General features: G+C 41.6%; 2 protein-coding genes across 3 annotated transcripts in view; both read left to right on the forward strand.

The window, feature by feature from the left end:
* Positions 1-1086: 1086 nt before the first annotated feature.
* On the forward strand, positions 1087-48723 carry LOC147882380 (FG-GAP repeat-containing protein). The gene is made up of 14 exons (XM_087400614.1): positions 1087-1259; positions 1352-1589; positions 1706-1867; positions 10515-10766; positions 10972-11091; positions 11356-11436; positions 24509-24616; positions 31595-31687; positions 44255-44308; positions 44412-44615; positions 45312-45437; positions 45551-45616; positions 47348-47650; positions 47827-48723. The coding sequence occupies exons 2-14, from the start codon at positions 1527-1529 to the stop codon at positions 48292-48294; spliced, it is 2100 nt and encodes a 699-aa protein (XP_087256740.1). The 5' UTR covers positions 1087-1259; positions 1352-1526; the 3' UTR covers positions 48295-48723.
* Positions 48724-68676: 19953 nt separating this feature from the next.
* The window catches only part of LOC147882381 (uncharacterized), a 10669-nt gene continuing 7256 nt past the window's right edge, over positions 68677-72089 (forward strand). Inside the window, exons 1-2 of one of the 2 annotated variants that reach the window (XM_087400871.1) lie at positions 68677-69048; positions 69328-69657. In XM_087400871.1, coding sequence (XP_087256997.1) covers positions 69646-69657 — 12 coding nt within the window. In that variant the 5' untranslated portion in view covers positions 68677-69048; positions 69328-69645. The remainder of the gene's footprint in view (positions 69049-69327; positions 69658-72089) is intronic. The other variant, XM_087400870.1, reaches the window with a different exon arrangement.

A 72089-nucleotide genomic window follows, 5' to 3' on the forward strand; every position in this document is an offset into this window, starting at 1 on the left:
GGAGGGGCGCAGCGAGGTGGCCGGCGGGTGAGGGGGAGGGGGGGCGGGGGGCGAGGGCGGAGGGGGAGGGAAGGGAGCGGAGGTGGTCGCGGCGGGGGGAGGAGCTAAGGGGAGGTAGAGCGAGCGGCGGTAGGGAGGGGAAGCTCACAGGAGCACTTCTAATGGATACAATGTCTTAATCTAAATCTATACTATATGTAATTGGCATTGTTCTCTCTCTTAAACCTAACATTCTCTCCCTACATGTTTCCCCTTTAGAAAGCTCCCAAAAGTAAGTTAAAAAAACAAACAAAGTTGCTTAGCAAAGTGGGGAGGAGAGGTGAATGAACGCACAGATGCCATGTGGCGATTTAGGGGACCAAGTAGCCGTGTGCACCTACTACGTGGCTACATGCCACCCACTAAAGTTTCACCATTAGGCTAACAAGTGAATATGATACTCTTCTGCCACGTAAACTATAATCGAAGACCATTTCTTCATTTTGTACATCCCTCACCACTCGCCACCATGATGTACAATCACGTTGCCACCATGATGTACAATCACGTTGTGCTGTGTGGGTGCCCTACTAGTATCTTATAACTAAGGCAGGGTTCACACCACCCGCCCGACCAAACCTCCAAAATTGGTGTGAAGGGTCGTAGTTCTACTTGGCACGATAATAGATAGTTCCCAGAAAGAATTTTGTTAGTGGTAGGTTGAAATTTTTTTACTGCGAGCCATGTTGGATGGTGATTGTGTCCTCCTACTTTGTATCCTCCTCCATGGCCGGGAAGGAGGTGTGCCTGGGTTGACACGACCTGATCGCAATCCTCAAAAGGGTGGTGTAAAGGGCTGCCGTATACACTGACACAAATGATTTGTGTTTGGCCCATGAAGGCCGCCGACTCCATGGCCAACTTCTCCAATTGCTACATGACTGGCTCATTCCATCTCCAATCCCTACACCAATCGCACGTTGGTGAGGTGCCTATGACCGCCGCCGCCGTAGACTGGAGTGAATCACCAACGCGGGAGTCATCCTCCAATTCTATTTCCTTGATGAATGCCCAATTCTATTTCGTGCCGGGTGAACCCAGCCTAAGGTAAGTTGAGATACATGGCAAGGAAAAAATAAATTGTGGATTGTAATTCAAATGTCTAAGGTGTTGTGTATAACCAGCTCAATGCTAAATCACCAGCTCGATGCTAAGAAACTTTAGCTCACCTTGAAATCTCCGCAGACGGAGAACCTGTGAAGATCAATGCTGTGAATTGGGTATGTTGGTCGGCAATTTGTTCTATGATGTATTCAACGCACAGGCATTTTGGGTTGTTTGAATCGTGAGTATCTTTCATCAATGGGTGCAGCTTTGGAGCATCCATTCTCAAACTGAAAATCTTGCGAGTTATACCGGATTACCTGAGCGGTTCCTGTCTGCAAAAAATGTGTTCATCTCTGGGGGCGATCTTCTAGCCGAGCGCGATCTGCAACCCGTCTCTAGAGCGCTTCTCGATTCACCGGTTACTCTGTGTTCTGGAGACCATGCGGAAAAGGGACTTGGCAATCTTACTATTAAGCGCTTTTGCAATATTCTTCTCTCTTCAGGTGTGGGAATCCCGCTTTTTCATGTTTCTTTGCTTGTTCGTTTGTTCTCAGCTTTCATGCTTCTATACTTTGGCCTTTCTATTGCTTTATGACAATTCTGGGTTTCTCTTTACCAGCATGAAGGGAATTTCTCTTTTAGAGAGGCGTGGTTTCATTTACTGGACGATTCTTATCCGTTCAAGCACGAGGTGGAGCGTCTTCCTCCTCCTCTGGTAACCGATCTGAATGGTGATGGCCGCAAGGAAGTTTTAGTCGCCACACACAATGCTGAGATACAGGTTTGTTCTTTCCCTCTTTCCATGTGTAAAGACTTAGGCTTTATTGCTCGTATGATAAGGGAGCACGTGAAAACTGTGAAACAGGCAGAATTACCTTCATTGTCTTACCTACCATTAGGCTGCACTTTATGTTCCACCATTGACCATTCACAGTCCAATCCTTGACCTTGCCCTTATATATATGGCTCTATTCGACAATGGAGTGGGGCCGAAAACATGGAAGTCTGATCCTGCTGTTACCAGCCTGTCGAACTTCCACTTCTGAACCACTTAGATTATCAGCTCCTTAGATGGCAGCTTATGCTCGGGTACTGATGAGAACATAAGCGTAGCTCTGCTTACTGAGTTATTTTTATTTTAAATTTGTTCTCATTTACTCTTAATTTTGTTTAAAGTCGCTTGCAAAGTCCCTTCTTTCCTTTGTTCTGTCGCTTGTTTTATATAAAATTTAAATTTGTAAGGTTGGATATATTATAGTCCTATGAAGGTATATATGTCTGTTTCAAAATCTGAAATTTCTACCATCATGTTTACTTTTCCTTATGAATCTTACTTTGCACTTTGATCTACGATCAATTATCCAGTTCTTGCCACACTGATGACACTCTTCTTTCCTCGGTGAGTTAAGTAGTTGATTGTTTCTTCAAACTCTCCTTCTCAAATTTATTGGGTTTGCTTCCTCCAGTCGACTTAACTATAGGCAACCTAGTCCTACAGGTTGAGAGTTGGATTCTCCTTTGTGAATTTCCACTTGTAATTATATTTAATTCAATAAGGTTGCTTAGGTGAAAGATTATGTCAAGCTATTTAAAACCAGAAGCTCTAATCAAGACTAGGAGATGCTCTCTATATGTAAGGTATGTACAGTTCTCAATAAATTAGGAGGCACTGCATAAACATATTGAATGTGGCCATGAAACCCAGAGTATAGCTCAGTAACCAGCCCTATCTGGGCAATAGATCGGTAGGCCAATGCAAAATAGCCTTAAGCAGGGGCAACCAGCTAATGTGTCATTACCAGGTCCAAATGGAGTTGAAATACAAGTCTGCTCCTCACCAGCAATCCACAGATGCCATAAAATCCAAGTTCTGAACAATTTGGTGGAAAGCCCTCTTTTGGGGGTGCCACATGCCAGCTGACACATCCAATGTGGCCATGAAACCTGGAGTATAGTTCAGCAACTGGCCCTGATGTGATCAGTAGATCAATGCAGAATAGGCTTAAGCAAGAGAGACCAGCTGATGTGGCATTACAAAGTCCAAATGTAGTCCAAATACAAATCCGCTCATCAACAGGAATCGGCAGATGCCATAAAATCCAAGTTCTGTGAGCAATTTGATGAAAAGCCCTCTTTTGGAGGTGCCACATGTGCAGTTGACATATGGCAGCACTTCCTGCAACAGATCTTTGCTCAAAGGTGATCACATAAGGACGTCATGCTCCAAATTTCAGCCAAAAGTGTACAATAAAACTGAAAATATTGCATAATTTCTGGACTGAAAGAAATAAGCCATCTCTGAACTAAACGGAAGGCAGAACTGGACAGAACTGAAGTAAACTGAACTAGAACAGAAGAAAGAAACTAGACCTCAGGACAACATTTGGGAGGTGATAGCCAGCATCATGGTGTGGAACATTTGGGTGGCTTGTTGCAGTCTCGTGATGGGTGAGCACCCGGTTCCACCCTCGGCTACCCTAGTCACCATCTGGCAGGACATCATATACACACTACGATCCACCTGGGAGCGTGGGGCTCCTGGCTCCAGGGCGACTATCGAGAGGCGTGCTCATTTCTGCAAGGCTTGGCATGCATGAGTTTTTGACATCTTCACCCCACGAGGGATTCGCTAGTTGTATAGCCCCCCCCACTTGGCTGTTAGCCCTTGTACTAGAGATCCCTTAGGCAGTGAGCTGGGTTTCTCTGGAACAGGCCGGTTTTTCTTTCAGCCTTTCCCGGTTTTTTCCATACTCAGCACCTTCGGGGCTGCTGTCTTGTATGAAATCTTTAAAGCATTAATAGAAGGTTCCTTTCTTTGAAAAAAAAAGGAAAAAAAAAGAAACTAGACTCTACCTAAGTGGTAGACCTCTTCCGAGGCGGTAGTCCAAAATGAAGGTACTATGTTACGCTCAAGTTGAGGTAACATGACCTCGGAAGGGTCGGTCGACATTTTCCTTTAAAGGATCAATGTTTGTATTACATTTGTTGGGCTTTACGTAAATGATCAGAAAGGAATTAAAGTCAAGATCCTTGGTGAGGGTGATATGGCACTAGACTAGGTGGATCTAAGGCTAAAGGGTCGAAATGCATTATGTGCCAAGGGGCAAATGATTCAATGACATCCCAAGAGGGGTAAATGATGCATTTAGGAGGTACCTTAGAATGAAGACATGTGGCATACTAGATCCATCTAGGGAATTGGGGCTCGTTGGGATTTGGCAAGCAGGAGCTTTCATGTAACGTAATCATCTTGAGAGCTTGCTACCATCGAGGTTGGCTGGGAGGATAATCTGTGTGCCTATGCCCGTGATTGATGTGAAAATTTAGGCGTTAACAGTTTTGGACGTATCATTTGGTATCAGCGCTGCAGATTGGGAACAGCGGGATTGTTGCTTGGTTTCTTATTCGTTTGTAGATGGACGGCAAATATGAACTCTTCGAGAGCCTTCAGGATTGCATCAAGTTGCAGGAGTTTGGAGTGACGCTTTGCTCAGAGTATGATTTAGGCATTGTCTTGGGCTTTGGTATTTAGCAGGCAGAGCGTGGCAGAACGTTGGGCTATTGATCCGAATCTTTGTTTATGCCCCAGCGTGCTACCACCGGGAAGCCAATAGAGGAGCGGGGAGCTTATTGTACGGGATCAGAGAAAAGGCTAAGAGTGGCACACACGCTGGTTTACGGGTTATTACCTTTAGGACTAAGCTTACCGTAATATTTCGGTATCTTTCGTTGAATGAAGATGTGGAAGACGGGATTACAGGAGCCTGTGAGCATGGGCTAGTTTTATAATTATTGTGATTCCATTCGTCAACCTGCAGCTAGCTTAGGGCCATGGAACTGATCTAGATATCCACGACGAACCACTTAAAAGAAGTCTAGCTTTTGATATCTGCGTTACGTGGGGATCCTTTAATGTTATTGATGTTGGGTGGGAAAAAAAGAAAAAAAAAAAAACAAGTCATGGATTCAGTAGCGAGTAGAGTTACGTACGTTGGTAACATCAAAGGTTGGAGCGTAACAGAGGTTGTTGGTCAATTACTTTGCAAGGTTCGGGCGCTATGACAAAATAAATGGCTTGGGGCTAAGGTTACGTTGGTATCCGGTGGATTTTAAGGTGATGTTTACTGTTTACGACATGGTTATTTTGCAATGATGTAGTGTCCAAATTAGATGCTCACAGAGATTTGGTGAAGAAGAAAAAGAGAGCCACGTCATCCATTCAGGTCAGATTATAAATGCAGATTTGGAGTGGCTTATAAATGCAGATTTGGAATGCAGCAGAAATATGACCAGGGAGCTCTCTATGCCTTCTAAGTTTGTTGGAGTATACGCGCGTTTATTTGCCTTGGCGTTTGAGTTATTTCTGATTGCAGATATTTCCCTAGTATAGGGAAAAGATATTCGGTTTGGTTCTCTATTACTTTCAGTTGATGGTTATGCCCGGTTGGACATCTTTTAGGGTTAGGAGATTGAAAAACCGTTTGTAAATACAGTTTTAGGCGGTGTTTAATTTGTTTAAAAAAAAAAAAAAACACCTATCGACCTAAATGGAAGTAGAAGAAGAAGCTTCTAGGGTGGATCCCGTAGAGTCGGGAGTCCGGCCGACCCCGCAGGTGTCGCGCCCAACAGGCCATACACTATCTGGCAGGATTGCAATGTTAGAAGATGCCTTGCAACAGATTTTAGCGCAACAGTTACAAGCAAATGTAGGGCAATCCGAGCTCAGGAGAATGGTTCATAGTATGTCTGCTAGACCATCTCGAGAAGAGAAAGGTAAATCTCCAATGGAGCCTGAAACCAGTGTTCATACGGTTGAGCCTAGGAGGGCTAAGGTGCCGAATATTGCCAATTATAGGCCAAAAAAGTATTATGGTCGGATGTCTGACCGTAGTTCCGATATCATAGAAACCTGGTTACACAAATGGGACGAGGCCTTCGCCATTTGTGAAATCAGGAATGACATGAAGAAAATGCGCGAGGCCACCCATATGTTTAATGAGATAGCGGATAGGTGGTGGATAAAACAACAGAAAGATGGATTGGCATCCACTACTTGGGAGGGGTTTAAAAAAGAATTTAGAAAACACTTCTTACCTCCTGATGAAGCATCCTGAGCTTGGGATCAGTATTGAAACCTTTGTCAGGGAAATTTATCAGTGGCAGAATACACTGATAAGTTCAGAGAAAGTGTAATGAAAGTTTATGAACCTCTACCTCAGTCAATCCAGGTAAAAGATTTTATCTTTGGATTGAATGATCGGATCAAGATGGAAGTTCGGGCTAAGTATGCGAACACGCTAGATGAAGCAATTGCCATAGCCCTGAAATATGAGGATGCAAAAGGGAACATACCAAGTGGGTTTGTGCAGGTTGGGACTCAGGTATGAGTACTCGAAGAAAACTGGGTTTAAGAAGAAGTGGATTAGCAAAAAGAGTGCCTCATAGCCTAGTGGTCAAGCCAAGCAGGCGAAACCAGTTGAGACTCCATAATCAAGTACCACCATTGGAATGAAAAGAAAGGTAACACCAATGGCAGCCCAGGCTGGTCGAAGTCTTCTTTGAACCCAGAGCAAAGAGAAAAAGCGAGAAGAGAAGGCTTGTGTTTTGGATGCCTTCAGTCTCATCAGTGGAAAGATTGTCCACGAAACAAGGATCGTTGGATGGCTGAGATGGTGATCTCAGAATGCGACGTGGAAATGGAGTCCTAGAGCAGAACAAACGCAGATTCAGCTAGTGGAAACTTCTCAAAGGTCAGTACCTGTTTTGTTATGTGTCTGTTGCTAAGTTAGTAACTAGTGCACCTGACAATGTCCTGTCAAAGCCTGCAGCAATGGGGTATACAGCCTTTAATGATACGGAGCTAATTAAGATGAAAGGGCAAGTAGTTAATCATGATGTCATTGTGTTGTTTGACTCAACGTCAACGCATAATGTAATTAACTCTAAGCTTGTAAAGAGGCTGAAACTAAAGACTAGCCCATCTGACTATGCATATACAGTCAGAATGGCATATGGAAGTTCAACTGAAGTATGGGACCAAAGGGTTACCCAGTTGGAACTTCGAATTCAGGACTATGCTGAGAAGCTTGATTTTGAAATGACAAAGCTTGCTCATGCAGACATAGCCCTGGGTAAGGCTTGGCATTCTAGGAAGAATCCAGCCATAGATTGGAAAAAGCACATTTATCAATTTAAGATGAATGATGTGCTGTATGTCTTACGAGGTGAAAAAGATATACCTCAAGGACCGTTGGTTTCCCGTAATGGAAATTCAAAAAGCTCAAGAAGAGTTTTTGTTTCTTTGTACAGCATCGGTAGAGCCGATTGATGATTCTTCGGCTAGCACTGATGTTGCCCAAAATGGAGAGATGGCCAAGCTGGCTGATCAAATAGCAGAGGAGTTCTCTGATTGTTTTAGGGATGAGTTACCTTATGGGTTACCTCTAGAGCGGAATGTTCAGCATAAGATTTAACTAATCCCGGGGGCAGAACCTGTAAATAGACCTCCCTACAGGTTGAGTTTTACCGAAGAAGCGGAGGTACGAAGACAACTGGAAGAATACCTCAAGCTGGGGCAGATTCAACCCAATTTCTCACCTTTTGCTTCGCCAGTGATTAATAAGACGAAGAAAGATGATACTTTTCGCCTCTATATAGATTACAGAGCATTGAATAATATCACTATTAAGCACAGGTATCCGATGGCTCGGATCGATGATTTGCTAGATGCATTACATGGGGCCGTAATTTTCAGTAAGATAGATCTTAAATGTGGCTACCATCAGATCCGTATTAGAGTCGAGGATGTGCATAAAACTGCTTTTAGAAGCAGGTTTGGACATTATGAGTTTTTGGTAATGCCCTTTGGACTTATCAATGCTCCAGCTACATTTGTCATGCTTATGAACGATTTACTACGTCCGTATATCGGAAAGTTTATAGTACACTTTATTGACGATATTCTTATATTCAGCAAAAGTATTGCTGAGCATTACGAACACTTAAGAATAGTGTTCAGTACTTTGAGGAAAGTCAGTCTTTATGTAAATAAAAAGAAAACTATACTGTGTATGGTAAGACTTGAATATTTAGGATTCATAATTACTCCTGAGGGGGTAGAGATGGATCCAAAGAAAGTGGCTGCGATATTGACTTGGCCAATCCCTCAGAGTTTGACCGCTTTGCAATCATTCTTGGGATTTGTCCAATTTTATCGAAGGCATATCAAAGGATATTCCAAAATAGTATCGCCATTGATTGATCTGACCTCAGATAAAGTACCTTTTATATGGGGACAGAATCAACAGGAAAGTTTTAACACCATAAAACAAGCTGTGGTCTCAGGACCGGTGACCGCTTTGCAATCATTCTTGGGATTTGTCTAATTTTATCGAAGGCATATCAAAGGATATTCCGAAATAGTTTCGCCATTGACTAGTCTAACCTCAGATAAAGTACCTTTTATATGGGGACAGAATCAACAAGAAAGTTTTAACACCATAAAACAAGCTGTGGTCTCAGGACCGGTGGATCTACCTCAGTAACAAGGGGCGTACCATGTATGACATGGGATAGTTGGTGCCATTAAGCTTGTCCTCAGCAGAAAGCATTCCAAGCGAATCATTGCTGGCCATTGCAACAATCCCAGAAAAAGAAAAGTGCTCTGTAAATGTCAAAGCCTCAGGACTATCAGTGCAATGAGCTTGTTGCTCAAATTAGACTGCAAATCTTCAAATGTCAGGCCAAAAAATTGACAGCAAAGTGCCTGCAATGTGAATGCCAAATGGGCTGCTTAACATTGAGCCAAATGCACAAATGTGTCCTTAAAAGCTGCCTTCAAAAATCTGGCCAACGAAACTCTATCATGCAAAACTTTGTCCAGCCATTAAGTCAAGGGCATATGGTTGCAATTTGCACAATGGGTACCTGAAAGAACCCCAATGGCGCAAGGGCCAATTCCAAGGACAAATGAGCAAAAGATCTAAATTTTGAGAGGCCAAATGTGCCAAAGAAAGGGCCAATGCGGAAAATCCCCAGATTCGTCTGTACCAGACAAATGTCACTGCAAATGAGCCCTAAAGTTCAATTACTGACTGTTTTGGCAATCAAAAGTCATCGGAGTTGACTAATCTGCAAGTGCAAGAAGTTGGAGGTGAACGAAAGCCCAAAACACAGCTGAACTAGAACTGAGAACTTGGAGCAACAAAAAGAATCTGAGAGAAATTGCAGTGAACAAAAAAATTGCCTTATGGACTCGTAAAAAATTGGTATGGTGCAATAGCCCCCTGCTTCATTTCGATGCCCTCTACTTCAAGTTCGTAACTGTATGGACATTTGTACATGTATACGATGCCACAGGGAAGGCATTAGAAGCTCCGCCAACTGAATGTAGGTCATGGGCAGACCTGGAAGGTTGCGCGGCTGTATGGAGGGGGTTGCGCGAGAGGAAGCAATACAGACTAGCGGCAGGCGAGGGCTATATTGCAAGCTCCTGAACCTAGATGAATGGTTGAACCATACAACCAAAAGCCACCCCCACCCTTGTTTGAACATTGTCTCACATGAATAAAGACAATCTTTTCTTCCACTTCATTCAGACTTCTCTCCCTTCTGTATCTCATCTTCTCAAATGTGAATTATTCTCTTCATTCATTCCTTTTCATTTCCACGCCATGATGCTAAGAACATAGATAAATTTTTGTGTTTTAAATGCACTAACCTAGCATTTACATGGATGAGTGCTGCACATGTGTCTGCATAAATACCAGGTGGTGAAACTCTTACCTTGCCTGGGTTTTCATGTGAACTATGTCGTATTTTACCAAAAGATTATGTGGGTCTGTAATACTGGGATGCAGGTCGTTGAAATAAACTGATTAAGCTTTGTACAGAAAAAGGGGGGGATGCGGATCTCATTTCAGAGCTTTGCGATTACCAATATATCAAAAGTTTCAGATTCAAATCACAAGCTCCTTTGATCTGCAATGGATATTTTTGAGCTCCCATTTTGTGCATTGAATATTTTGTAAAGGGGAAATTCATTCATTGTTTGAAGATTTTCCTGTTTATAAATGGCTATAATGCTACAAAAATTATAGATTTGAGCATATTTCAGAAATTAAACAAATTATACTGACAACATCGAGACATGCTATATTATCCAGAAGCTACTATGAAAGAACCCTGGAGGGCAAGTAGCCAGTTATTGCTAACCTATTTTGGTCTTACATGAAAAGTCCTTCCATTTTTTATTTTAAAATTATTAGTTTTGTAGTTCGTAAGTCCACTCCCAAAGTCCTGCCAATTCCCAAGGTTGTGGCTAGCACCTGATCCTTTTCTCATCAAGAAACTTGGGGTGGAAAAAATTACCTGATCACCAATATGGATTGTAAAAGCTTTCATCTGAAACATTGAGTGGAAAATTGCAGGTGTTAGAACCGCATCATAAAGGTGTTGATGAAAGCTTCAGTGAGGCACGTTTGCTTGCAACGGTGTCGCTTTTGCCGAATAGAGTGCGTGTTGCAGCTGGGAGATTGCCTGTGGCTATGGCAGCAGGTTCCATTCAGCGCACATATAGGGAAGGGGATATTAGTAAACAGGTTTTCATAGTAGTGACAGCTGGCTGGAGCATCATTTGCTATGACCACAACTTGAAAAAGTTATGGGAAGCTGACGTACAGGTGCCTTTTCTTCTTTATAGGCTTGGCCATAGGCCTTTATAAATATGTTCCAAAGGCAGTGCTAGTGCAAATTTGAAAATGATATATCTATTCATGACAACCATTTGGCAGTGCATATTATGTATTTAAGAAGCACTTATAGTCTTGTGAAGCACTTATAGTCTTGTGTAGAAGAGCTGGATATTTGAAAAGATTTGTTTTCCAGGATGATTTTCCCACACAAGCTCGCCATAAGGAGGTTTCAATTCTTATTTCCAATTACACAATAAAGCATGGAGATACAGGACTGGTCATTGTGGGAGGGAGTATGGAAGTTCAACCACAGGTATCTTGTCAACCCAGGAAGGTTGTGAGTAGGGAATTACTACTTAGTACTGTCTGAGGATGAATAGGAGTGTTAATGATGCTCGTAAAACGGTTCCAGTAGCTGTGCACTGTATGGGATTTTAAAGGGCAAACTTTGAATTTCTACTGGATCGCTGCTAATATAGACAATGAAAATATGCTGCATGAGATTTATATATAACATTATTTTAGCACTTACTATAGTATGGGCAGTTTGATGTTCATTTATGATGTTCTGGAGCAGTTGTTTTTGGATCCCTTTGAGGTGGAATTGATCGCTCAGCGGGAGGCAAATCGGCATCGGCAGTCTGCAGAGGAAAAAGAGGTTTCTACAATTACTTTTCTGTATCTTTGTTGAATTGGATGTTCTTTTCTCAACTCTTGTCGGTTGAAAAGAAAAAAGAAAGTTTTCTGGCCTGCTTTTACACATTTGTGAGCATGTTACAAATACAAGATAAGCAGTAATAAAAGTATACTTCATGGTAGCCTTTGAGAGGGATTCTCTTGCAATGTGGTATTTATGTGTGTCTTATCATTGTTGTCCAGGAAGGGAGAAGCAATGGAGATATCATCTTGTTAAGTTTCAATCCTGTGAGCCTGTTGAATCTTTCTATGTGTGGAAGTCATAAAAGCACTTGGAAATCTTCAAATGAGTCCCCAAATTTTACACAATGAGCCTGTAGTGATGCTGCAAAGGGGCTCTCATAAAGGCTAGTTGCAAACTTTATAGTACCACAAATGCTGCAACTGGAACTAGAGTGGAAGCGAGGCAAAATACAAAGAATGTTGAGCATAGTTCTGGCTGCTCCTCCCTGCTCGTCGTGCTGCCCCTTCCCCCCTGCCATTGCCTCTTCCCCCTCATTTCCTCCTGCCTTCGACCTCGCCTCTTCCTCACTTCACTTTGCCACTGCCCTCGCTTCTCCCTGCCTCATTTCTGATAATTTGTGCCTGTTTTTCACAGCGCCAGTGCCTGTTGGAGGCTCAGCTTCAGTTCGAAGCTTGGACCTTTGAAGCTTCCATGTCCCGGGAGTTCTATTCTGGACACCCTGTATTGCAACTGGTTTTTTGAAGCTGCTGGCAGTCTGTGCTTTTAATGGGAACTTCGTCTGATCCAGGTGTGGACATGGGTGTTTGTGGTGCAGCGTTTCCCTGCTCTCGTGGCTTTGGAGCAGCCCCTGCCGACTGAGCTCCTTTTTGGCCTGATTTGTGGGGTTTTTGGCTTGGCTGGGGAGTGTTTGAAGACCCAAGCCTTCTTTGCATTGCTGCCAGCTCTTTTTTGGCCCTGCTGGTTGTTCCTCAGTGAGCTGGTCCGCCGTATTGGAGCTGGTCTGCCGTATTGGAGCCTTGAGCTGTTTATCTTCTGCCCGAGCCTTTGGTGGGCCCCTTGTGAGGATCTTGGTCCTCTTTAGCCCTATTCTTCTCCTCTTTTCTACCCCCCTCTCCCCCTTTTCCTTTTTTGCAAGCGCAGCATTTCTTGTTTGTACCTCTGAAAGAAAATTTTGATGGTGACAAATGGGGCTTATGCTCCCTCAACTCCCCTAGCTGTCAAGATTCTACTTTCTGCAGAGGACAAGAGAATGCAATATAGTCACTCCAGGATAGAGATTTGGTGGGGAGGCTAGTTGGACTCATGTCCATGAGTCGTCAGTTGCGGGTTGGATCGAGGTGAGCTTAGCATTAGATGGTGACCACATCCAGGAGAGGAGTCTTTCTTTTCTAGCTGAGCTCTCCCGAGACCATTTTGGGGTTGGTGGAGCAGAGCCCCATTTTTGCCTGCACCTTGTGTTGGGGTAAAGGCACATTGCCACCCCTTTTATTAAAGTTATGACACCTATGACTGTCTTAAGACAGTCATAGGGGGAAAAAAACCTAATCCTAATAAAACTTAAGAGTTTGTGGTGTGGCTCATCACTTCACACCCGCACATTTGGAGTCTTCTCTCTCTCACTCTCTCCCTCTTGTACTTCTCCCACTCACCTTCCCACATTAACTGGTATCAGAGCCTACCCCTCCCTCTCTACCCCTGTCTACCCACTCCCCCTACCTTTTTTTGCCCTAGTGGCCAGCAAGGCAGCAGCGCAAGGCAGCGCGGGCTGCAGTGAGGCAGTGCGGGCCACAGCAGGGCGGCAGCGCAGCAGCAGCTGCATCGGCAGCGCAGGGTATCAGCGCGGGTTTGCAGCGGGGTAGTGCGGGCAGTAGCGCGATCTGCAAGCAAGGCAAGGCAGCGCCGAACAGCGCCAGCAGCTGCAACAGCAGCTGCTAGCTGCTACAGCTGCGAGCAGGGCAAGGCGGCGCGCACGCGTGGGCGCAGGCAGCGCGAGCAGAGAGGCGACGCGCAGGTGTACGGACGTACGGTCGTCCGTACAGCCGTACGGACAGCAGTCGTCCGTACCGTACGGACCTCCGTACGGATTGCGATAGGAAGGGATCTGCAGCATTCTCCTTCGTCAGGGATCTGCGTCTATTCTCCTTCGTCAAGATCTGCAGCAAGAGAAGTACATTTTTCGGAAAATTTTTTTTTTTCTGAACCCTGCAGACGTACAGCAGGTACACAGGTACTCTGCGCAAGTACACTGGTACAAAAGTACAGCAGATACATCAGTTTTTTTTTGGGGAGAAAAAGCGAGGAGATTTGGACTTTTCCCGAGGTGCATTGTATTGCGTGAAGTACAGCAAGTACTTTTCTTTTATTTCCCTCCTGCTTGGAGGAGGACTTGTGCACAGATATCGTGATTTATGCATCTGACAGAGGATATATGCTTTTACTGGGTTTGAATCTCAGTTTACGGGTGAGCAGATCATAGGGCTTTTGCCTAGCAGTTGATGCTTTGTATGCCTTGAGGTAGTGTGGTGCCAGAGTGCACACATTTGTCTCGATTTCCGCAGTGTGGAGGTGACATTTTCTTGCAGGTCACATTTCTTGTGCAACACTCAGAGAACCTCAGTTGAGCCACGCTTGGCCAGGGCGCATCGAGTTTACTCGGTCCCTAACTGTCCATCGTTGACAGTGCTCAAAAGGTTCCTCATTGAGTGTTTGTACGTTGGGATCTGTGTATGTCATTTCTACACAGGGTAGTATTTGCATTACACTGTTAGTTGATTTTGTCAGAGAGATTTGCACATTGTATGCCTTATCCCTCATTGTTGAGGTTGTTTTCACTTGGTACAAGTGTCAGATCAAGGGGCTTTTGCCCAAATTATGCTTGAGAGCACTTGGGTTACTGTCAGAGATCTTCAGATGCATTTTATTCCCTTGGCAGAAGGGTAATTGCTTGGGATTTATCCCATTTTCTGTTGCAGGTTTTGTGACAGGCTGAAGTGTCTGGAGCTCTTTTTTTTTCGGTAAACAAAACAGTATATGCCAAGTGGTTTATGCATATTAAATCAGTGCAATACCTCATCTGAGGTGGGAGAAGTGATCAGGACAGCAGTGCAGCAGTGTTTACAGCAGTGTTTTGTGCCCTGTCAGCTGATGATGCACTGTTAAAGTACTTGTGGAGCATCTGCAGCATTCTGAAATTACTGTTTTTTTAATGCCTATTTGAGCACGGTACAGTGTGTCAGAAGGTACAGTAACTGGAGAGAAATTTTTCTGTTGTGCTGCAGATTTTCTGACAGTAAAAACAGCACTATTGTGAGTGCTCCTGGCTCTTGATAGAGCAGGTTTTTCCTGAGAAATCAGAATTTTATTCAGCCTTTTTTTTGACTTACAGGAAGTCAGGTACTTTCCTTATCTGATATGGCATCAGGGGGAAGTGAATCATCAATTCTGAACATAAAGAAGTTGGAAGGGGCACACAATTATGCATTATGGGCAGAACAGTGTTTGAATGTACTTCTGTTAAAGAAGATTTCTAAGCCCATAAGGGTGAAGGGTGTCAAGCCATCTGACATGGTAAATGATGACTGGGAAGAGCTTGATTTGTCTGCAAGGGCAGCTATCATGCTTACTATTTCTGAAACTCTCGTGTTCAATGTTCAGGCTGAAAAGACCTCTTATGGCCTATGGCAGAGGCTAGCAGAGTTATATGCCCAAAAGAGTTCAGCCAGTAAGGTTTATTGGTTGAAGAAGCTGGTTGATCTTCGCATGAAGGAAGGTACAGCTATGACCTCACACTTGAGTGAGTTCAATGCCATCTTTACACAGCTTATTGCACAGGGATTGAACCTTGATGAGGAGTTCAAGGCTACTTTCTTGTTGTGTACCCTCCCTGAGAGTTGGGACACTTTCAAGACCACCTTGTCAAATTCGAATGTCACTCTTATGTATGCTGATGTAGAGAGCTCTCTCCTTATGGAGGAGATGAGCAGGAAGAATAATGCGAGCAGCAAGTCTTCAAATGCCTTGCAGGTACTGGATAGAGGCAGGACTCAGCAGAAGGGCAGATCTGCTAGTAAGTCCAAATCCCGCAGTCAGTCCCGTGGTAAAAAGAATATTGAATGCTTTTATTGTGGCAAGAAGGGACATGTGAAGTCTAAGTGCTTCAAGTTCATACGGGATCAGAAAGCCAAAAAGGCTGAAACAAAGGATGCAGGCAGTGGAAGCAAAGGCAAAGGCAAGGCCAAGGTAGATGACTTGGATGCAGTGAATGTTGCAGCAGAGGACAGTGACAGTGACAGACATGAGGTATTATGTTCTTCTGCTGTAATTGCACATACCTTGGTTATTGATGGCCATGACATGCACACCTGGCTCTTGGATTCAGGTGCTTCTTTTCATGTTACTCCTCATAAGGAGTGGTTTACTTCCTACACAGGTACTCATGGAGTTGTTCACCTTGGGAACAACTATGCATGTCAGATTGCAGGGATTGGCAGTATACAGATAGTGTTCCCTGATGGACGCACATTTATGCTTGATGGTGTTCGCCATGTGCCGCAAATCAAGAAAAATCTTGGCTGAGGGTTTTAAGAGTGATACCTTGTACCCTCTTTATGTTTCCAGTGTGGGTAATCATGTTGTTGCCATAACCGAGCTGCCAAAGGTTTCATTGTGGCATAGCCGGTTGGGACACATGTCTGTTAAAGGAATGCAAGAACTGTCACGTTTGGGTTATCTGCCGTCTCTTTCTTTTTCAGATTTGCCTGTGATCATTGCATATTTGGCAAGCATTCTGTGACTCCTCATAAGAGGAGAACTCCCCAGAATAGAGTTCCGCCTGATCTAGTGCACACTGATTTGTGTGAGATGCCATAGTTATCACTAGGGGGTGCAAAGTATTTCATTACTTTTATTGATGATGCCACACGCAGAGTGTGGGTCTATTTCTTGAAGCATAAAAGCGATGCCTTAGATGCTTTCAAGAAGTTTGTCGCTCAGGTTGAGAATCGGACAGGTCGCAGGCTGAAATGCCTCAGATCCGATAATGGGGGTGAGTATGTGTCACATGCTTTTGTGCAGTTTTGCGAAGCTAAGGGCATCAAACAGGAACTCACAGCCCCTTATAATGCATCTCAAAATGGTGTAAGTGAGCGAATGAATCGAACTATTCAGGAGAAGGTTCGATGTATGTTGTCTTATGCTGCATTGCCCCATGGCTTTTGGGCAGAAGCTGTGCAAACAGCAGTTCACATTATTAACAGGTCACCAAACAAGGCTTTGGAGTTGAAAGTGCCAGAGGAGGTGTGGTCTGGCAAGCCACCCTCATATAAGCACTTACGTGTATTTGGCTGCGAGTGCTTTGCTCATGTACGCAAAGAACTGCGCACCAAACTAGAGCCAAAGTCTCTCAGATGCATCTTTATGGGTTATGGTGACGAAGGTGAAATGGGGTACAGGTTATGGGATCCCGTTAAACGGAAGATTATACGCAGCAATGATGTCATCTTTAAAGAGGATAGTGTACACAAGGAACCCGTGCAACCTGTGGAATACAGGAGGGTTATTTATGATGATGTTGGACAGCAAAGAATGCCCTTTTATATGCAGCAGCAGGCTGCTGCAGATAACCCTGTTCAAGAGGGTATACAGGCTGGAAATCAGCCAGATAATTTTGCCAATGATGCACCACTGGATATGCCAGCAGATGGGGCTGTAGAACAGCCAGATATGGTGGTACAGCCACCCGTCATGCATGACGAACAGGCTGGACAGCAGCCTAATCCGGAACATTTTGTTAGGAGGAGCACCCGTGTACAACGGCCTCCTGCCAGGTTTGTTCCAGGAGCCAATAATGTGGCTGATTTTATCATGCTGACAGATTGTGGTGAGCCTTCCAGCTTCAAGGAAGCTATGGGAAGAACAGAGAAAAGGAAGTGGGAGAAAGCCATGCAGTCTGAAATGGACTCTCTACTTCAAAATGATACATGGGACTTGGTGCAGCTACCTGCAGGCAGAAAGGTTTTGCCATGCAAGTGGGTTTACAAAGTCAAAGTGGATTCAAATGCTTTACCGAGGTATAAAGCCAGATTGGTTGCCAAGGGATTTAAGCAGGAGAAAGGTATTGACTTTGATGAGATCTTTTCCCCTGTAGTCAAGATGACTACTTTGAGAGCAGTGTTAGCTCTTGTTGCTCATGAGGACATGGATTTATGTCAGATGGATGTGAAGACTGCTTTTCTTCACGGAGATCTCCATGAGTCAGCCAGAGGGATATGCTGTTAAAGGGAAAGAGCAGCTTGTGTGTAAGCTCAAAAGGAGCTTGTATGGACTCAAGCAGGCACCAAGAGCATGGTACAAGAAGTTTGATGCCTTCATGCAGTCTCAAGGGTATCATAGGTGTGAAACCGATCATTGCTTGTATACCAAACGGGCAAAGGATGGCAGTTTGATGCTACTCATTCTATATGTGGATGACATACTGATTGCCAGTAAATCTCAGCATGAGATTAGTGCTTTAAAGAAACAACTGCATAAGTCTTTTGACATGAAAGACTTGGGTGATGCCAACCATATTCTTGGCATGCGGATTACTCGTGACAGGTCCAAGGGACTTTTGTTTCTGTCACAGAAGGAGTACATTGACAAAGTACTGCAGAGGTTTAAAATGGAGGGGGGGAAGTCTATTAGTACCCCGTTGCCTCCACATTTAAAACTCAGCAGTAAGGACAGCCCCAGATCAGATGATGATAAGGCTGATATGGCCAAGGTTCCGTATGCATCTGCAGTTGGTTCTTTGATGTATGCCATGGTTGCCACTCGTCCGGATATTGCTTTTGCGGTGGGAGTCATCAGTAGGTATATGGCAAATCCAGGCAAGCGGCACTGGGAAGCAGTGAAAGGTGTCTTGAGGTATCTCAAGGGTACCAAAGACTTGTGCATATGCTATGGTAGGCAGGATGCATTGGTGCATGGTTTTACAGATTCAGACTATGCAGGGAATGCAGATAACCGGAAATCTACTACCGGTTATATTTTCACATTTGCAGGAGGTGCTATATCATGGGTGTCTCGGTTGCAGAAATGCGTTGCACTGTCAACCACTGAAGCTGAATATGTTGCAGCCACTGAGGCTTGCAAGGAAGCAATATGGCTTACTCGGCTGGTGGGAGACTTGGGCATTACAGGAGATATGCCAGTTTTGCATTGTGATAGTCAGAGTGCTATCATGTTGGCAAAGAATCCGGTCTTTCATCAGAAGACCAAGCACATAGATGTGAAATATCATTTCATCAGGGAGGTACTGGAAGACAAGCGACTTGAGCTTGTGAAGGTGCATACTGATGATAATCCTGCAGATTTGCTCACTAAGAGCTTGCCTACAGAGCGGTTTGCACATTGCCGCCACATCATGGGATTAGGATGAGACCACTCTTATTTTATGGTCTTGTATACACAGTAACTGTATATTGCTGTAATTTTTTATTCTTTTCTCCCCTTTAGGCATATTGGCCTTTAGGTGGGAGGTTGTTGGGGTAAAGGCACATTGCCACCCCTTTTATTAAAGTTATGACACCTATGACTGTCTTAACTATGACTGTCTTAAGACAGTCATAGGGGGAAAAAAACCTAATCCTAATAAAACTTAAGAGTTTGTGGTGTGGCTCATCACTTCACACCCGCACATTTGGAGTCTTCTCTCTCTCACTCTCTCCCTCTTGTACTTCTCCCACTCACCTTCCCCCATTAAACCTAATTTTAATAAAACTTAAGAGTTTGTGGTGTGGCTCATCACTTCACACCCGCACATTTGGAGTCTTCTCTCTCTCACTCTCTCCCTCTTGTACTTCTCCCACTCACCTTGCCCCATTACCTTGTTTACTTTATCCCTTGGTACCATGGTTTCACCGTTGATGACATGGACTTGACACATCATGTGCCATGTTTCTCGTGGATGCTCCACTTCCTGGGACTCTATTGAACGAGCACGGACCTATTATTCCCTCCATCGGGGGCTGTTTTGGCACAGTGTTTCCTTGCCAATTTCAGCATCCTCGGTTGTGGTAGATGATGGGGTCCCTTGTCTTAGGGTGATTGTGGAGGACCTTGAGACTCTTCCAGGGGAGATCCTCCTCCAGACATTTGACTAGGGTTGAGGTTTATAAGCTTCTTGGTCAATGTCTTCATTGCAGGTAGATGGGCCATCTGGCATGGGCTTGTCCAAGGGGGTAGGGTAGGGCTCCCCCTCCTTCGCAAGCTCATGAGGGGTCGCAAAGGGAGTTTCGTGTAGACAGAGCCCGACGTCCACCGTCCAAGCGGTAGCAGGAGTCCGAGACTCCATGAGTGGAGCCTTCCAATGGTGCTTAAACTGGGGTGGAGGGAAAGAAGCCTGGTAAGAGGGCCGCAAAGAACCTTGGGGGCGGAGCCAGACTCAGACAACGGGCGATGGACAACAACTTCCCTATCATAGGGGGAGCAGACAGGTGGCTTTCCTCAGGATGTCATCAAGACGCCCGAGGGTGAGATTTTCTTTGATCTCCCAATAGACCTGCCAGGGCATGGAGTTCTCAGGCTTTTGTCTAGTAGGAGGGCTCGCTGCTTCGACTCCCCCGCCCCTGCTACTTGCCCCCCTGTTGGCCCCGGATCTCCCTCTGTCCCTCCCCCTATCCCTCTGCTTTCCTCTCGTCCACCTCCTCCACCTCTCACACCACAGTAACTCTCACCTTGAGCCCCTCCGCCCTTCTATTCTCCGCCTCCCCCTTCTCCCTCACCAATCAAACAATAAGGCTGACTTGTCTTCACAAACCTATATCTCTTTTGTTTGGGAACTTCTTCAGAAACTTTTCCAGACAACAAAAACTTTTCCACCGAAGCCAAGAATTCTCCACCCCCCTATAAAGAGGTTCCTGTACTCTCACTGCTTGTATATGTGGCTCAGCCAACTCTTGGGCAGCATTATGAGCCTCCAAGTTTAGACTTCTCTCTACATGGTGCAAGCTCCAGGCCTCAAGCTGTCTCAACTGCTTCCTAATGACATTCAGCCAACTCCTTAAATGCAAATGCTTTGTCTTCCAGACTCCCAAGATTTGCTTGACAACTATTAAGGCATCACCCTTGATCATTAATCTCTTGATTCTTATACTGATACATCCCTGAAGCCTTCATATAATGTTGCATATTCAGCTTCATTATTACTGCATGCTTTAATCTGAATACCCAATTTTTGAATCTGCCTCTCATCTGGATCATGCACAATAACACCTCCCGAGGCTTTATTCAAGCTCTTCTTAAAAGACCCATAAAAAAACAGGGTATATGCATTATCTAATGGCTGTTCTTCCTCCTTTGCAGTATGCTCCTCAACTTCCTTCACCGAAATCAGACTTTCTTTGTAAGTGAGCCAGCCAGCGTAGCCTTGGGAGAGTCTTCAACAAGAAAAGTAAATGAAAGCTCCTGAAGTTCAGTAACCCACTTAATCATGCTTCTTGAGAGGTGGTTGCTATTCAACAAATGAGGAAGTAAAGAATAATTAGTGAGAACCACAAAAGTTTGAGGCAACAGATAGGAACGAAACCTTCTACAAGCATAAACCAAGCTGGCCAGAATCAACTGAGCTGCTGTGAATTCTCTTTCAGCCCCACTTTTTACCCGGCTTGCATAATAAACTGGCCTCATATACCTTGAGCCCTCTCCTTGCTGTAAAAGTATAGCCCCAATAGCATCGGGACCCACCGAAGGATTCACATAAAAAGTTTTTTGGAAGTCTGGTACCTTCACACTAGAAATATGACCAAGCATTTCCTTCACTACTTCAAATACCTCTTCACATTCACAAGTCCATTTCAATGGCTCATGCTTCACCACCTGTTGAAGAGGATACAACACTTGAGATAACATATGAACAAAACGAGACAAGTATTTCACCTTTTGCAAAAATGTGTGTAATTGTTTAGTGTTTGCGGGAGCATCAAGCATAATCAACGCCTTGATTTTACTTGGGTTAGGTTCAATCCCCTGCTCAGAAACAATATGTCCCAACACTTTCATTCTTGTCCTTGCCAGATAACACTTATTTGGATTGAGCTGCGCTCCACTATCATCCAGCTTTTGAAGTACTTGGTCCAGCTTTTCACACTGCTCTCTACGCTTATTGTACACACATATATCATCAATAAAGACTTTACAAAACTTATCCAGGAACGGTGCCAACACCGCATCCGAATTTTCTTGATAATGCGAGGGAGCATTTGAAAGGCCAAAACACATCCTTCTATATCTAAAACAGCCCCATGGAGTGATAAATGTGGTCTTCTCCTGATCCTCCGGTGCATTACCAATTTGAAAATAGCTTGAGTAGCCATCACATAAACTATACATCTCATGCCCAGCCACTCTATCAAGTATATCATCTAAATGAGGCAAGGGATAATGATTTCTCTTCGTTACTGCATTCAAGGGCTTGAAGTCCACACACACCCTCCACTTGCCATTCTTTTTGGGTACTATCACCATAGGTATGGCCCAATCAGAGAACTCTACAGGATAGATGATATCAGCCCTCAACAACTTAATTATTTCCAGCCTCAGGACTTCTGTTTGCTCAGGACTAAGTCTTCTCATCCTTTAAAATATCGGCCTTGCATTCTCCTTAAGCTGAATCCTTAATGGCTTACCTTTGAATCCTCTTATCTGTTCATATGAAGTAATGAACAAATTTGGATATTTTCTGAGCATAGCACAATACTCCTTTTTCTCCTCTGCAGTAAGATCGGGGTTTAAAGTCTGCGCTACCTTTTCTTGCATTGATTCTTGAGAATTGTTGGGCTGCATGAACTTCTCCATTACTTCACCTCTGGAGTCTGTCCTCCCCTTCTTCACTGCTTTCAGGTATCTCATTATGTTCTATCTGCAGATTTTCTACTCCACCAATAAGCCACATCAACATCATCACTTCCTGATGTAAAGCTGCTTTCTTCTTCACTGCTGGAATCACTTTCACTGCCCTGTTCCTCCCCTTTTTCTCGATCAGAAATTTCTACCCTACTAACCATATCAAATCTCATTCTCTTTCCTGAAAGAGCATGAACAGTAATCACCCCATTTTTCCAATCTTGAATTGCCCCCACCCTGCGTAACCAAGGTCTTCCAAGAATAAGAGGATAAGCCCCTAAATCAGCTGGCATCACATGAAAATCCATCTTGCAATGCACTTTAAAAGCCTCAACATCCAATTCAGCCACAATCCCCAAGTTTTTGACTTTTGTGTGGTTAGCCATCAGAATCCGAAGGAGAAGAGATCTTCAATCCTAATTTCTTAGCACATGCTTGAGTCATCACACATATTTGGGCTCCCCCATCAATATATGCCTCACCAAGTCCCTTCCCTTTATGCCAGGCCTCCACTGAGGGCAAAATATCTGAAAGCTCAGACATAGACATCAACTTCACTGTTTTCTTTCGGGCAGCCCTATTGCCAGGATTCACTGCTCGCCTCCATTCCTTCTTCAATTTGGGACATAAGCTGATCATTTGCCCAAAAGTAATATCAGGCTTTCTCTTGGAGAGATCTCCCACAAGATCATATTCTCCTTGTTCTCTTCCAATAGGATAATCAAACACCTTGTTATTTTTTTTGGGATTCTTAGCTCTTTTGCTCTTCTGCCTTTGATAAGTGACCACCTCTTCAGCATGCTCTTCCTGCGTTGCACTCGGACTGGCTTCTTCTTCATGGGTTCTTTTCCCTGCAGGCATAACATTTGCATCCTCCTCCTCTATTCCAAGTAAACTCACAAGCTTTCCTTTGCCCTTTTCTTCAGCAGTGAATCTACCATTACCACTCGATTGGCCTACTTCCTTCACCTCCACACTATGATCATCGCTCCTGTTATTCAGCCCTGGTGGCAATGGATAAATATCTCCCCCCTCTCGAGGTGGGTTATCACATTGTGAACTATAATGACCCATAACTCCACACTTAGAACATTGAACATTGGGAGCATAAACCCCTCATCCTCTTCCCGCTTGCCACGGAGCCGAACCACCAGGTAAAGGCAATCCACCTATACCCCTCCCTGTTGGAGCCCTACCTCTTCCCCTACCACTCATCAGATTCAGAGAAAGATTCTTCATAAGTTCTGACATTTCATGAATCTCTTCCTTCATGGATTCTTTCTGACTTAAATGGCTCATCCGGCAAAGAAAATGTAGCAGTAGGATTAGCCTGCACCATAGGAAGCTCACTTATCTCTAGGAAAAAAAAGTTCCCCACAAATTGGCCTTTTATCATTTCCTAGATTCATCATGCAATTGTAGGAGTTCGAATATGTTCTAGTGAGCTACATAGTATTGGTGGAGTATGGTTTAAAAAGTGAAATATTTTCTTTTCATACTAGGTTCCAAATGGTGGAGAAATGAAAAAAGCATACATTTTCACCTCAAAATATGCCATTTTTTGGTACAAATTTCTTGTAGGCACTTTGAAGTTTACCAGAAAACTAGTTTTGCAGCCTCTGTCATTTGCCTTGAGGAACTTTCCTGTTACAGAAGGCTGAATCCACCACTAGATTCCACAGGCCATGGTGAGGTCAGCATAAACACTATCCAATTATGCACGTGAGCTGAAAGCTTCTATGTACCTAGCAAAATTTCTAAGTTTAGCGAAGAGTCTGGCAATGTATTCAAGTCTTGGTTCTTTTGCTGCTACTAGAGAAGCTGGACACGAGTAGGCATAGGACAAGCAGCTATACTTTGTGCAAACCACAAGAAAGAATCCTCCCTATTAGTAAGGTGTAGAATCCTTTATGCATCAAACTGGCATACCATGGACATGCTACTTTTCCATATTTCTCAGTTTGATGCAGGTGCCTGAAACATAAATATATATATGTTCACGTGAAACACGATGGCTGCCAGTCCTGAGATTGCTTTTGAATTTTGTGCAGCCTTGTGTGAATGCCTGAATGTTTCAAAAACAGAAATGCTTCTCACTTGAAAAGATGAACAAACATTTTCATATGCATGCTGACTAAAGCTACTTTACAATCACATGTGCCTCTGAGATAGTGTGTCTGTTTTGCAGGCTAGTGAAGACCTGAGTACTGGACAAGGTGGTGCAAAAGCACGGCATATGCATTACTATGCCTTTGCAGGTCGAACTGGTGATCGGCGATGGTCTCATAAAAGCGAAGTATGATTTTCATCATTTGGACTGGAACAAGGAATATAATGTATGTTGATATGGGCCTCGTCAATCGAGGATTAATCTGCATGCAAAAAGCTAATATGATCTGTGTGATGAAAAGATATTCATTATTAGCTTTACACCAGCTGTCAATTTGTGAGCTAGTTTAGATGCATCTAGTGAAACTGTAATAAACGAATGATAAAGGGATTCTTTTCTGCATCATTGAATAGCTTTCTCATGTAAGCAAGGATACTGCCAGTGGAGATGCATTGTTAATTTGTAGAGCTCCCTGATATCTGCTGCAATAGGAAAGAGCATGGGCTTCCATCTTGCACATTTTCCCCATCCTGTGGTCTGTTTGCCTTTTTCATGTATTTGTCTCAACTTGCATGTCATGAGAACATACCCTACCTTTGCAAGCTATCTGCGTCCAAAATCTGCAATATTCTTGGTCTAATTACTTTTAGTCTGTGTGCATCTTTTTGTTTTTAGTTTTGGCCATTATTTCTCTGAGATTTTATGTAAACTACCTTCATGTCTGTGCCTTCTCGGTTTAGTTTTATTCCCTAAGGGTGTTTACACACTATGGCCACCGTGGGCCGTCCATCAGCCTTGGGCATGCTCACAGGGCACCCTAACTGTCCTTCCTGGCCTATTGCCAACCCATGTTTTGTATGTTGATTGAATTTTCCTCTTGCATGTGTATGTGTAAAAGGAGTGCAAGTATAAGGCTTCCATTCACAATGGTGTATACCTGTTTCAGATATAAACTAAGTACATGGTCTGTTCTTGGTCCTAGTTCTTTTATGAGGTCCTTTTCTGAATAGATTCTTACTTGCTCCAGGTCTCTTTGCTACAGTCTCTAGTTCCTCTTTCTCACGCAAGCATTCTGTGGATAACCCAAACTCAAAACAAATTCCTACTCACACACTGCAGAAAATAAAATGTGACCCCTGTGTGTGTCCACACATTCCATGTAAGTTTGTTTTTTGTCACATATTTGCCCATATTGGAAGATTATATTATTAAAAATATAACATAACTGAAGTCAATCACTAGAGAAAGATTCAGGTCCAACAACATGATAAGCATATTATCATCAAGACTATGTCTGTTGCATGTCCCTAAATACCTTGTTTTGGAGGGTGTCAAGTTGCTGTGTGCCGAGACGCAGTTGGGATTCCTCTATATGTTTGCTCAAATGCCAGCAAATTATCTTTTGCTGACTGGCGGGTGTATTTGTCGTTGGGGGCCCTTAGCTACTGCCACTCCTTGGATGCCTATAATGATATTCTAGAAGTCCATGGTACCTGAATGCAAAGTCAAGAAGAGACTCAATTATGTGGCTACTGATCTGCAATTAGTTTTTAGATAAGTTTAGATGAAATTTTGAAATAGGGTCACAACTAATGGGAACACTAATATTTACACGGCCAGCTTATGTGTTTTTTTGATCCCATATATAAGTTTATAATATAACATACAAATATAAACAAACAAATAAATATATAGCTATCTATCTAAGGATCTGTGTGTGTGTGTGTGTGTGTGTCTCTCTCTCTCTCTCTCTCTCTCTCTCTCTCTCTATCTATCTATCTATCTATCTATCAATCTATCTTCGGTTTCTGAGTCCCCGCTCTCAGTTTGCTTCAGCTTGTATTTGATTTTTGATTTTGCATGAGCTCTTGAGCTCCGTAGATCAGTAGATCAGCATAGCATAGATGGGCTCTAGCGTGCCCTTTGCTCCAGCCCACTGTGGCTTGTATGATTCTACTTTTTTTTTGTGCACTTTTTTATTGGGGGGGAGGGGGTGCACTTTGTCCCATAGGCCTGTGAGGCCTCCCGCAGACGTTAATACGTGTGCGCACCTGTGTGTGTACGCACGCTTGCACACACACATGCACGCACACATGTATGTATGTATGTATGTATGTATGCATATGTATATATGTACACACACACACACACACACACACACATGCACACACACATGGGCGTGCACATGCATGCATGCACACACACACACACACACGAGCACATACTTTTTTTTTGTAAAACCGAGATACTTACACACACGAGCACGTACACACACATACTCTCACATGCACACATGCGCATACACACACACACACACACAGAGGTGCACACGTGTTGTGTGTGTGTGTGCACGTGCGTGTCCCACTTGCTCTCATGCAGATGAACTTGCATCTGTTTTGGACCTGTCCTCTTGCATGCTATTTCTTTTTCAGATTGATGATAGGGCTTCAAGCTTGTTTTCCATCCACTTCCTTTGGGAATCAGTTTTGGTTGTTTGGAAGATATGCTCCCTTTCTGGAGTATTATCATTTCTTCTCCTGGTGTCGATATTAGGCTCTTTGGTCATTGTATTGTGCTCGTACCATTCGACTGTATGGCATATGTGCACTTTTTAGTGAATGTCTTCCCATACTTTCGAGCTTCTTTGCTTCGGTGTTTACTGGATGCTCATTTGCCTTGGAGACCTTCCTCAAGCCCAGTTGGAAGTCTTTAATTACTGTTTTTAGTTATGAGTAGTAGATGTCCCACTATGGGACAGCTATGAATGTAGATGTTTTCCTAATGTAAAATTTCCTTTAAAAAAAAAAGTGTGTGTGTGTGTGTGGAATCAAAGAACCGACACATGGTGATCGTAGAAGGCAACAAAATTTGCCTACTTTACTTTCAAAATACTTTGAGACATGGTTCTGTCAGGAAAGCATCTTAGTAGTCATGACTTTGCATGATCTGATGATGAGGAGAGTAAGTATCCCAATTGGCTAATTGGGCTTGCCCTTCACTTATGGCGTGCTGATAGAAACTTGGTACGAAGACTTTTATATAAATGCTTGCTTAAGTGTGTGTGGGTGTGTGGATATGTTTATACTTTGCTCTACACACCACTGTTGGCGCTACATACGCTAGTGCTGGTGGTAAATGACGTCGGTGGGGATGTCATAGTAGCTTGTCCTTGCTATGCGTGATAGAGTTTATGGCTCTTAACCTTGTGGGTAACTATCATGAGATTGAAACTGCACTATTTGTCCTGTTTTCAAAGGATGAATCTGGGCATGTACCCGGATTCATCTAGATATATGTTATTGCCATATATAAGCGGACATGAAAATTTCACCTTGTGAAGTTTTTGTTAATGTTGTGGCTTGCTGATATGTAATAATTCTTTCTATCTTAAGTGGTGTTGCCTTCTTAACTTTCTTTTCTAAGCATCTTTTGCTTAGAAAATGCACGTTTGGAAATATCTTCACAAGCAATTGTAGATTCCATGAACAAAATGTGGATTACTTTTTGATTAGCCTTGCCTGTCATGACAAGAGAAATCACTAATTTGTGATTAGTAGACATTAAAACATTATTATATATTATACGCCAATGGTGTAACATGTATATGTATTTATGATGGACACCAACCGATTTGTTATGGTGGTGGATCATCTGAGTAGATAGGACTAGTCAAGCTGGAGCCACTGCTTCAGACGGCATTTGGATATGTGATACTATGTGCACACACGTGTCTAGGTCCTAGGGGCAATAGGAAGGGAAGGGTGCATTGAGGTGCATTGAATGGTAGATGCATGGGTCATAGGCTAAGAGGAGAGATTGCTTGTGTGAAAGCTCCAGATTTCTCTTAGACCTTTTATGTGAACCCTTCATTTGGACCAGATGTTGTGGGAGCCATCTTATTGCAGAAAGGGGAGGAGTCCGTTATATGAGACCTGTGTATTATGCTAGCAGAGTGAAGACAGAAGCAGAGAGGAGATATACAGAGGCAGAGCTGATTCTTTCAAGCTTGGTGTATGCTTGCAGGAAGTTCAGGGCATATCTTATCTCGAAGCCATTTGTGGTTTTGACTTGCTACTCTTTATTGCCTCAGCTTGTTAATAATTCAACACTTTCTCGAAGCATGATGAAGTGGTTGGTTGAGCTACAAGAATACACTCTCTCATTTTTGGTGGAGAGCACTTCCAGAGCCACACTAGCAGATCTGTTAACATACAAAAAGAATACACTTTCTCATTTCTGGTGGAGAGCACTTCCAGAGCCACACTAGTAGATCTGTTAACATACAAAAAGGGTCCCATTTTGGCGAAGGAAGTGGAGAAGAAGATAGATAAAGAGGAGCATGCTATCATTCCAAGAGCATCTATCTTGCATTTTGATGGCTCATACAGGAAGAGTTTACATCAAGCTAATGGAGGCTATGTGATTACTGATTCGGATAGCAAGCTGATTTAGAAAGAGGGAGTTCATCTGGAAGTTGGAAGCAATAATGAGGTGGAGTATGCATCATTATATGAAGGGTTACTAGCTGCACTAAAGCTGAAAATTCAAAAGATAATGATCAAGGGAGATTCTCTACTAGTTGTAAAGCAGGTCCTGGGAAGTTGGCAAGCAAGAAACCCGAGGTTGAGAGGGTATCTAGCCAAAGTAAGAAGGCTGCTTCAACAATTTATAGCATGGAATATCCAGCATGTGCGAAGAGAGGATAATCAAATGGCACATGAATTGGCTCAGGAGATGAGTAATCAAGATCTAGTGATAGCAAGGCTTGAAGATCCACTGTACAGAGGGAGAGAATTCTTGGCTCAAATAGTGATTTCTTACTTACTGGACATCTACCTTAGGAGCTTAAGAAGAGTAAGAAATATCACTTCATATGGAAGAGCAGACAGTATATGATGATTGATGATGAGCTTTACATGAGAGGGGCTGATCAGATTTTGAGGAGAGTGCCCTGGAGAGAGGTGTAAATGGGAAGATGGAACTTGAGTGATCTCAAGGGACATTAATGAAAGGGTATCTCCCTTTCATTGTGAATCTCAAGTAGGATTCTTCATTCACATTGCATTCATCCGCCATCTCACACACACCTTGCATGTAGGTCGAAAATAGAAACAAGTACTCTCACGAGGGCGCTCTTTCCCATTGGAGGGCCAATCGGCATTCAAATTTTGCATGCATTGCACACATTTGCATTCTTGAGAAGGCTGGTTTCTTCACATTTGGTATCAGAGTTGTGACAATCCACGATCGGGATAGAAGAGTGTGCGGGGCGGAGGTACGGACAACAGGCGCAAGTGTACTAGAAGGCTGCATGGAAGAGGGTCGTAGAAGGAGGTGATGCGCAGAGGAAGGCTGCACGTAAGGCTCAGGCAAAGGGAGCAGCAGGAAGGCCACGGAAGGGAGTTGCGGGCGGAAGAAAGGGCGCGGGAAGCAGGAGGCCTGCAGGGCCGTACGTGACACAACGTGGGCGTTTAAGTGTTTTCTCGACCCAAATGAAGCGGGAGTCGGATAAGTACCACCAACTCTACAACACTTGACTTTTGCTGTAAAATAAACCCTTTTCTGAAATTACAGCAAGTCATTTTCTCTCTTGTATTACTAAAAGGAAAGAATGGAAGGGGAAGGGATATTTAATAATGAACTTGTCCTTTTTCCTCCACTACCAGAAGGAGATAGGGAGAGAACATTATCACCTCCTCTTGAAGAGGATGATGTAGATGGGAGTTTGACACATATTGAGTATGATAACCCACATATAGAATTACCTTCATCTCTCCTTCAAGAATCTCTTGATAGGGAGTTTTCCTTCAAAAATGAAGGGAGAAACGAGTTCATCCAAGAGCAAGGTGCTGAGTTTACGCCTTTAACTCAAAATCCTGTACACATGGATTATAATTCAAGTGCAAGAGGGAGAGAGGAGTCTCCCGTTGATAAGTTGGTTTTCAGCTTAGCCATGTGATTGAACAGTCCATTATGACAAAATTAGGAACTAAGAGAGTGCTGAATTTTGGGAATGACGATTTAAGTACCCCCTCAAAGAGAGCTACATTCCAACCCGGAGAGAGAATAGAGTTCCCAAAGTATGATGGAGCAAGAGAGGCAGATAAAAATCCTCAATTGGATTCGCCATTTTGAGCTATATTTTGTCTACAAGATAAGACTGAGCACAAGAAGCTTGCTCTTGCCACACTACATCTTTAGAAGGATGCTTTGATGTGGTGGTCTTACATCTCCTCTGTTTTCAGACTTGGGGTGCAGCCGACCGGGGTGACAGTGGCGCTCGTCAAACGCCCGGTAGTGGCCAGGAGGGAAGAACAGGCTACTCATCCAGATAGTAGATAGCGATCCATTACAGGCTTCTTGCCTACACTGCCTAGTCCGATGTTGGGTATATCTTGATGTTCTATATGCATATTGTCTTATAGTGGATTAGACTATGTCTCCATATGAGGATGATGATGCCAAGATGGCTGCATAGGTTTATGGTGGACATGTACTATGATACTCTAGCATGGGTTAGGATGCTCGCTTAGTAGCTCCACCCTTTTGCTCATTGTATAAGGTTTTAATTCAGTCTCATAGACCCATCGGTCTTTAGCAGACTTTAATAAATTTTCTTTGCTCTCTCTCTCTCTCTCTCTCTCACCTTGGTTAAGATTGCTTCTGCTGTTGTGCATTAAAATGCATATTGGATTCTATGAATTTTATCACCATATTGATAGGTGTCCGTGATGATGTCCTTTGTTTTCAGCTACTGCTTGCATTGAATAGTCTCCAGTAGAAGGATCTCCTTTGTATCTCCTTTCAATTATAATAAGGATATCTAGTTGCAAAATTACAGTGGAGTTAGAACGTCCTGTCTGCTTAATGTGCTTTTTTAAGTTGGTACACACGAGAAATTGCCCTGATTAGTACAAGTTTATAAGCATAATTAACATAATTTCTATGTAGCATTTCTAGATACTTTTTCTTTGGGTATACCTGGTGCCTCATGCATAACGGAGAAGATCTCAAAGGAGCTAATGCTTGGCTCATCGATTTATAGATCATTCTTGTCTTTTGGTTTGACTTCATATGTAAGAACATGCTGTAGAGTATAGAGGATCAGAATTCATCATCTTTTCACATCGCCTTTAAAATTTTCATTTTTTGTTGCCTTTGCAGGATTACCAAAGGAATTCAAATGAAATAGAGCTAATCCCTCAACACAATTACAAGTTAGATGCAAGCAGCATGAACAGCCGTCAAAAGGGCGAGGTACATTAATTTATCTTTTGATTTGTATAGTTCTTGGGAAAGAGAGATTCTCTCAAAAAGTGATGAGGCTAAACGCTATAGTTGCCAGTCCCACAAGTAAATTTAACAAGAGAGATTTTATCTTAACATGTTAAACGTAGGCACGGAAACACTGCATAAGCATGCGCAAACACACATGTACAAACATAGATACATACTTTTTTTGGAGTGCATATATCTAGATAGATTGATATATAGAGAAAGAAAGAAAGGTTTATAAAAGTCTGCAGAAGGCCAAAGATGCCAAATTAGAGTTTCCTCATGCAAAAAAAACACGGTAGGGGATCTCGAGGTGTATGGCAGACCTCAAAGAAACTAACATCTTTGAATCTCTGGCAGAGAGAGAGAGAAAGAAAGAAAGAAAGAAAGAAAATTTATTAAAGTCTGCTGAAGACCGACGGGTCTGAGACTGAAGAAAAACCTGATACAATGAGCAAAAGGGTGGAGCTACTAAGCGAGCATCCTAACCCATGCTAGAGAACTATGTAGACATAGTCAGTGATATCATAGTACATGTCCACCATAAACCAATGTGGCCATCCTAGCATCATCATCCTCATGTGGAGACACAATCCGATCCACTACAATACAATATAGGCATATAGAACATCAAGATACACCCAACGTCGGACTAGGTAGTTTAGGCAAGAAGCCCGTGTGAAGATAGTGGGAGAGAGGGAAGGAGTCTCACTTGCGGCTTTCTCACATACACAATGGGGGAATACACACAAAGGTGGAGGCTGAAAACAATTTTCCTCTTCTTAGTTGTGAAAGCCAAGAGAACTCTAGTACAAAGAAATAGAAGAACCCTATATGTGGGTCTCAAACCAAACTCAGATAACTAAGGTGGCATACTAACTGAGCCACGAACTAGAGTAGATAAGGATAGCTGTCATCCAGCTATTATTCGTGGGCGGTGTACCAACCGCATCTGCAGCTAATAAGTCGGTGACATAAATGCACAACGGTCACCTTGGCATATCACGAGTGGAGCTCGATATCTCAACACTCCCCCTCGAGCTCAATCCCAATTCCTGCACACCAAGCAGGTCTCTGAACTTGCGCAGCTTCTCTGCGCCCAATGCCTTCGTGAATATGTCAGCTACTTGATCCTCTATGTTGACATAAACTAGATCAATAAGACCTAGTAAAACCTTCTCCCGTACATAGTGATAATGCACCTCAATGTGCTTTGTTCTAGCATGATAGACTGGGTTATTTGCCAAGTGTATATTGCTCATGTTGTCACAATAAATGACAACTGGCCCATCTGTAGACTGATGCATATCATATAGTAGCTTATGCAACCAAGCTACCTCACATGCAGCCATTGCTGCACCCCTGTACTCAGCCTCTGTGCTTGACAAGGCAACTGTAGGCTGTTTCTTGCTGCTCCAAGTGATTGCAGTACTCCCAAAAGAGAACACATATCCACTGGTAGATCGTCTATCAGAAATACTACTAGCCCAATCAGCATCAGTGTATCCATGTACCTGTATTTGAACCCCAGCCTCATAAAATAGTCCATACTGCAATGTGGACTTCACATACCGGATTATGCGTCTAGCCGCATCCAAATGCGGTTTTCTTGGAGCTTGCATAAACTGACTTACCAATCCAACAGCATAGCTCAAATCTGCTCTGGTAATAGTCATATAAATCAAACTTCCTACTATGCGTCTGTACATAGTAGGGTCTTCTAGAAGCTCACCTGCATCTGCGCTCAGCTTCACATTCTGCTCCAAAGGAACTGAAATAGGCTTACAGCCTATCATCCCATATTTGGACAGCATGTCCAATCCATACTGTCTCTGTAAAAGCTGTATCCCACTTGGTGATCTAATCACCTCAATGCCCAAGAAATAACGCAGCTCTCCCAAATCCTTCATCTCAAACTTCTACTTCAATAGCATTGTCACATGAATGATATCTTCATCACTATCACGTGTGATGATCAAATCATCAACATAAATGACAAGCAGCATAATACCTTTCTCTGTTTTTCTCACATAAAGTGAGAAATCTGCCTTGGAAATCTGAAAGCCAATAGTGACAAGATATTGTCCTATCTTGTCAGACCATGCTCTAGGTGCTTGCTTCAAGCCATACAAGGCTTTCTTCGACTTGCAAACAAACTCAGGATGAACAGCATGAACATAACCTGGTGGCTGCTCTATAAAGACCTCTTCTTGCAAATCACCATGCAAGAAAGCATTCTTTACATCCATTTGATGTAAAGACCATCCCTTTGATGCAGCCATAGCAATGACTGCTCTTACAGTTGCCATCCTTGCAACCGGACTGAATGTTTCTTCATAATCAATGCCATATGTCTGTGCATACCCCTTGACTACTAATCTTGCCTTGTATCTGTTCACAGAACCATCTGCATTGTGCTTGACCTTATAAACCCACTTACACCCAATTGCATTCTTGTCTTTAGGCAAAGGCACCAATTCCCATGTAGCATTTGCTTCCAAGGCGTCCATTTCTTCATTCATGGCTTTCTCCCATTTTTCTTTTCCCATGGCTTGCTCAAAAGAAGTGGGTTTTGGTTCCTATATCACTTTGACCATATAGGCATAGTGAATGGCTGTAAATCCATCATATTTCAGCCTATCCATAGGATATATAGCTCTGGTAGACCTGCGCAAAATAGGCTCACTTCCAGGTGCTCTCAAAACATCCCTGGTCTTCCTTACTCCAGGTGTAACAATAGAAGGAATACCCAACTCATCATCAATGCTCTGTTCTGAGCCACTGGATTCACCATCCACATAAGAGTGACCTGCATTCACATCAAACATGGGCTGATCTACCTTCTCTTTTTCTTTTCGTGATACCTGCGTACCACTATCTGCATTGCTTTGAGGAGATTCTCCTGATCTCAATCTACGTGTCCATGGCGAAGTATGTGAACCACTGCTAGAGGACACTGCAGGTCCACTAATATTTTGTGATTGCTGCTATGAATTCTGTGCAGCATTATCATTTTGTGCATTTACATCAATCATCACATTTACTGGTTTATACCAGCTGCTCATCTCATCAAAAACAACATCTCTGCTCACTGTAAACTTACGAGTAGGAGGGTTATAGCATCTATACCCTTTCTGCTGCAGAGAATAACCAATAAAGACGCACTTCTCAGCTTTTGGATCCAACTTGGACCTCAACTCATCTGGCACATGAACATAGGCAATGCAACAAAAAATTTTCAGATGAGAAATATCTGGTTTCCTACCAGTATACATCTCCTCTGGCGTCATGCCATGTATTGCTGCAGTGGGAGTCCTGTTCATTATGTAAACTGCTGTAGCAACTGCTTCAGCCCAATAATAATCTCGAAGGTCTTTTTCATATAGCATGGCCCGAGATACCTCTCCAATATGCCTGTTTTTTCTTTCTGCAAGTCCACTTTGCTGTGGGGTATGACTGCATGAATATTGCTGCTTTATGCCATGCTCCTGCAGGAACCTTGCAAACTCATTTGAGAGGTACGCTCCCCCTCCATCTGACCCACTTGGTGATCTAATCACCTCAATGCCGAAGAAATAACGCAGCTCTCCCAAATCCTTCTCTCAAACCTCTGCTTCAATAGCATTTTCACATGAAGGATATCTTCATCACTATCACCTGTGATGATCAAATCATCAACATAAATGACAAGCAGCATAATACCTTTCTCTGTTTTTCTCACATAAAGTGAGAAATCTGCCTTGGAAATCTGAAAGCCAATAGTGATAAGATATTGTCCTATCTTGTCAGACCATGCTCTAGGTGCTTGCTTCAAGCCATACAAGGCTTTCTTCAACCTGCAAACAAACTCAGGATGAATAGCATGAACATAACCTGGTGGCTGCTCATAAAGACCTCTTCTTGCAAATCACCATGCAAGAAAGTATTCTTTATATCCATCTGATGTAAAGACCACAAGCTTAAAATATCACAAGGCTTAATATGCCCTCATCCACAATTAATTAAAATAAATTAGCCCACGGCTTAAAATTCATTACTTTACAATATGGCCCATGGTCTTTGACAGCCATAACATGGTATGAAATGTTATGAAAATTGAAGTCAAACATGCTCACAAATTCAAGATTTATCAAAACAATTGAAACCAAGAACAAGGAAACAATTGGGAGAGAAGAGGAAGAGAGCGACACTGCATGGGGTCCAATCTGCCACTTTCTAGATGGTGGCTCTTGCTTCCTATCTAGAGTATTTATAATTGTAATTCGAAAAGCAAAGAGTAAGACTAGAATAAGTCCAATCATACAAATTTAGAATTTTTGTTGTTCTAAAGATAAAAAATCTACAAAGAAAATAAAAGAGAAAATGAAAAAGAAGAAAAAAGAGGTAAACAAAAACTTTTATGAAAAACAAAAGGAAGACATACTTAGCAAGCAAAGCAACACTTATGTCGTCATCAGTGCCCAAGCATAAGCAGCTATACTGGGTTTCTAAAGACCCGCGGAGTCTCTTGGGCAAACCCAGTGCTTACTAAAATACGTCAAATAAACAAAAGAGAATGAAAACAAGAAATAAAGAAGAAACGAAGCAGGTGACTTAAGCAAAAATAAACAAGCAAGTCAAGAAACAAAAACTTTCAAAAAACGGGAAACTCTCTCTCTCTCTCTCTCTCTCTCTCTCTCTCTCTCTCTCTCTCTCTTATTTAAAACATAAAAAGCTAAATGGCCCTTTACACTTATGTCTCGTTTCTACAAAGAGGCAAAAATACATTTCTAACTTAGAAAGCACAAGTATACTCAAACAAACTCTCTTTTGAAACTAAAAGAAAAACGGGCTATTCAGCTCCCCGCTTTTTGTTTTCAGCTTATGTTTAATCATTCTAAACAAACCTAAGGCCGAAACACCATAGATAAAAGATTTCATATCTAAGAATGTGCGAACTTTTTTCATTATTTTCCTTGGATTATACCTCTTGTGTAATAGTTGTGTAATAGTAAAGTGATCAAATTACTACATTGAGTGATAAAAGACTATTTAGTTGTACAAAGGCGGGAAAATCTATGGAATTGGGAAGAAATGACTCCATATTTTGCCAAATCAGAAATGTTTGAGTCAATGTGAGGCATTTTTATAATGTGTAAACCACTATATTTAGGTTGTTCACGTTTATCATATATATCAACCTCTAATCCTATGGTAGATTGAGAAAGTCTAAGATCTAAGAAAACACAAGAATCCCCTCTTGAAGTGCAGTTCAGTTCACAAGAGTCACGAGGATAGATTCCTTCTCTAGCGTCTTTGTACATAAAGTCTTGAAAGTTAGGAACATTTGGTACAAATAAATCATCTATAAAATGCCTAACTTGACTAAGCTTATGTAAAATGATAGGGCAGGTATTGATAGAAATAAGACGTTGCATAAACTCAAATTCATAAGTGAAAAGATAAAAGTTTGCTAAAAAGACGGCACAATTAGTGCCCATGGGGATTCCTATAACTTGTTGAAACAAAGAATCACCTATTGTGATGTAAAGATTATCTAAAAGAAAATCTATCCAAGAGCAAACATCTTCTACACTTACTACCTTTGTGTATCTTTTCTTTTTAGAACCTATGACATGATCTTTATTTTTTAGCCACAAAAAGTCAAAGCATAAGGCTGTTTTCTCAACTTTTAGCACTTTACATCTATCTTTGTCAAATCTCAGCTTGAAAACTTCAGCCACTAGCTTTTTAATTCTAAACTTCAGGTCTTCCAGCTCAATCTTTGTGTAAAGCGTGGTAAAATCATAGGTTTGAAGGAGAATAGGAGACTCTTTTTCCTGAATGCTTCGAGAGGAATTACAAAAATTTTAAACAGGAATCACTCCTACAGAGTCATTTAAAATCCAGCTTGAGTTCGAGGGGACATCTGCCTCTTTGCATAAGTCCCTCCAAAGTTCATGGACACTAGGCAACATGGCTTTGAAGCAGTAGTGAGGAAGAGTTGTCATTGTCTAGAAGAGATGCACAGAGAGACAACTAGAGTGCCTTATTAAACAAACCAGTCAAAGACACTATGAAAGAGATTGCCGCAAGAAGCAGTATGACCAAGGCAGACAATCCAGCAGTAATCGAGGGAATTCCTGAGGAAGAGGAAATCATCGTGGTGGACATTCTAGTCATAGTCATTTTGCAAATGAACATGGAAATATGTTTCTTGCAAGTGAGGAATTGCATCAGACTGATACAATGCACCTAGACACTGATTTCAATCCCAAAGAGGATTTCAGCTATCAAGTCGACCAAGTGGAACAGGATCCTTGGTACATCGACAGCGGTGCATCATCTCATATGACAAATCATCAGGAATGGTTCACAGAAATGAAGCCATCAGAAGGAATGCTTAGTGAAAAGCATCTTCCGAATCAGTATTGGGCAGAAGCAATAGCTACAGCTAACTATTTGCTTAATCGGCTTTCTCGAGACTATAAAAGAAGACTACTCTACCTAGATAGATCACTGGTTCTTTTTTCAATAAAAGTTTTTGAAAAATATAATGTCAAAGTTCTTTTTAAACTTCAGTACACCTTGGAAAACTTCTCTTTTGAGGATTTGAATATAAATAAGCTCCATTATATACAACTTAAAACTTCGTTGGATCGCTTCTTAAAAGTAAAAGCTTCCTTTCAAAGCAAAGAAGTCTATCTAAATAAGGAACTCTTGATTTGTATTTTTACTTCTCCCTCACTTGACAAGATAGGCTTAAACTCCATTTTGAAGTCTCCTGAAGTAATGGATTCTCTCCCTCATTTTGTGAGAAGAATTTGGAAGCATCCAGTAGTAGCTTGGAAGTATGTAAAAACTTTAGGACAAAAGGCTTTCAACTATGGAGAGATAGGTAAAAGGCTTTCAGAGCATTCAAAATCTTCTATCCTTAAAGAACCTTGTTGTTGTAAAAGTAAGAGATTCCAAAGCTTTATTGATGCTGATTTAGGACATGTAGTCACAACTGATACCTCAATTTTGCTTTATACTAACCTAAGAGACCTTTTCATGAAAGACACGAAATTTCGATTGTACTCTTTTAAAGAGACTTGCCTTTTAAAAGCTATCGATAAGGGAATCTCAAAGTTTGTTTTGCAATTAGAAGAATGTTTAGGAGTTAAAAATATCTTATCAGAATGGAAAGGGAAGATTTTAAAAAAAGTTGCTTTGAAACTAGAAGAAATCCCTTCGGTTATTTGCTCAAAGAAAAGTAACCATCTTTCTAAAGAAGATGAAACTCTTCTTCGAAAATTCGATAGGAAATTTCTAATTCTTATGTAGACAAATGTTCCAATAACTTTGTTTTTATTTGCAAAAAGTTTTACTTAGAATGTCTTTTGAGAGAAGTGAACTCGTCTACCAAAACTTACGCCCCTACCTTAGTTTCTCAAAAGGATTTGATCTCAAAACATCAGAGTTTTTGCAAGTCTTCTGGGTTTGTTTGCAATCCAAGCATACCTTTTCTTTGTGCTGCTTGGAAGTTTCACAAAACTCCAAAAAAGCCAAGATTCTCTTGGAACTGAGGAAGTTAAAGGAACTAAAGGAGGAGGAAGTGGAGGAAGAGGAAGTGAGGGAGGCAACTGACGAACTACATGTGAGATTGCAGGAGAGCTAGGATAACCTCGTAACTTAACTTTAGGTTTCTATACGATGTTAGGTGTATGACTATGTTGGTAATGATGAATAATGTTAAAGGGCTTGATATGAGTTCTCCACATCAAAGGGTTCTTTTTAGAGGTTCTTTTATTTTTACGAAGAGTTGATTTTCCTTCCAAATTAAAACCTCTTGGGAAGAAAGTGTGTAAAGTTCTCATCCAAAACAATTCACGAGGACGAGCAGCCTTGTAAAAGTCCTTGGCATTATTAAAATGGCCCTCTATATGCTCAATGGGAAAGCAATGAAAAGATTCAAAACCAGACTTTGCCATTGCTGCATATAAGGGTTTTGAATTCTCAATTAAGGAATTCTTCCTATGAACTTTTCTAGCTTTCCTAACATGTTCTTGAAAACGAATAAGAGCTGTCCTATAGGTTTGTCCTACATAAAGCATATTACTACTATGTATGTTATAGACAACATAAATTACTTGCGTGGCATGAATAGGACTAATAGAAATAGAAGTCTTAAGATGCTTGTTTCTAAGATGTCTTAGTTTATCAAGAATTCTTATGTTATTATTAGTATAATGAGTGCTAACTAATAAAGCCTTAAAGTTAGACCAATTAACGTTACCTTCCCCAAAATCATGAAGATTATTCATGTTTAACCTAGCTAAAAAGTTATACCTTTCTCTATATATGTTTCTTCTAACTTTTTTGTTTTGATTTACCGAGCTAGACCCAACTAAATCACCTACCAAAGAGACAAGACCATCACTAGAATTTCCAATGTTGTTCGATGAGGTCAAACGATCCAACATTGGGGAACTTGCTTGCACTCTCCCTGCCCATCCCAAGGCAGTTTCTCCCTTGCTATATCCCCTAACTCTAGCAGGAGCGAGACTAGTATTTAGGGGGGGGCTTGCTTGCACAGTCGTTACTCGTCCCAAGGTAACTCCTCCCTTACTACTACAAGGGAATGTCACAGGAGCCAGATGACATCTTAGGAGATCGCCCTGTTGGTTTCCAAAAGGCGAATTCATCATAGCATGTATCGCTAATGCCAATATACCCCCAAACTGGCGATTACAATTAGGGTTAGCCAAGGCCCCAAGGCCATTGTAAGAGCTTAATCAACCTAGAAGCACCAAAGAAAGAGAAAGAGAAAAGGAAAGTTACCAATAATTTAAAAAATAAATAAATAAAATAAAATAAATAAAAAATAAAGCAGTCATACAGTGAAATAAACCAAGGAGAGCAACTAAAACAAAACGCAAAAGCATACTTTTTAGAGAAATGAAATTAAAAATAAAATAAAATTAAGGGAGAGAGAGACAAAATTAAAAATTTTTTAAAAAAATAAACAAAAAGAAAAGAAATAAAATAATAATAAGAATAAATAAGAATAGGATTAGCTGTTGGGGCTTCTGCACCCGCGTAAGATAAAACGATGTAGATGAACAGCTGATCACCACTTGGACGAAAATTCAAAGAATTTGCATGTCCGCTAAGGTGATAGAAAAATATACCTTTGTAAGACTAGAATAAGTCCAATCATACAAATTTAGAATTTTTGTTGTTCTAAAGATAAAAAATCTACAAAGAAAATAAAAGAGAAAATGAAAGAGAAGAAAAAAGAGGTAAACAAAAACTTTTATGAAAAACAAAAGGAAGACATACTTAGCAAGCAAAGCAATACTTATGTTGTCATCAGTGCCCAAGCATAAGCAGCTATACTAGGTTTCTAAAGACCCGCGGAGTCTCTTGGGCAAACCCAATGCTTACTAAAATACGTCAAATAAACAAAAGAGAATGAAAACAAGAAATAAAGAAGAAACGAAGCAGGTGACTTAAGCAAAAATAAACAAGCAAGTCAAGAAACAAGAACTTCCAAAAAACTAGAAACTCTCTCTCTCTCTCTTTCTCTCTTATTTCAAACATAAAAAGCTAAATGGCCCTTTACACTTATGTCTCGTTTCTACAAAGAGGCAAAAATACATTTCTAACTTAGAAAGCACAAGTATACTCACAAGGTTTAATATGCCCTTATCCACAATTAATTAAAATAAATTAGGCCACGGCTTGAAATTCATTACTTTACAATATGGCCCATGGTCTTTGACAGCCATAAGATACTTCGATCAATCCAAATCACCTTCACCATCTCCGTTTCTCGTTATCCAACTCATCATCTATACTCAAGCCGCCAATTGTGTTAGTTGTTACAACCAGTTGATGAATCATCACACCAACTAATCCCAACACAATCGTACGCTTGATATACAGACATCAAAATACACACCTTGCGACCAATTGCAATAACACCAGTAACACTAGTGACATTAGTATTAACATGGAATCACCCACAATACTAACCATTTAGCCTGGCAAAAACACAGGTAGTTAGGCGTCCCTAACTAATACCCACAAAGCATCCACTAGGACCCCTGCCGCGTCCGGTGCGCTCCTATGGAACACTTTGCCATAGTCACACTTGACTAAAATAAAATAATTTCCATAGCAAGAGAATATCGGAAATAAAATTCCGTAACATCCCTCTTCAACTGACCTTGGTTGTGTATTTGACTTTTCAAGTCAACAAGTAGAGATGTGAAGACTATTCTCTTGGATATTCATCAAGTATCATCATGGTCAAAAGATTTCTTCAAGAGATCTAAAGGTCTCATTAACCAAGAGATACTTATTTTGGCCAATTCAAAACTTATGAAAGATTATTTTTTTTCTTATCTTGTACCAAGAGAAAGTACTATACCACATCTATTCATTGCTTATGTTATTTTGTTACAGGTTCAAGCATTATATTTATCATATTCCTCAATATCTATACCATCCCATACCAGTATGATATTGAGAAATAATAACAAATATAAAGCATAATTCTTTTTCCTTTTGATGTGAGTAGCAATAAGTGACATATACTATTATGTGATCAGCAGAAGGGTATATGTACATCATTCTCTAATCTCACATCAAAGTTTCTGATTTAACTTGGTAGCTAGTAATGCTCCAATATGTATATTCTTCAGCTGTTAGAAAATACATAGAAGATATTATATGACATACCAACTATTTTTTTTCATTATCTATAAATAGCAAAAACTTCATATGATTTTTCTTCTCCTTAATTTTCTCTAATTCAGTTCACTTTAGCAGAATACTTTATTGAAGCATACCATATGTATCACACAATAATAGTTTTGTTATCTGCAATTAAGCTAGGATTGGCATCTACTGAAGCAAGCTATGAGGATACACTCCCTCTAAGTAATTGTATTTCTTATGATATCCGGTGCGCTACTATGGAATACTTTGCCATAGTCACACTTGACTAAAATAAAATAATTTCCATAGCAAGAGAATATCGGAAATTAAATTCCATAACATGAAAACAGAGGAGATGTCAATGAGTGTAATCTGTGTGTCTGTCCTCTACTGGGTGTGTCGCGTCTCAATCTCAAGGTCTCTGCCTCTCCTGCTAACTGTGGCTCTATAATCGTACTTTGAGGTGGGCCAAGAACGGTCCCCTGCTCCTATCTCCTCGATCTGATGAGACAATCTCTATGTCGGACTGCCTCGTGAATGAAAGCTGCTAGGCATCTCTAGTCTGGGTATAGGAGTAGTTTGGAGAGGCCCTCGAATCCGTCTCTGAAAAGGCAATGGTATCGTCCATGAATCTCATAGTAGAGTAGGCAACGGAAAAAGAATTGCTCCTCTGACTCCACCTCATGGCGCTCACACAATGTGCAGATACGACTCTCCTTGTGTATCCCTCTGCACATCCGCTCTCGATACGGAGTCAGTGCGATGACACACGTAACTATCCAAGGGCAATCATAATCATAAGTGAATGTGGTAGGTGGATCTAGGTGTACTCTTGCAGTATAGATATTGACACTTTTTTTGGTGGATACCATTGTCCCATGACTCTAAATGCCTAGCTGCAAGCAGGCTTCTATAACCACCCTGTTCAAAGGGGGTTCTTAAGAGAGGTTCTATCTCTTGTCTCCAAAACTACTGCTTTGTGTTCCCATCTACAATGATTATAGGACTTTTCTTATAAGCACTTGCTTTGCACCCTGCAGATATTCTGCCTAGTCACTTCATCCCCAAGTAGTTCCAAAGGCAGGTTTCTGGTCTTGAGAAGTTGTTGTCTTTGACCTTCAAGAAGATGGTCAAAATACTTTTGGCATGCTATTTCAAAGGCAGAGTAGTATGGCCAGCTAGGCTCTATTCTCTCCTCTTATCTTCCAATGGAAGGATCCTAAGCCCATATGTATTTAGAAGTGTCAATGGCCTCAAACTACCCACCCTTATAATTGATTGCTGATTGAGTGTCCTTGTTTGTGTGTGCTAACCTGTCTAACATTCCTCTTATTTAGATTCACCATAACCTTTCAGTGCTTAAATTAGTCCAGACTCCAGGGTGCCAATTATGCATCAACTCTGTGACACTCCCTGAGCAGGATCACATCATCTTCATGTACAAGGAAAACAAGATGATTGTTTGGCCAATTATGGACACAAAGAACTGCTTGAAAAACCAACTGTATCGACAAACCTAAGGCTCAAGCAATGCAGTGTTGAGGCACAACTTAAGTAGCTGGCTGATGTTACAATTCTGTGTATTAGATGTCCAAATGGTTTTGGGGGGAAAAGGCTTGGATGCTTTGATTGATGCTGAGTTAGTCTTGTCGGTCTCAATTTTGATTTGGAGGAAATGAGAAGACATGATTGTGACTTTAAAGCTGTGCCTCTGGCACTTGTGATTATTTGGAATATATATATAAACAGTGTAACAAACTAGTGATTATTTGAAATATATGTATAAACAGTGTAACACTTGTGATTATTTGAAATATATGTATAAACATTGTAACAAACTAGTGCAAAATGATGGCAATGCAGGCAGAGTGCAGGGAGTTTCGTGAGTCAATTTTGGGAGTGATGCCTCACCGTTGGGTACGCTAATGGCCCTTATCATACCTAATTCTCTCTTTTGTAGGGCTTGGAGTTCATTGAAAATTCTTTTCCCCTTTCGCTCAAGTTTGTTGTGCTTCTGCAGGAGAGGAGAGAAGATACCACATTTGAGCTGGCACATTTTCGGCGGCACAAAAGGAAGTCCCATAAATCCTTACCTGGAAGGAAATCTGCAGTAGGGACTGAGAAGCCAGATGATGTACAGAATCCGGGAAGGGACACTGAAAATAAAATTGCAAATGTCATTAATAAAGCAGCAGACCTAGCTTCATCTACAAAATCTAGGAAGGTATCAAGAATGGGGATATATAACTTGTCTGATTATATTTCTGTCTTGTCTAGGGATCAATCCCCCGCCCCCCCCGCCCCCGCCCCAAACACACACACACACACACACACACACACACACATTTTTTTGGGGGGTGAAATGTCTTTTGTGTTATATTACAGAGTCACTATCCCAAAAAGGGGAAAGTGCCCAGATACATCAAGAGAAGATCTCAATATATGACAAGTATACATCATTACTGGGGCTAATGGCACTTTTCACTATACAAGGATTCTTCTTGCTGTGATGAAGCTGTGTTCACACTACTGGTTTTTAAAAGAAAATATTAACAAATCTGTTTCCAGAAACACATTATTTGCAAATGATCCTCCTCTGGGATGATTTTAGAACATGTTATGCCTGTTCACTTTATCCAAGCTTTAGTTTGCTTATCTTCTTGGGAATATTCCCTTTCAGAATTTTGTTGTATATCTACTGTTTGGCTTTGCACTTTTGGAGGCTAGATAAATGAAATTGAGATTGATGGTGACCATGAGGCCCTGTTTCACCCCCTTGTATTTTTTATAGATTTTGTAATGTCTTGTATTTCATCTTTATGGTGGTTCATTGTCATAGAAATCTGGGTTAAGATAACAGACTTTTGTACCTGATTGGATGTAACAAGTTTTGAAGGACCTGTTTGTGCATTGTATCCAGAGGTCAAGGTATATACCGACTATAACCAACTACACCCAAGTCTGGTGGGTACCAAACGTTATAGTCGCTCATTTGAAAGAAGGCATTGAGGCTGTTCACTTAGCTTCAGGGCGCACTGTTTGCAAGGTAATGTAGCACCTACCTTGACTTCTTAAATTTGCAAACATACCATGGATGAGCATATGAGGTTTCTTAAATGCAACAAAGAAAGTTGAAGAGCATTTTTGTTTTTCTTGCAGCTTCTGCTTCATGAAGGAGGCTTACATGCTGATGTGAATGGTGATGGAGTGCTTGACCATGTGCAGGTCAGCATTGTAATGTTTGGAGCTTTCTTTCAATCATCTGTTAGATGCTCTCCAATCATCTCATGATTTTTGGCCTTGAAAACAAACATAATTTGTCCAAGAATCCCTCCCTATGCCAAATTTACCTGATTATTGATCCTTTTCTTTTCATCCTGCTGATACCAACTTGATCTCCTTGTACTATCAAATCAACCATCTCCTTGTAATCTAGGAGGCAAATAATGTACATGCCTATCCCCGATGTTTGTGTTTCCTATGAATCATGTTCAGGTTTGTTAACATTCCCTCCCCTCTCTTCTTTTGGAAAGAAATCAAATAACAAAAGTTACTTCTCTTATGTCTCTAAAAACTTAAAACTTAGACAAACTTGAGTTGTGTACCAGACCTCCATCTCTAATGAATGTCTCTAGAGGTTGGTACAACCGTGCAATGGAAGTACATTAAGTGCAACCCAATATCTATGTATATAGCCTAACCCCCAAACCTGTGGGGCCCCATACATATAACCCTGCAAACATGTACTTATACCTTCTAATACATCTAGCTCATGATGCCATCTCTGATGGCCCGTGACTCGAGGATTGTGAGTACGCATGCATGCGTGATCAAATAGTAGCTGGATTAACTATGTACACTTTTGTTAGGTGGGTTCATTTGTGAGGCTATACTAGTATTGAGGATTAGGAGCTGAGGGAGGGGAAATTTGAGTGTTCCAATCTGGGGATTCTTGTGTTTTTCGTGATGGTCATATGTCTTAGAAACTTGGCAATAGACTCCTAGGACCTAGATTTGTACTAGCGCTGACTTTAGTTCTTTTTACAATTCAGGCAATGAAAGAGGTTTTTATCAAAAGAAGAAAGACAATGTTAGCCTTGGGGTTTCATGTTCTGATTCATCTCTAAGCTCTTTTTGAATAGGGAAATGATGGTTAATGATCTCTGATAGTTTTCTAATTAAAAATCTCCCATACTTGGTATGAGAAGTAGTTTTTTAATAGAAACATGAAATGTCTATAGGGTACCATGCTATTGGAAAAATAGCATTAGCACTAGTCTGTGGGCACGGCGACGGCGGAAACTAAGTGTGCGGTGGTTGATTAATTTGTGCGGAAACTTTAAGCATAGGGTTATGAAAAAATTCATAAGTCGGTTTCCAGAAGCTTCGTGAGGTCTCCTTTTCGAGAAACTTCCTGCCGTCCTGAGCACCTATATAGAAGGGAAGGGAGAGAAGGAAGGGGGGGCTGAGAGGAGAGAGGGGAAGGGAGAGCGGAGCAGTGAGAGGAGGGGGAGCAAGAGGAGCAGGAAGAGCAAAGCAAGAGAGGAGTGAGAGGGGATGTCTGAGCTGTGGAAGGGGGGGGAAGAGTGGGAGAGGGGGGAGGCGAGGTGGAGGGAGGAGGATATCAGGCGAGGAGGGAGACACTAATTAGGCACGCATGACTTAGGTTAGTTGGGCTTCTGGCTTCTAACTACTAATTGACTGTCTCTTTCCTTGCTCTCCCACCCAAACCTCTCAAGCAGCCTCCCACTTGAACCTCCCGGAATTTTGTTCACAAAATTAGGAATAGGATGCAAGTGATTCAAGCTTAGAATTGTTGTTAGAGTAGGAGTTAGGAATTTTAGAAGTAGAGAGAGCCAACTAGAAGCACGGAATGTCTATAGTAATATATAAGAAAATGTCCGTCGATTTTTTACAGGAGCAGATTCTTATGCCAATTACATATTGGATGTGCAGGCTGTGGGCGGGGTTGGGGCAGAACTGTTTGTACCCATGGGAATGACGGAAGCCCTAAAGCCCTGCACAGCAGTCGCAACTTCTGGGATACCTGTTCGTGAACAGATTTTCAATGGATCTATATGCAGACACTATCCCTTTGGTGGCTTTCAACAGAGTGAATATTCTTCTAGGTATTTTGGTCGTACTGCAGATTCAGCTCCCTTGGAAGTTGCTGCACCAGTTTTGATGCCTACATATGATGGGCACAAACATCGGAAAGGAAGTCATGGGGACCTGATATTCTTGACAAGCCGTGGGGAGGTATAAATTCTTTCACTCAGAGTTTTGCCTCTCCTTTAAAAATTGCTCGGCGAAATGGCTAGAGTATCTTGCGAGTGATGGAAAATGGGATTGAGGATGTACCTGATCTGCTGAGTAGTTATGTAGCTGTGTGGAACATTTGGAAATGCGGCTTATTTAAAGAATGTGTGTACTAGGTCACATCCTATACCCCAGGTCTGCATGGGAGAGGTGCTACAAGGCGCTGGCAGGTTGTCACAGGAGCAACATGGGCAAACTCTCCATTCCAAGCGGGAGTCGCAATGGAGAGAGTTGTTCCGACTTTAAAGGTTATGTCCGTTAGGGTGCATGGGCCGCCTGATGTGATTCTTGTTGCAGGTGAACAGGAGGCCTTGCTACTGTCCCCAAGTGGAATCCAGCTGACTAGTTTGTACCTGCCATCTCCACCCACTCATGCAGTAGTAGTTGCTGATTTTTCTGGTGATGGCTTAAACGACCTTATTGTGGTCACATCCATTGGTGTCTATGGGTTTGTGCAAACCCAACAGCCAGGGGCACTGCTATTCAGCTCTCTTGTTGGATGTCTGATCATTGTGATGTGCGTGATCTTTATCATACAACATTTCAGCCTTCCGGATGGGAAGGCGAGGCCTCCTAATAGGTGAAGCAGGTTCTGATAAATTTTGGAATTGTACGACATTAGAGGGTCCATGTCTTCTGACTGGCTAGAATGGATGCCCTGCATGCATTCCCTCGTATTCTGAGGGTTCCGGTATGATACAGGTGATTGACGGATTACTGAGCTTATTTTCCTTCCTTTGGAGGGACCCTGCTCTGATGGTTTCACTTGTACTGAAATGTGATTTACATATCGACATGCTCATCAAGTTACAATGTGGTACCTATTGACTCAAGTGCCACTAAAGAACATGTAAGCTGTCTGAGATGCTTTCTTGTGTTTTAAAGAAAGGTGACCCTGTTTCTTACCTGGAGCAGGAAGAGAGATGTAACAAGACTTAAATTAACTTTTTACTACCAAACTTGTAGTAATCTTACTGAGGGGCCCATTTTTGTAAATCTAACTTTATCTTTGCCTTTGTTCTCTATATGGAAAGTTAGTCCATTACCAAGGCATAGAGAGCATTTTACATCGTTGAAAAAAGAAATGACAACACCAACAAAAGTAGGAAAGAGCCAAGTGCTACTAAAACAACTAACATATAATAAATTTAATATGTCCAATTTGCAACCCTCGTCGCAAGTTACACAACAGATTTTTGTTTTTTGTCTTAGGATCCCTATTATTGTTGCACATAAGAATTGATCAATGCTGCAAAACTATTAACTTTGTATTCAAAATGTCAAATACGTCAAATTTTAACCCTCATCCACGGCTAATAAACAGATTTTAAAGTACATATAAGCACGAGCAATAATGTGCAACTTGTTAGGGAAGTGGTATGAAGGTAGACCATGTACAAGTCATAAATCGGGATAGTTATTATTCAATATACCAATGGGTGCGCAACCAACTAGTGATGGCATTGCGATGCATGTTTTGAAAAATATTTGGTTCATTGCAATGCATATCTCAGGCTTCTTGGTGCTTGTTGCAATTTGTATAAGATGTTCTATAACTTAAAAGCAAAATAAATATCTTTGAAGCTTCATATCCTTAGGGTTGAAGCATCTTTGTCTTTTCATCTAGGGATCTATTTCTATTTGATAGGTGTTCTAGTTGATTGTTGCTAGTAATACAATAAATCTTATCAATATCCCTTTAGCCTTGCATTTCCTTGTTCTAGCAATCAACCGTGCATTTGTGCATTATGCATCTTTGATATTTTTGACTATGAATACCTATTGGCAATTTCTAGCTTAGTTGTGCATCTTCTATGTCTAATTTTGATATCTTCAACTATGTCTAATTTTGGCAATTTCTAGCTCTGTTATTCATTGTTCTTGCACAAACTTGCCATTGCTTTATCTCATTTATATTGTGCTTACAATTTTAAAAGTCCTTCAATTGTCATAATGGTTATTTTAAAAAAAAGTGTGCGGTAAAGAACGTTTAACCTTTTCATATGATAACATGAAAGATGGCTTTTTGTAACTATTGATCTTCTACACTTGCCATCATCTTTGTTCTTTCCTTGGTGTCGTTAGATATATTGTGACTTCTATAGGTTTGACATCTTTCAAAATGTTGTTTAAGCAATTACCATGTTTTATGAACGAAATGTTGATTGCATAAAATTAATTGACACGCAACCTTTTGCGTTCTTTATTATATTAAGTCATAATCGTTGTTGGGTTGGTATGAACTTTATCACTATTGCGTGTATAAGCAATACTACTAAGATTTGCAAATGCTTAATTTTGAGTTCTCTTTAGTACCTCACTATTTGTTCTTCTCTTTCAAAACTATATTGGCATCTTTTTAATGGAATTAGATGTAATTCTTATCGATAATTGTATAAAAGATTTGTCTCATTCATCATGGATTTGATATTTTTACATAAAGGTTTTTTTTTTGTACATCATTTTGTTTTGTTATGTTAAAGCATGCATGGTATTATGTTCTTTTGTAAAATAGAAAAAGTGCAAGGATTTGTGTACATGTCCCAATCAATGCTTAAACACGTGATTCTTCTTTTTGTCTCATTTTATATCAATGTTTGGATATCTTTTGAATTGTTGTGACTTCTTTTAATTTACCCATGGTATTGTGTTACCATCATCAATTCAAAATGGGAGATAATATGAACCATTCATTGTTTATTTTCTACGGTCCCCAAGCATCCAAGTGAATTGAATTCAATGTGTATCTAGAGTTGGAAGTGCACAATTTAAATAGGGCATTACTTGCATTTCCATGATTCATAGACTATGTTAGATAAGATAGGATAATTATCATGCTTTATTATCTCAAATAAAGAGGATGGTTAAGTTGAAATGGCCATAGCATTTATGGTGCGTTGCACTTGAAGTTTTAAGATTTCAAACAACTCGTGTGTCTATACCATTTTTATTCTTAATTCTTTTGGCAACTACTTGATATCCTTTAGATTCGACTTTAATCAAGCATATGCAATACAAATATTTTGGGCTCCAAATTGGGCCCTGTAAGAGTGCTCTTGTCGTGGCATGGAAGGATGTGGTTAATAAATCTGAGTATAGTATTAGCTTGTGGAGGTTGGGTTCTGACATGATTTTCCTAAATTTTTTATTGAAATGGCCCAAAGTCTAATGTAAACCTCCCCACTTGTGTGCTCGATTCCCCATCAAGTCTCAAGAGAAATCAAAATGCTTTGGAGCATTTCATTCGGTTTTTAAGTTTGTTTCATGGAGCATAGGCTACAATGAGACAGATAACTTTTCCATTAATACTAAAGATTTTGATACGCAAATGTTTTGTAAAACCCAAATTTGAAGAATTTGCATTATTAATAGCGAAGTTTACTTGATTTGAGATGCATGTGTGCATAAAAGAAGCTTATGTTGATAAGAATACCACATGCACATATTACTAATATTGATCAAAGGTAGAGTAGTGTAGACTAAGGTACACATTAGTGCAAATGTGGGCAAATGTGGAGCAATCATGACCCTATTCTAATTGTATATAAGTCTGAAGAGTTGTACATTCTAGGTTTCTATGGTGTACTCTCTCTCTCTCTCTCTCTCTCTCTCTCTCTCATGGTGTCTAATTCCAAGTACCAATGGGGCCTATACTCTTGATTAGTGTTGGAATGGACTTGTGTATGTGCTTCCTTTTGTCAGAGGCTTGTTTTACACTCTATTCTCATATTTCATTGCCTACAACACAAGGCATTCCATGTGCAAATCTCTCCATCTCCTTGTCCATTGAGGTACATGATCTCCACCTTAATGTTTTGTTGAGCATGTAAGATTAAATGCTTGGACCTAGTGATTGGGACCACGATTTCCAAAATCGTTTGTCCCATTACGTTCCGGACGCCTAAAAACCCCTACTTGTCAATTCTTGCGCGATTCGATGGAGTATTTTCAGAGTTATAGATCTCTGTGTATTTGATTTCGTCTCTCTGTTATGCATTTTTCATTCTAAGGTTTTAAAACCTTAGATTTATGCCACATGGAAGTGGATAAGTGTTGATTCCCATTTCTCACTCATCGGTTGGGATTTTGGAGTTCTAGCAGGAGAGAGATATTTGCAGATTGTCTTGCTGAGTCCGATTATGCAATGGCGCCCATGTTTTGAGGCATCTCAGGTTCTATTTTCAGTAGCGGTCATTGCCATGGGACCATGATTTCTTGAGCATACCTTATGCAGATCACTCTAGTTGAAGTTTGAGCCGTGTTGTGCGCTCATTCGTGGTGTGCATTGGGTTGCAGTGAATGATTTATAGGCGATTTGGATGCATTGCAATCCTTATTGGATGCGCTGATAGTAGGCCCAGATTCCTTGTGGGATGCTATTTTTTATGGACGCTTTGCACATGGATGCTCTTTTATGCTGAGGGACATCCATTTGACACATTGTAGGTGATGCACTGATAGTGTTATGCTCTCTTGGATGAGAGATTGTTGATGCATATGCCCATGGACGGTGTTTATGCTTGAGCCATTTAGCACTTATTGGCATTTTCTTTTGGGCCAGATTTGCTCATATGGATGCATAGTACATGCACATGAGTCAGCTGTATCTTTTGATGCTTTGAGCTTTGAGTTTTGGTGATATTTCACTCTATTGTGGCATACACATTTGGGTGCACCTGGTATTTGGTGTGATTCTCTCTTGTAGGCACTAGCATTTGGGATTTTGCTTTATTTGCATCATGGCAACCTCTTCCATGTCTGAAAAGGAGTTTTTCAGCATTAAAAAGTTTGACGGGACAAACTTTTCTTTGTGGAAAGAACAAATAAGGGATGTGCTTATTCAAAAGAAGCAGATAAAACCCTTGCAAGGGATTGCAACTAAGCTTGCAGCTATGTCCACAGATGAATGGAATCTGTTGGATGCATTGGCAAAGTCTACCATTAGACTTAATCTTGGGGAGATAGTTTATTTCACAGTAGTCACTGAAAAGACTACGAAAGCTTTATGGAAAAAGTTGTGTGCTACATATGAGAAAGAGACTGCCTCAAACAAAGTCTATCTCATGAAGAGATTGTTTGAGCTGCACATGAAGGAGGGAGTATCCATAGCTTTGCACTTGAATGAATTTAATATTATTTTCAGTCAGCTTCAAGCTCAAAAGTTGAATTTCGATGCGGAAATGAGAGCAATATTTCTCTTATGCTCATTACCATCCTCATGGGATACTTTCCGTACTGCTACCAGTAACTCTGCACCTGGTGGAGTATTGAACTTTGATGATGTGGTTGGTAGCTTGTTGGCTGAGGAGATTAGACGGAAGTCAATGGAAGGCAACAAGCAGGATGTAGCCTTAAATGTGCAAAGGGGCAGATCACAGTCTAGGGGGAAGTTTCAAGAAAGAGGGAAGTCCCGTAGCAAGTCCACGGCACGGAACATTGAGTGTCACTATTATGGCAAGAAGGGCCACATGAAAAAGGATTGCTACAAGCTTAAAAGAGAGCAAAAGGATAAGAAAAAGAATGCAAATTAGGGTGCAAATCAGAAGGAAGAGAGTCCATTGAGGACAAAGGAAAAGTGAAGATCGAGGAGATCAATGCAATCACACATGATAGTGACAATGACATTCTCTTCATGTCTAGTTTATTTGCAGAGTTGCTTACCACTTCAGATGATGCATATTCCTAGGATTGAATTTTGGATTCTGGTGCTTCATTCCATGTTACTCCCCATAGGGAATGGTTCTCCACTTATGATAGTGGAAAGACAGGTTGTGTGCATCTTGGAAATGACTATGCATGTGACATAGTGGGAGTAGGTGACATAAAGTTTTCTTTTGTAAATGGGTCTGCATTTATTTTGAAAAATGTGAGACATGTGCCTAAGTTGACTAAGAGTCTCATTTAAATGGGTCAGCTAGATGATGCTGGTTTTCATACCATCTTTGGTCCTGGGAGTTGGAAAATTCAGAAGGGCTCTATGCTTTTGGCCAGGGGTGCCAAGTGTGGGACTTTGTATCCCTTACATGTATCAGGGGTGTTTGATCATGTTGTTGTAATAACCGAGCAGCCAAGCACTTCTTTATGGCATTGCTGGTTGGGTCATATGAGCCAAAATGGGATGAAACTCTTATGCCGTTTGGGTTATTTACCGCATTTGAGTTTCTCTGATTTTGAATTTTGTGAGCACTGTCTCTATGGGAAGCAGACTAAATCAGCCCATAAAAGAAGGGAAAAGAAAGAGTTTGAAAAGCTTGATTTGGTGCATTCAGACGTATGTGGTCCCATGCCTACACGGTCATTAGGTGGGGCTGATCCACTAATAGATGATCCATCATCTACCCTTGATTGTATACCTGTGGGAGTACTTGGTGGTACCATTTCTTGCACATTTGGTGCATGGACAGCTTGTTATATATCAATATATGCAGGTGGATTCACGTCCTGGAAAGTGATTCTCCTCATTTCCACATCCCTCACGGGTGCCTTATGCATTTGCTTCTCATTGAAGGCTACATCATGGCTGCGTATGATCTTCTTTGCTTCTAGATCCCAGAGACGATAGCCCCTCTCCACTTTCACCATAACCCAGAAAGATGCATTTCCTAGACTTAGGATCTAGCTTCTTTCGAAGCTCTTTTGGCACATGTCCATATGCCTCACACCCACATATACACAAATGAGAGTAAGAGGGCTTCTTGCCACTCCATGCCTCTTCAGGAATACCACCATCCAAACTCTTACTAGGTGATCTATTGATCACATGCACTACAGTCTTCATTGCCTCAGCCCAAAAACCACCAGAAAGACTTGCATTGGAAAGCATGCATTGCAACCTTTCTTGAATGGTACGGTTCATCTTTTCTACAACTGGATTTTGCTTTGGAGTACGAGGGGATGTGAGCTCCCTCTTAATCCCACGTGTATCACAGAAATGCTGAAAGTCATGAGAGAGATACTCTCCACCATTGTCAGTCCGTAGGCATTTAAGCATTCTACCTGACTGATTCTCAACTAAGGCCAACCATTTCTGAAATATCTCGAACACATCACTCTTCCGAGCTATAGCATAAGCCCACACTTTCCTAGTTGCATCATCAATGATAGGTTTGTTCCAGGGGTAGACTATGTGATGCTTACTGATTGCGGGGAGCCTTCTTGCTACAGAGAGGCTATGATGCACGAGGATCAACATAAGTGGGAGTATGCTATGCAATTAGAGATGAGTTCACTTATGAAGAATAAGACTTGGGACTTGGTTTCTTTGCTACATGGAAAGAAAGCATTGCCATGTAAATGGGTCTACAAGATGAAGGTCACAGGTGATGATGTGCATAGGTACAAGGCCTATTTGGTTGCTAAAGGGTTCAAGCAAGAGAAGGCTGTGGACTTTGATGAGATATTCTCTCCAGTTGTGAAGATGACCACACTTAGATGCATGCTTGGCCTAGTGGCAGGAGAGGATACGGAGCTTATGCAGATGGATGTCAAGACAGCTTTCTTGCATGGGGATCTGCATGAGGAAATTTACATGGTGCAGCCGGAAGGCTTTGAAGAAAAGGGCAAAGAGCATTTAGTTTGCAAAGCTGAAGAAGAGTCTCTATGGCCTTAAGCAAGTGCCTAGAGAATGCTATCAGAAGTTTGATGCTTTCATTCGGTCCCAGGGTTTTAGAAGGAGTGAAATTAATCACTGCCTCTACACTAAAAGGGCTAAGGATAATAGCCTGATACTCCTGGCACTATATGTGGATGATATGCTATTGGCTAGCAAGAATACTTATGAGCTAGATGCATTAAAGGCCAAGTTACATGAGGCCTTTGATATGAAGGACTTGGGACTTGCAGGTCATATTCTTGGTATGCACATCACGCGTGATCGGAGTAGGAAACTCCTTTGGCTTTCACAGACGGAGTATGTTACAAAAGTATTGCAGCATTTCAATATGGAGGGGGGGAAGGCAGTGAGTACTCCATTGCCTCCATATGTGAAACTAAGTCATATAGATAGTCCCAAATCAGATGAGGAAAGGGCCATGATGGCCAAGGTTCCTTATGCATCAGCAGTTGGGAGTCTTATGTATGCTATGATAGCTATTAGACCAGACATTGCATTTGCAGTGGGAGTTGTTAGCCGGTATATGGCTAATCCAGGAAAGAGGCATTGAGAGGTAGTTAAGTGCATCATGAGGTACATGAAGGGTACCAAGGAGATGTGCATCTGCTTTGGTAGAGGAGACATGCGTGTACTTGGGTACACAGATTCAGACTATGCAAGGCATGTGGATAGTAGGAGATCCACTTCTGGTTATGTGTTCACCTTTGCAGGTGGTGTAGTGTCATGGATGTCTCGCGCACAGAAGTGCATTGCTTTGTCTACCATAGAGGCTGAGTATGTTGTGGCCATAGAGGGTTGCAAGGAGGCTATATGGCTTGATTGGTTGGTGGGAGATTTGGGGATTCATACAGGTATATCGACATTGCATAGTGATTCCATGAGTGTGATTCAGCTAGCACGAAATCCGGTCTTTCATGCAAAGACCAAACACATTGGGTTCAAGTACCATTTCCTAAGGGAGGTACTTGAGGACAAGCAAACGCAACAGGTTGGAAGTCATTGCATTAGTCGTAATGCTATGAGTTGACTTTTAATCTAACCACTGTTAATTTATTTAATGATACGTGGCGGATGGTAGGTGAATTATCAGTGGTAGGTGGTGTCAAACTTTAATGCAAGGGATTAACACCTCTTTTTCACACCGCTTCCTATACACAAAAAACCAACATCTTTTCTCTACACAATACTCAGCATTGGGCAGTGGTTAAATGATGAGAGAAGCAAATGCAATGCAAAAGCACACCTGGAACTCCCCGACAATGGCGCCAAAAATGTGTCGTCTAGTGGTGACACCTATCATGGAGATCTTGCAGGAAGGTTGATGGATTACTCCTCCAAGCTATACAACAACACATGCAAATGCGATCCACTAGTATCACTTAACGACTCCTGGCACTAGACTTTACACATTAGACAAATGGGACTCTTTAGGTTTATAGATCATCAAGTTTTCCTCATTTAAGGTTGTTGAGATCCGTGAAAACTTGGGATCCTTTTAAAATTTGCATAAGTTGTGCGAAGATGGAGGTCTTAATGAAGCACTTCACGTCAAATTTAGTGAGGATTCCTATATCAAGAGACATGATATACAATCTCTGAGAGTGATCTCAATGGAAGCAAAATGGAAGAGGGAGAGAGAGAAAATAGAGAGCCACACAAGTTTTTCGTGGGTGCAGAACACCCTAATCTTCTTTTTCATTCATTTATATATGTGTTTGAGTATTGTACATAACCGGGGTAAAGGCACAGTGACCTTTAACCCCCACAACCTCCCACTTAAAGGACAATGTGCCTTTAAGGGAGAACAACCAGTGAGCATACTATCCAATGCCCATCAATACATGAAAATACTCAAACCATTGACTAGGTAGACTCTTCGTCAGCATATCTGCACGGTTATCATCTATATGAACCTTGACAAGCTCTATTGCATTACTCAAGTTGTTGCGTTAATCAAGTTGCTGCATTATCAAGTTGTTGCATTAATCAAAGTCACTCTGTTATCGAGTCATTGCATTAATCAAGTAGTTGCATTAATCAAGTCACTGCATTATCAAGTCGCTGCATTAATCAAGTCATTGGATTATCAAGTTGCTGCATTAATCAAGTCTTTACGTTATCAAGTTGCTGCATTAATCAAGTTGTTGCATTGTCGAGTCATTACATTAGCATTAAAGCAACAATCCCTTGGAGATAAGTGAAATTCAGCACCTAAAAATCACCACCTTGAGCCCAAGAAATGATGAAATTTGCATATAGATTACATTGAAAGCCACAAGGGATTGCCGCCCCTTGATCTTGCGGGCAGCGAAGTGGAATTAACCCAGAATTAGGGCCTCAACTACACTGACCAACACATGCACTTGAGATCATAAAGAGTCCTAGGAGCTAGCCATGAGCCTGAGGATAGTGCCTTAATACGATCTTGTTGACCTACACACCTAGCTCTACACCCTTAGGATCAGCATGCTCGAAAGTCGATTCTTCCACCATACAGATACCACCTCAGGATGACCCATCTAGCTTAGAAGAATTCATGAGGTTGGATGGAGACATGGGAGAACCCTCCAATGTTAGAGCATCAGTGGCTCCAAGCACTAGCTTTGATGATCCCCAATCTCCTACCCCTTCTATAATAGCAAGGTTATGGGAAACCTTTCGAACATGATGGATACGTTTGGACTAACTGAATTAACATACATGCTAAACCCATTTGTGAGACAGAATAGGGTGCCGATAGAACCTTAGGTGTTAGCCCAACCATCGGTGTTGGAAGCACTATTTAGGGAGCCAAGTCCCATTGTATCTACTAGCAATCAGCTACTATAACCATATCCATCCTTTGATGAAAGCCAATCATATAGGGAAGAATTTGTCCCTGAAATCCCTAAGGAGTTTGAAATGCCGTAACATAGTGGACAAAGGAATAATCCAGAAGGTCTGCATATAAGATCCCCTACATCCCAAGTTTCATCATTTCCTACTTGTTCATAGAACATGGGAGGTATGCAATACCCAACAGCCATCCCTTATAGGCCTATCCTTAAGGTGAGCATGCCAAACCTTTCCAACATTATGGATAGGTTTGGACTAACTAAACCAACAAATATGCTAAACCCATTTGTGAGACAGAATAGGGTGCCGATAGAGCCTTAGGTGTTAGCCCAAACATCGGTGTTTGAAGCACTGTTTAGGGAGCCAAGTCCCATCGTATCTACTACTAGCTAATCAGCTACAACCATATCCATCCTTTGATAAAATCCAATCATATAGGGAAGAATTTATCCCCGGAATCCCTAAGGAGTTTCAAATACTGGAACATAGTGGATAAAGGAATAATCTAGAAGGTCTGTGTATAAGATCCCCTACATCCCAAGTTTCATCATTTCCTACTTGGTCATAGAACATGGGAGGTATGCCATACCCAACAACCATCCCTTATAGGCCTATCCCTAAGGTGAGCATGCCACCCCCTAGAAGACCTCCAGCCTAGCTTGTTTGCATGACTAAGCCAAGTGACTATTCCTGTAGCCACTATGATCACAAACAATCAACAAGTACCTCGGGCCAAGGCCACTAAGACCAAAGATAAGGAAACATTGGCTCAAACCAAAACCTTACGTGAGATAACGGTGGAGGAGGATGATGATGATAAGAATGAGTTACGCCAAGTCCATCCCCACTCTAAGGCTTACACAATCCAAGATCAAAAGATCCTCTTCCAACAAGCCAAATGGACAAAGGAAAAGGGTAGCCAAACGGACAAAGGAAGAGGGTGACCATCAAGGCTATAAAGGTCCTGCTAAGATAAAGGATATGAACCTTGCACTAGAGGGTGATGAGCCTCAACCATCGATCTGATGACCTCACCCAACCAGAGGAGTCTTCTTTGATTATGCTCCTTCTAGAATACAAGGATTGCTTTGCCTGCAAGTATACAGACACAAAAGATTTGCCTCTTAAGGTCATATAGCACACCATTCCTATAATGGGTGATGTCAGTTTGAACCGGCAAAGATCTTACCCCATGAATTTGAAATGTGCGACGATCATAAGAGGAGAAATCCAAAAGTTTATCAATGTAGGATTCACATATGAGATCGAGCATACAGACTAGGTATCCCCGATAGTCATCATGCTAAAGAAGAATGGCAAGATTTTAGTATGTGTTGATCTAAAGAAAGTGAACACTACCATGCAAAAAGACCATGATCCACTACCATTTACGGAGCATGTACTAGAAAGGGTGGCAAGAAAACAAGTCTATAGCTTTCTTGACTGATTCTATGGTTACCACCGGGTATATATGGCCCTAGCAGACACAAAACAACATTTTCCATGGAATGGAGAGTCTATGCTTCACATGTGATGCTCTTTGAGCTCACCAATGCTCCTGCTACGTCTTAAAGACTAATGATCACTACCTTTAAAGAGTATCCAAGAGATTTTGTGAAAGTCTTCCTTGATGACTTATGTGTCACCTCTACATGAAATGATCATCCTAAAAACCTCAGACTGGTCGTAGAGAGGTGTCGCCTGTACTGCATAACCCTCAAGTGCCAGTTTTGGGTGAAGCATGAAGTAATTATTGGCCACATTGTGTCCAAGCATGGTTTACAGGGCACACGAGCTATTACGGAAGGTTCATACTCTTTTATGTAAACATTGCCCGCCCATTGTACAAGTTACTAATGGCTTCTGTTTGGACAGAGTGTGAACCGTGATCGCTAACTACCAAGTGTTGTGCTCGGGTGGGGGATCCTGTGGCAGACTTTCTTCTTCTTCATGTGGATTCTCACTTACCTCCTTGTTGACATCCTCATCTTAAGGTCCTTCAATGTCCAAGAAGAGTATGGGTTGTACCATATGGTACTGTCCAAGTCTTCTAGACCCTCCATGCCAACGCAGACTCGTGATGCATCGTGGTGTAGGTGTGTGTGTGGTGGTGTCATGTGGTGAGGGAGTTGCACTTCCTCTGAGCAAAATTGTATGAGCGATTAAAAATTAGCAATACACTCAAGACGTGTTTAGTGGAGAAACTACCTTGGAAGTTAGCTCTATCTCTTCATTTTAATTCTGGAGTGTTTAAGAGTTCTTAGGAGAATACAATTAAGAGTGGAGAAACTACCTTGGAAATTAGTTCTATCTCTTCATTTCAATTCTCGAGTGCTTGAGTGCTTAGTAGAATGCAATTTGCTAGCTATTTCTAGTGTGTTTAGGAGTGTTTAGTAGAACAAATTTTATAGATTGTGTATTCTATTAAGCAAGCACAATTAGAAAGCATGAAAAACCAAGGAAAAAATAATGAGCCCATACTTAAATACTGCGCTTTCATCAAACCATAGCGTGTTACACCTCCTCTCCATAGGGATTTCTTATCACTTCTTATGGTTCTCGTGAGGGGCTTCATCAATGAGAATAAAGTGAAAAATCTACTGAGACCTTACTATGCTTGAGCATATTAAACAATATAAGTGGAGCACCCACTTCTTGCCCCTCCAACTTGGGGGTAGTTATTTGGAAGCCAACACATGCATCTAATTGTGGGAGAACTCAGCTTCCGAGAGTGGTGGGAGAACTTCTGGAGATCTATTGTGGCTAGCACATGCATCGAAGTTGGCCTCTGAGAGTGGTGCATACCAATGTTCCTCCCTATCCTCACTCTCATTCTTGGCATTATAGGCCTAAAATGGATTTACGGATGCCAACCTTTGTGTTGTGTTGGATTTGGCTACAAATAAGTGTTCGGACATAGGGTGGGCTTTCCACATGTGGAGGTCAACCCTCATGACTTGCTCGTCCCTTCTTAAATAGATATTATTTGAGTGCCAGTTGATGAAACCCGCAAAGCACTAGAATGGTCTCCCTAGGATGGCTTCATACCTGGCTTGGTTTTCGAAATCCATTACAAAAAACCATACTAGATAGGTAAAACTAAAGACTTTGATCTTGATTTCTTTGAGCACACCTATCGGCCTCGCAGAGCCTCCATCGGCTAGTTTCGCCAACTAAGTAGTAAGGATGTACTCTCCGTGTTGGGGCTTTCCCATTTTTCCCAACATTGCTTGGTGACAGTGCTTACTTCGGATCCCCCATCTAAGATAGCAGTGAGCTCTAGTAGGAGATGGGGAGTACGGCATTATTGTGATCACTGCCCCAGCTTATTGATAGGCTCCTTTGGAAGCTCTTGAGCCTCTTTTAGGGACTCTAATATTTTTAGGCTTGGGGATGCGGTATGATATGCCCATTCATCCAATCTGATGCGTCTCTCTAGAGGGTTGGATTACTTGGCAGTAGTACCGCAATGGACATCTTTATTTTAGTGGTGGATAGGAATGAGGCTAAGCTAGCTATGTTTTGAGGCCCCATTAGCAGGTCCTTTAGCAAGAGACTCCGATTCTTTGAATTCGTAGACTCTGGTCCTTTGAAGTCATTAAAGGTGATATCCTCCCCATTTCTTAGTTGTTCGTAGGATGGAATCTTCCTCGAACGTAAGCTACGTTAGGGTAGGACCTTCTATGGAAGGGCTTGTTATAACTTCTTCTCTACCCTCTCTGGTACCTGCAGGGCTTTTGCAGTTCGGGATGCTTCTTGATAATTAGGATGTTTTGTGTGTCAGATCCCTTGCTGGTCTTGAGCCTTTGCTCAAATTTCTCTTGGCACTCATGCACCAACTTTTTCAACCTGGAGGTCCGAGTATTCTAGATGTCCTCTTTATGTAGCTCCTTTGTCTTGGATTAGGGTTCCACCCATTCCTCCCTCTTGGTTTGTGGTGGAATTGAATTATCACCTCGTGAGGAGGCCTTTCTCAAAGATGATGATGTGGCTAAAGTAGCTGTCTCTTTGTTAGATCCATCTTGGATAAAGTTGGTGTCTCTTTGTCAGATCCATCTTGGATGATCACTTCATCTTGGCCTTTCCTATCGTCATTACTTTCCTAATACTTGCATGTGTGGTCTTGGTCCACTCTGAACTCTGCAATGTGCTAGCCTTGTCCCGTTTGGCTTGCTTTCAAAGTTCCTAGTTAAAGGCTTTTGCTTGCAATATGTTGAGGACATTTAAGGAGACGGATGATACTTGTCTGCCTTCAACAATAAGCAGGTTGAGAGGAGCCATAGGGTCTACCTACGGGAGTGGAGGGTTGTCTCATCAAACAATCCTTGTATAAGTGGTCCATTCCACATCTTGAGCACAATGGCATTGGTGCATTCAAAGTCGGTGCTGTTGGCACTGGTTAGTTCTCCCTGTAGGGGCAATCCCTGAGGAAATAAGGTCCTTGGCACTTTGGCTAGGCTGCTAGCCATTGTTGTCTTAAATGGGCACTCACTAGCCCTATGGTGTCTTTGACAAGCATAGCATTCCATTGGGGGTTGCCTAGTTGGTTATTCATATGCCTAGACTTTTGCAAAATTGGGGTTGTCTGATAGATCTGTATGTACTAGTCCTCATGCAATGATGACTTATGACACCAACTTGATCCTCAAATGGAGAGCAATCTCGATTGGAGTCTTGGTCCTGAATCTCCCAATCAAAGGGTACTTTCTCTACCAACACGTGGATTACTGAAATGACTTGCAGAGGCAGGGGTTGAATGCCTAGTACTGGTGGAGACAAGGGAATGGTTTGGTTCATGTACTAGCTTGGGTTGTTAAGTACGGAGCCTTGTGCTATCCTTTGGATCTAATTAGATGCATTATTTGGGGCGGTAACACAAGTTGCGGCCTTGGTTGGTAAGCTAATTGGGGAAACATATTAGGATATTTACATTGGGTATTGTCATGGCTTCCTCAACGACGAGCATAGTCAACATAGTAGAGTGATGGCCTTGCCCTAAGGCACAGACACTTGTTACTAAGATGATTCCCATTGCTACCCCACACCATACATTATCTCTCCATGGAAATAGATGGGGGTTGCTAGGAGTCTCTTTTGACGTTCCTACCTTCCAATGCTAACCTAGTTGGTTTAGAAGGTTAGTGACTAGCCCTCATTGACCTAGTGGTCCCCTAGGGATTGGCATATTCACCCCAAACATAGGTCTATATGGGGTAGTCGTTGGGTAGGGCAAGCCTCCCATGTATTGAGTCAAGGCTGAGAATGTTGGTACTTAAGTGGTGGGTAAAGGGTCTCACAAGTGAACCTCTTGTAAAACGACGCTGCCCACTTGGATCTAACACTTGGAAGTCTTGTGGTGGCCACGACCCAAACTCACTTCCAAATGACTAGCTATTATCATAAAGTGGGTACATTGGGGGCCGATTTCCCATGAACTTGGTGGGATTTGGTTCCCTAACTATGAATTTTGACATGGGATGGAAGTTGGAGGTTGTTAGGGCTCTTCCATATCCCTACTCTGCTAGGAAAATGGGTTTACCATGTTTAAGGACTTGGATAGTCCAAACCTTCCCATCATATTGTCAAAGGTGCCCCTAATTCGGGATGCTACGGAGGGAGTAGGGGAGTGAGGTGGTATTGAGTTGGAGTTTATAGGACTCCGAGGCTCTCGAGCTGGATGGCTCACCCATGTCCCTGTATATGCTCACTCATTCCTCAGAGCTAGATGTGTCTTCTTGAGGGGATATGTGCACAGAATAGGGGATGCAAAACTAGGTAGATAACTGCATAGAACATTGTTGGAATGGCTATCTTTGGTTTTAGGTTTTGTCCCAAAGCCTACAGGACCTCAGGTGCATGTAGGTCAGATAGCTGAGCAGTCCTGATGATTACCTACAGCCCCTACCAATAGCCTGTATAAGATATTGCATGATGGATAATGCAACAAACTGCAATATGGTTAAATGCGTCGTGCTACCTGAAGGATGTTGCATTATGGTTATCACTATGTGTGTAGCATTACATTATTGCATTGACGTGGCGTTAGGGATAATGCTCTAGCACTATGTTATGGATAATGCGACGATGTTGCATTACAATGCAACACACTGCAATATGGTTAATGCAACGGGCTGCCTACAAGATGTTGCATTATGGCTATCGCTATATGCGTTGCATTGCATTATTGCTTTGACATGGAGTTATGGATACTGCTCTGGTGCTGCGTTAAGGTTATTGCAACATGAGTTGACCTTTTATTGCAATGTGGGTAGGTGATTGATCGCATTAAATGTGCATTAAATACCAGCTCGTATTTGGTGGGATCTGTCAGAGTTAGGTGTGCTAATGCTACATGATGGTGTTGCATTATAATGCAACCTAATGTTGCGTTAGCTCTAATGCAAACATCACATCACATTAAGGATATTGCAACGTCTATGTTTCACAACAGGAATTTGATGATTTTCAGTCTTTTTGCAAGGTTTCTGAGCTTCTAGGGGGCCTATACTACTAATTGCAAACCAAAAACAAAAGAAATATATTTTGGAGCAAAAATGGAAACTTTTCTATGATGTGATAGTTTTGGTCTTCCTACGAACTCGTAATTCACCTAAAAACATGATTTCATAACTTTCCTTCAAATTTCATTGGAAAAACACATTAGCAACTATCTGAATTAGCTTCTCCTATGATTTGACAACACAAAACACTAAAACAAAACTCAAATTCACTCAAATGCTTCAACAATAGGAAAAATGTCTTTTCCTCTTTCTTTTCCTCAACCTCTTCCTATTCCCCAAAATCAACACTCCTAGTTAAGATAGAACTCAATGGGAAATGGGTAGATAATGGAAGGGGACAACACGCAATGCAAACATGTACTTGGCTATCCCTCGAAACGACACAAAAAATGTGTGGTCCTGACAATGACTCACGTGTCATGGGGATTTTGTCAAAATTCCGGTGAGCTCTACTCCACCCCACTCCTGGTTAGGAGAAATGCAAGTGCTTGTCAACCACTAGTGTCACTCTAGTGGCTTTTGGACACACTTAAATCAAATATATATTTTTGATACTTCTTTTACGTATATAATGTTCATTAGCAAAGTGTTTTATTTTTTGTAATATAAAAGTAATAAGAATTCACCCATAATCTCTTTTTTTGGGGTTAGAAAAAGCCAGATGTGCTGTTTTTTATTCCAAGCTATCCAAACTCCTTTTCATGTTTTGGATGATTCAAATTTGTTTTTAAAAAGGCATACATTAGCTACGAAATAGAAATAACCCATTCCATTTTCTTTAATATAATAATAAAGATGAACATTTTGCCTTTTCTTTCTTTTGCAAGATTAAAGAAACTATATATCAAAAAGGTCCATTCTGTTTAGATTCCGATGGACCCTCTTTCAGTCTCCTTGTTACAAAGGAAGCATTCAATGCCTACACAACTTGCATTATTCTTCGAACTTATAGCAACCACTTTTTGCACTACTATGATTTGTTTGCTTTTTATAAAACCTCCTACTAAAATAGCTTAGACTACAAGTAAAAGGAGGACCATTCTACAGTTGTTTTGCAATTTGCATTATTCTTCGAACTTATAGCAACAGCTTTTTGCACTACTATTTGAATCTCTCTCTCTCTCTCTCTCTCTCTCCCCCCCCCCCCCCAAAACGCAGATTTAAGACATCTTCACATCTCATCAGAGAGCCATCACTTTGCCAAGCTTCAGTTTCTAAGCCCCAGCTCCAGCGACGGAACAGAGCAAAAAGTCGCTATATAGCGATGCTTTAAGTCACTTTTTGTTCTAACTTGAAGGGAAGCTCATAGATAATACATCTCTCTCTCTCTCTCTCTCTCTCTCTCTCTCTCTCTCTCTCTCTCTCTGAGTGTCAATATCCTAAGGGGTGAATTTATCATCATAAAGGCAATTGTTGAGCTACAGCAACGAACTGTAAAGAATTCAAGCCAATACTTAGGTTGCAAATCAGAGGACACAAGGATTTAGGATCAACATAAATGCCAATCCTACATATCATTGATTATATATGGCTGGATTGATGATTTTCATAGCAGGGCCTCTTTGCAATTCTATGACAAAAAAATGAACTTATCATATTGGTTAGAATACCTCTCAAGGAAGTTATCATATGGGTCAAAATTCATCTCAATGACTTGAACTAGTGTTACAGATATTGTAAATTATGTGTGTATACTATGACTATTAGTAATGTATAGGTGAAATAATCTTCCATGTGAGTTTTCTTAGTAGTTTATTTTTCAAACATGATGGTTTTGATGCCATTCTAATGGGCAGTTATGATTTTTAAAAGTTCTCATACACATTAGGAGTAAAAATATTTCGTGGATGTAAAGGTCTAATATTAAACTTTAGTAACGATTAATAAATTTGCATATAGACGTATACCTAGTATAAACCCTCAAGCACATATTAGTAGATATAAAGGTCTAATATTAACCTTTATCTTTGGGTAATGATTAAAAAATGTTGCATATAGACGTACACTAACTAAATCACATATTTCTATCATATTGATGCATCTTGTGCCAACTTGTATAATCTGAATCCCCGCGTCTGATTCGTGGTCTCGTACTGATTTTTCAAGACCGTCCATGCCTCCTCCGCTATAGTGACATGTTGAATTAACGCCATGACAGAATCACTTACACTGCAGACAATAGAACATGACGCATCTACATTTCTTCTTGTTCACGCCAGAATCTCATCCATAGTTGGTACTATATGTTGTCCTGCATTGGTTGGATTCGGTATCGCAACCGGCTTCATGTTCACCCCAGTACCAGTATCCCAAAGCTCGTATGCATTAGGATGGTCTTCATCTTGAACTTTTAGAGTGGATAGTTAGTTCCGTCCAACTTTTTGCTTTCGCCGAACGGTGGGATTCGCAGTCTTGCGGGCTAGGCCATCTCTCACAATCTGCTCACAAACAGAAACACACTACCAAATCTTCTTGCTAGAGCCCAAGCTCTGATGCCATGTAAGAAAACAATACAACGTTTGCGTTTGTGCTCAATAGATAGAAGCGTACAAATCATAGCAACCGATGGTGAACATTGGTAAATCAATGAGAGTGACAAATTATACCAACCAATGGTATCCATACAAATTATAGCAACCAATGGTCAATAATTGTAAAGAGACATGAGTATTCCAGTTAATTGTAAATATCAATGTTTCTAAATTGCTTATGATTTATAAACAAGACCAAAAAGTCTTTATAATAGCATTGTGGGCCATGACTCCAAATCATAAATAAAATACGTTCTTTCTCAAGAAAAAACAAGTATTGTCAACATGTTTCCGTCAAAGTGTAGTTCATATATTGAGGGCGGTTTTATGCTCTCTATTAGACAAGGTTCACACGTGTTTGGATGCTTGGGTTGGGTAATGGTGGTCGGGTCGCTTGAAACCAATACAATGTACATCAATTTCATCCAATTATTTTGATAAACAACTTTCAACACCCCGTCCTCTTGTCCAGAAAGAGACCACTCTGAATCCTGTTTTTGGGGGTTTCACACCCGTTTGCAGAGGGGTGAAACCCCCAAATTTTGTGGGCGCCTTAATTGAGGTGAGTCCATTTGTGATAATCTTTGCAACAGGGCGGACAAGATTGTTTAAATATTAAATGCTTCAATTGTATTACACCAATAATGGCTTGGCCAAGTGGTAAAGTCGTTCAGCTTGACGATGGTGGGGCCCGAGTTCGAATCTTAATTGGTCACGTTGGTAGCACAGATGGGCACTTGGGAAGGACTTTTGCATGTATGGGCATGACTAGGAATTTTTCCACGACAGTGGGCACTTGGGTGTGAAGGCTTCTTCAAGTTGGTGCCTGTTCGTCACACTATCTGCCATGTTGCAACGGCCAGCAGAATCAGACGGGTGTGCAACCCCCTCAGTGTTGGAACCCAACACTCACCTACCCATGGCCCTATCGAGGGGCATGGTGCATTTGACCGGTGTGGTTAACTCACACACCACACACACACACGCACACACACACAGAGGCACTAGCCAGCAGAATCAGACGGGTGTGCAACCCCCTCAGTGTTGGAACCCAACACTCACCTACCCATGGCCCTATCGAGGGGCATGGTGCATTTGACCGGTGTGGTCAACTCACACACCACACACACGCACGCACACACACACAGAGGCACTAGCCTCGAAGATGTGAACTAGTGACCTCGGGATTGGAAGCCGAATGCCCAAACCGCTGGAGGCTATGATTCCAAAGGTGAGTTTTAACCATGATATCTCTTTTTGGCCTGCCATATGTGGTAGCCTAAGTGAAGCCGACGGGCTTTTGAAGAAACTCATTTTTCCAGGGGATGAGTGCCACGTGGTAGACATCTAGAGATCCCGTTTTGTTTCATGTAGATCATTTTCATGACAGGTGGAAGATAAGAATGGAGTACATTTTCGTTTAGAAACTGCGAAAAAATCGGTGAAATGGAATTGCACCAAGTAGTAACACAGTAATTTGATGGAAATCTGTAACCCTCGGGCAGTTTCTTCTGTGTCGGATCAATCGATCCATCATCGTATTTAGTCGACACAATTGATCCATCATCGTATTTTGCTCAAGCGTTGGCCCCTTTTCCCTTCATCCTCAACGCTTTTTTTGTCTCCCTCATCGATCCATCCCCCTTTGTGCCCTTTGATCCGGAATCATTTCCCTCGACCCTGCCCCTGTAGCTATCGGAACATTCCTATTTTGGTTTTGAACCGCTTCCTTTTGTGGATTTCGTAACGGAAGAGCTGCTTATACACTCCCGCTCTACACAGTTCCCGACGGGTGGAATTTCCTTTCAGTATTCAGAGTCGGACGGCACGTGGATTCCGGTTGTTGGCTCGATCCTTTTGTCATCCCCTTTGTAGCCCCATCCGCAGGAAAAATAGGCCTAGTTTGTACGGATTGGCGCCTGTGCTTTCTTAGTTTTCATGCGAGTTGTCTCTGTGGTGGGGAAATTTCTACGCCTTAAAGTACTAAAGGGAGGGGTTACAAAGCGTGGTTTGTTTGGGAATTTGCAGTGCTTAAATTTCTTGTGTCGTAAACGAAATCTCTCCCTTGCGGTTGCTGAAGGATACTGTTATGTCTGACTTATGTCGTTTACTTTTCAGCAGATTCTCACGTCTTTTAATCCGACAGGCTGTGCGATAGTTTTTGAGTCGAAGCTTGTCAAAATCCAGAGGCTTTTGTCTTTGCAGACGACGAGCATCGTAGCCCAGCACACAGAATGTTTAGGGCTTTGAGCGCCCTCAAGCACACTAAGTGGTCACTTATTCAACAGCCTATACACACTAAGTGTTCACGCATTCAACGCTAAGTGGTCACTTATTCAACAGCCTATACACACATATCTAGAGTTTGACAGTACAGATCTAGAAGCAGAATTAAAGTCTTCTGCTTATTCCCTCTCAGGTTGCCTTGACTACGTGATGTCCTTTCGGGTAAGTCATATTTTTTTGGAAGAGCATACACGTAAGAATTGATCAAGTCTGTACATGAAAGACGTTCTTTTTCAGGTATTGCTTGAGAAAGCTAATTCTATCGTCAATGCAATTGTTGTATACCAAGATTTTTATTGACTATGGTTACTCCATACTGAGGTCAAACTCCGGGGGGAGCTCAGTCAAATTGTTGAAGCATACCCTTCTTTAAATTTTGCGAGAAAGCTTTGTTGATGAACGAGATTCAGATTTGCTTTGCTCGTGGTGTTTAAAGTCCTAGATGTTTTTTGATTAATAACCACCATGCTTGATCAGCATGCCGTCTTGTTTTGCCAGGTACAAGAAGGAAAGGTCTGCCTTTAAGCAGATTTTTTTTGTAACCAGTCAGATCTTGTGAGGTTTCATCACTTGAATATGAGTGCCTTAAGATGAAACTCCCTTAATACAGCCTACCTTTTGGTAGGTTAGATGTAATTTTTTTTGCAACGCCCCCTCATCGGTGTTATGTTCCTCAAATATTGTATATTCTGGTAATTTTATTATGAGGCTACAAATTTGAGTGCTGGTGTTACAAGTAATTCTGCAACAGCAGCTGTTGACGTGTATGGTGATGCTTGACAGCTTTCAATTGTTGCAGCTTTGCTGTAGTGGGGAGCAACATCTACTATTTTTTAGCTGATTGATCTTACACTTGCCACCTGGTTCCTAAGTTTCAGTTTGTTTATTTTTGAATTGATGCATTGAAGGTTTGAGTGAATCGTTTGCCAGGTTTGTATGCAGCAGCAACATATTCTCCATTATGGCGGGCAACGTGTATTCAGTTTTTTTGTACATTGAACTTGCAGTGGCCACCTGACTACTCCATTTTTGCTAGTCGACAGCTTCAGGGGGATTCTGGAGTCCCTGCCAGTTTTCTGGAGCAGCAGCGGAGTTTTGATTTATATGAATGGATAGGCTTCATGACTGTTTGCCTCGCTATATATGGAGGACTTCTAACTAGTACGTACTGACGTTAGTAAGGCAGAACATGGTAACAAGGAGCTTCGTGCCTGGGCAACACGTGTTCGGGATTTGGTAAGGTTATCAAGTTTGGGGATCGTAGATGATTGCATGGGTTATGCTAGTGTGATCTTCGAGGTTGTGCCAGCTTTTCTGGAGCAGTAGCAGAAATCTTATTTGATCAGATGGAGAACTCCTAACTGGTCATGTAGTATCTCTAAATCAGGATTGGGTAGAACAAGCTCTTATCTTTGTACTCACCGTAAAGAGCAAAATATTTTTTAGTGTTGTGTACTTCACAAGAAGGAAGTCTGACCATTCAGTCTGGCTGGAGCCTTTTGTGTAAAAGGGAAAAAAAATCTAGGCTACAATTATACTCCCTTTGCAAGCAGAAGGTATCCAGACAATCTATTGATTTACCCACTGGGGTGGCAAATCAGCCAGCTCCCTCAAAAGAAGAAAAGGGCTGAAACGTTGCCTTATTACTCCTCCAAGCTTACAACGCAAGAGTTTTGTAGTTGTGGTAGCGGAGAACATGGGGACAGTTTCTGATACCATCGATATACCTTGAGGGGGAAGCGATGGTACAAGTGGATGTTGCATCACATCGGACCTGTGATAGGTAGCTCAGAACATGAACAGGAGAAATTGGTCACAGATTTGAGGAAGTGTTTTGTTTGCATGTAGTATTAGAAACGCCTAATACATGACTGCTTTTAATGAAAAGTCGCAATCCTAAGCTGAATATTCAAACGATTTCGCAAGTAGCTTCAGCAAGACACGGAGTCCAAGTTTGTTCATGGGCCCAAGAATGATATTCAGTGGTATGTTACAACTTCCCACCCCTAGAAATTTGAGGCTGCGTTTGAGCTCATGCATAACTTTTGTGTTGATGCGCAAGGACAGACCATAGCAAAGGGATTAGTTTGTTCGACCATGTAGCACATCAGTCCATGAAGCAAAATAGGCAACAATAGGAATAATCATTAGGCAGAAGCTTTGGTGGACTTGTTCTTCTAACTTGAGTAGTGGACTTGCCATTTGAAGTTACCCCTAATGGCAAGCAGGCAGCCATATACAATAGCCAAGGGCTCACATCCCAAGACAAATCAGCATAGACTAGAGGAGTGTCAAATTGGGCCAAGGAGTGTCAAATTGGGCCAGTCCATTGGGAAGCTTTTGGAGTAAGACCATGTAGCTTCCTCATCCTTGAGCATTGCAAGGATCAGGATGTTGCTTGAGGCAACAATAAAGGCAGTAAAGATAAATACCTTCTTGGGTGGGGGTCAGTTTTTGCAAGCCAATTTCCAAAAGAGTGTCATCACCATTCTCTTTTTTAATACTTTTTCATGTTTAAGAATGTATTCAAGTCCAATAGGAGTTGTATGACACGTGCATGAGTAAAAAGCTAACCTACTCTCAATGTTTGTTAC

Source organism: Dipteris shenzhenensis, chromosome 29 (assembly GCF_047967505.1).
Source record: "Dipteris shenzhenensis isolate YYH24624 ecotype China chromosome 29, Dip_SZ_1.0, whole genome shotgun sequence".
NCBI classification, from domain to species: Eukaryota; Viridiplantae; Streptophyta; class Polypodiopsida; order Gleicheniales; family Dipteridaceae; genus Dipteris; species Dipteris shenzhenensis.

What these genes read in the sequence shown, in the direction of transcription:
- LOC147882380 (XM_087400614.1), top strand. Translation starts at nt 1,527, where the DNA reads ATGCGGAAAAGGGACTTGGCAATCTTACTATTAAGCGCTTTTGCAATA. An exon ending in CACACAATGCTGAGATACAG is followed by an intron (nt 1,868 to 10,514) that starts GTTTGTTCTTTC and finishes GGAAAATTGCAG; the next exon opens with GTGTTAGAACCGCATCATAA. An exon ending in ACAGCCGTCAAAAGGGCGAG is followed by an intron (nt 31,688 to 44,254) that starts GTACATTAATTT and finishes ATGGCAATGCAG; the next exon opens with GCAGAGTGCAGGGAGTTTCG.